Genomic DNA, 63534 nt, shown 5'->3' with positions numbered 1-63534 from the left:
CTTCAAATTGATTCCAGAGAACTGGAACAAAACCACGTCAGCCCTGAACCCTCAGGAGCCTTCAGACGCATCAATGCCCATTCAAAGCCAAAAGTGCAGGAAAACCAGCTCGCCCGCATTGTTTACCTCTCTGGCGGGGGGTAAGGGGTGTGTAAGTGCTCGTACTACAGGAGGGCCTGGGAAAAAATGCTGTCCACAGCGGCATGATGAATGTGAACATGTTATTTTGGAACTGGTGTTAATCCCTTTCTGTCCGGTTCTGGTGCTGCCGGGCTTCTGTGCGACCACCCTGCTGCTTCTCGTGGACTGAAATCCCTCCAATGAGTCCACATGTGGGACGTCAGAACCTCCTCTCTGGAAATGTGCGGTGGCTGGCACTCCGGCCTCGTCTCATCTCTGTTGTGTGTTGTGGTTTAGCTTTCAACACATCGTGCACTAAAGAAAATGAGCAGTTTTTTTCTTGGAATTCAATTGTTTGCTGTGTTAACTTAAATTCTAGGAAGTCTTTATTCCTTTTAATTATTTTTTTGTTTTAAACGGACAGTTCACCCCAGAATGAAATCCATATTTGTCCTCTTAGTGCTATTTATCCATCTAGATTGTTTTGATGCGAGTTGCAGACTTCTGGAGATTTCAGCTGTAGGGATGTTTGCTTTCTCTTGAATATATTGGAACTAGATGGCACGCTGGTGGCTTGTGGTGCTCAAAGGGCCAAAAAATAAATAAATAAATACATCTGAAAAACTCAACAGCAGTGTCCCTTTCCAGAAATCATGACCTGGTTATAGTTTCATAGTTTCATGTCACAACTGTCTTCTTTATGTACTCATGGACGAGAGACTAGCTAACTAAGCTAACTACGCTAGCTAAGATTACTGCTCGTTAGGCGTGGACGATACCGATACTGATCATTTCTTAAAGAGGCACTTTAGAAGAAATTAAAAATCTGAATTTTAAAATGTATATTATTTATGAGGTAATAATACAAAGTCCGAATTTCTGAATAGACAAGCTGTTCTCAGAGAAAAATAAGGTCCAGAACACTGTTTGAAGATTGAAAGGTGGCAGGGTCCGCCACATTTAAACAAAGTAAAACAGTATGAAATTGTGTTGTCCTTTAGGGTCAGTATGTTTATTCAGTCATGAACACGAAGAGTTTGTTTATCAGTGAAGATCTTTCTCTTAGGATTAAAAATGTCTTCCCCAAAACTACACAGTGCACCTTTAAGAATAAAAGATGGATTTTCAGAAAACTAACACCAAAAAATAATTGTTGTAGGTAATTAACTGGAGTGTTTTTTGTCAAAAACACAGTTCACCTCTGGCGTCAAGCCTTAAAGCTGGATATGACTTCCCTTTTGAAAACTCCCCTCTTATCGGACAGCAGGTGGCGCAGAAGACTTGGATGGTTGAGCTTCTTCCAGTTTTTATTTAGCCTCCTTACAGCTTTCAGGGTGTGTTGTCGTGTTGCTGCTCTGTGGCACTTATCACACATGGTCACACATTTTTTTTGTTTTATTGACAGATTAAAGTAGAAACACTGCCCTACATTTTCTTTCTGCCGTGCATCATTCTCTCGTCTGTGCATCACACGCTCCTTTCTCATGTCTCATAGGTTTCCTGTATCACGTAGCACAGTCCAGCTGATTATGTCAGGGCTGTTTGAAGTTCTGTAAACTGTTGAAAGTGATGCAGCAGCGCACGTTTTGCATTTATATTTGATTATCAATGTTTTTTAAAGGAACTGATGCCAAATGAGAAGCTTGTGAGAATGAAATAGTGCCGCAGCATCGATCCACCCGTCCCTAGACACCATCAATGTTTAAACCCCTCTGTGACGCGAGCATGAGTGGATGCACGCCTTCTGCTGCACGTTGCTGTAGTTCGGTAAGAGAGAAAATAGCTCCTGATTTCTGGAAAGAGACATCGCTGTTGAGTTTTTCAAATGTATTTTGAAGCAAGCCAACAAGCCAAGTGTCATCTCATTCCATCATATCGGAGGGAAGACGGATATCTGTACGGCTGATATTGCCAAAACTCTGCCACCCACACCAAAGCAATCTAGATGGACAAATAGCGCTGCAGTTAAATTGGAAAATATGTATTTTTGATTTTGAGGTGAACTATCCCTTTAAGGCACTAAATAGCAGTAGGTCCATTGATTGGTTGGTGCATCATTTTGGTCCAGACTGAAATATCTCAACAAGTTTCAGATGGATTGTTGTGAAGTTTGGTGCTGACCTCCAGACTTTGGTGATCCCACGACTTCTCCGTAAGAGTGTCGTATCTTTCCTTATCTGTGCCGCACATCATATATTACTGAGAAGACGAAGAAAAAATCAGTGCCTACTTGACTCTGTATGGCTTCGTGAACTTCATGTGCAAATGTCTGTTGTGTGGTTCAAAGAATAAAGTCAAAATGAAACTAAAAACATAAACTCGTCCCTCCTAAAAAACCTGCAACGCCGCAAAGATGTAGAAAATGTTCTCTTTTTGCTCGTAAACTGAAACAGTTTTCCACGATCCTGCCAACATCTATTTCTGTCACATCCTGAAGAAAAAAGAATCAAAATACTCCAACATGACTCGTGTTTGCAGCATCCTGCTTTACATGTGTTTCACATTACAAAACACGACAAATGAAGGATCGCTGCCTGTGTGTGTGTCAGCCGTGCAGGCAGTTTCTCTAAAAATAGTAGCAGATGGTCTTGTTTTACCTCTCCTCCTGCAGAGAAACACTGTGGCCACTTCAACAACATCAGTGAAGTTATGCAACAAACTGAATTCTTGGGCTGTTTCACCACTGACTATCACAGATCTGCATCGTACACGCTGTGCTGAGCTCAGGGAAAGAAGGGACTTTTGCAGGGTCCAGTGTTTTATGCATGCGTCAACGGAGATGTTGAGAGGGCTTCAAGAGTGATCAAACTGATTGCTCACATTAATCTCCTTGACCTGCAGCTTTAAAGACAAAAAAGGATGCAAAGTCCCGAATTAAGGAATGGTGATCTGAACATCAACAATGACACAACAACTGGGCAAAGTCCACCACAGTGATATCAGCGTGATTGTAAATCCTCTCCTCCGCTGACAGGAGGGAATGTCAGGATCGTGCTGTTTCAAGGCTTATACAATCCCTCTAAAGTTTTCCCAGTCAAATCAGTGCAGTCGGGTCCGAGCCAGAAAACTCTGCACGACCCTTTTCGAAACATCCTGGACACAATCACAGTCAGCTTTGCAATGGAGCTTGATAAGTTTCATATTGAGGTACACATCTGTGCATTTAGTGAGTCATAGTTTTATCTTTCCTTTAAACATTTTAACTCCAGAACTGTTCTTCTGTCCGGCTCGGTTAATGGTTGTTTTAGACTGGAATGATGACATACATGAACACAAGTTGCAGCCAGTGTGTGTGATAAAGAGGCTGTAAGCTAAGACGACTAAGTTTAGTGTATTTGACACCACAAAGCAGTGAATTAATACTGAGTCCCTGCACTTATATTATTTATCCCTGGGTATTTTGTGTTCTTCAGTCAGACAGATATCGTGATGCATCTATACACAGAATCACTGTGTAAAAGATCCTCGCACTTAGATTTTTGGATGTTAAGTCCATGTGGAGGTTTGCTCTCATTTGCTGTATTCTGTCTTTCAATCATCGACTCATGCACATCCGTGAAAAGACCAGTAGACACAGCAAAACTAACTAAATTGCGCCATCTAGTGAAAACACATGCACATAAAAGGTATCAACTGTAATGTGCTTCAGCCAAGAGGAAAACACAATGAATTTAAACACTGATTCAACACTGATGAACACACAATTTACATTTTACTCCATTTTACTGACTGAAATGTACTTAAATATTACTCAGTATGTACTATTCTGTATTAACAGACTGTGTACTATGGGTCAACTCATAATTCAGATCCGATATTCAGCATTTTTCTGATTATCAGAATCTGTGTTGTTGTTGTTTTTTCAGATTACTGATTAAAATACATTAATTTACTATTATTATCTACTTTGGCTCTGATGCAGCATCTGCAAAGTAACTAGTAACTGAAATGATCAAACAAATGTAGTAGAGTGGAGGTATAAAGAAGCAGAAAATGAAAATACTCAAGTAAAGTACAGGTACTTCAAACATGTACTTAAGTACAGAACTTGAGTAAATGTATTTAGGTACATTCCATCACTGCTTTTACTTAAAGGTGCTATTTGTAAGAAAAGTTAAATAATCAAGGTCAAATAATGAAGCTTTGGGATTGTAGGACGTCCAAAAGCCTCATTATTTGACTCAAAAATCAGATCTGATCTGATTAATGCATTTAAATATTAAGTGCACGCCTTAGAGGGTTTATAATCCCCCACCATAGTTCCCACAGGGCCCTCAAAAAGCTAGAAACGGCCCTGTGTGACAGAGTATTTCCACAGTGTGGTGTCTCTACTGTTACTTAAGCAGATCTGAGTGCTTGAATCACTTGAATTCGTAACTTTTAACAAGTCTATTCTTGTTGAAAAAATCAGACGACAGTTAATCTGAAACTACAACTACGTCACTAAACGTCTGCGACCACGATGAAACATGAACATGTCTCCTGAATCACAGCGATGTGCAGACTGGCCTCATGCGGATGTGATACTCAGACAAACGGTCTGATAGACTCATTTAACAAGGGTCATCCGGTTACATGTGTCATTACTACAAGTACAGAGTTACATAAATGACATATTCTTCTCAAACTTCCTCTTATGATGTTACTCACAAGGGGTTTGCAAGAAAATGTCTGAAATAGTCAAATTCAGAGAAATGAGGAAGTGAACCTTGTGAGATGGACATGCCAAAATAAAACATTTGGTCAGCCAAAGTGCAAAAGAACAGAAAGTATTATCCAGTTTGAAGCAGCAAATGTGGCAAGAAAAGATGGAAGTAGAAGTCCATCACTCTTCTTCTCACATTTTCATGTCATTAAAACAACTGTCACTGAGACAGTTCAGTCACTGATACTAAATAAGACTGTTTGTTTTCATTTCTGTGCTGCCTTTGTTCATGTTAAGTTGAGCACCTGAGGATAAAACACAAATATAAAGAGGATGTTTCCTAATGACAGGAGTTAAATATATAATATGTTACATTTATGCATTAAAATGTCTGAAAACAACTGAACATTTGTTGTATATTTTGTTGATTTGTGTTTTCCCAAATACTTGCTCGCAGCAGAAATAACATATTGCAACAAAAGAAAGTATTATCTTAAGACAGAGGGCTCAGGACAACAGTTATCTGTTTGTAATTTAATACCTACAATCAGTGGAACTGCAGCTTTTAAACTTTTAAACCTTTGAACTTACACTTCATGGGTTTGTTACAGTAACTACCTGTCATCTGAATTATACTGAGCTGTATAATGCAGTTTGTGACACTGGCTGAGGTGTTCAACATGGTGTAGGTCTTTAAATGTTCTGTGTTGGGGGAGGCTGCCCTCTTGTGGTAAACAGTCCAGTGAGAGGTTCAGCAGTGGTGCTCAGACCTTTTACTACAGTACAAAAGAGAAATACTCAATAATAAGTCTGCATTAATCTAATTAATCAAGCTTAGTTAACTAGTAAGCCAACACTCACATTGACTCAACATGACAGAAACACTTTGCTTTAAATGTGACACTTTATATCAAACCTGGAACATTTATATGTAGTTAAAATACTTAAAGTATTAAGGTTTTGTGCACGCTCACTCAGCGACGTGGCTCACGTTGACACTTTATGGAAAGGAGCCACTGTTATTGCTGTTGTTATAAACAACTGTGCTCGACAGGTCAAAATGTCTGCTGTGAAAACGGTCTGTTATTGATGTTTCTGGTGATTCTGGAGGCTTCTGGGGCCCAATTCAAAAGGCTCCCAGTGGGCCCCTCCAACCAGTGTTCATCACCATGATGTTATAAATAATCTGACACCAATGAAAAATAAATTAAATCCAAGCCCTTTTTTTAAATCTTCCAACGGAGGTTTAAGGGGTTTGGAGTTGTCATTGGGGCCCCAAACATTTGCCCTGGTGGCCCCTGACTGATACATTAATGTGTACATCACTTTAATATTGCAGCAGGCGAAGGTGGGGCGACTACTGCTACTTTATATCCTGCTGCATTGTGAATCCCCCCTCATCTTATACAAACATATAAAAATGCACAATATTTGTTAAACATAGTCTGTAAAGTAACTAGTAATTAATATTATGAGATAAATGTAGCGGAGTAAAAAGTACAATATTTGCCTCAGAATTGTCACAGAGAAACATGAAGTAGATGAAATATGTGAAGTGCAATTTTATTTTCCACTTTTCTTGAAATCCATTGTTTTCTTTGATATTCTTCAAATATGAACCTTTACTTTTAAAGTGAGGACAGACCGGCCACAAAGTTTCAAATAGTTCTTGATTTGTAATTCTCAGGTTAATTTTCATAAAACTAGACAGATAAACAACCTTTACCTCCTAATGTACTGTACACATCCAGGACAGTACTCACTAAAATATCCAATCATGGAATATGAACTATCTGATCTTGTTGTGTTTTCAACCGCAGCTAATCAAACTTTTAATGTGATTAGGTATGTAAAGGTTTTGCATGTTTATTGATATTTTATTTTGTATTTTTATCTTTAATTTATAAATATGTACGTTTATTTTCTTTCTCTCTCTTTCTCTTAGATGAGGGTTTTTTTTTATAAGCCTACACTGGGTTTCTACCTCACCTGCACGAGTATCATACTTTTTATTTCACTCTTTTTTGTCAAACTTTTCTTGTTTTTGTGAAAGAAAAATGCCACTAAACTAAACTAAACTAAACTTAATTTAACCAAACTAAACTGAAAACCTAATTTAGAGCAGTGCTTGAGTGAGCATGGTTTACTTGATTACTGTCCAGATGGATCATCAGTCAGCAGCTTAATTACAGCAGCTGTAGTTCTGAATAAACCCACAAGAGGGAAGCAGTGAGTCGGAATTATCCAGTTTGAAGCCACTGAGGGTTTATTGGCATTGAAGTAACCACTCTGTGGAAACTACAGGACAGAAAGGAGAAACCTCAGTGCAAACACAATAAGCTGTAGTGATGTGACTCAGTCTAAAGTGGATGAGGAATGACTGAATAAAGAAAACTCGTTCAGCTGCTGCTGGATTTAGTCTTAAAATCAGAATAAATAATGTAAAGTAGCCAAATTCTCCTCTAAGGCCTGGTGGTTTACATCACCCTGAGAAGAAACCATTTAAAATATGTAGACTCCTGTCAGAGGAAAGGCCTAAATTTAGACACAATTTGTACATTTATTTATGTAACTCTGACACTGTGCTACAGCTGAAAGTCTCTGCTGAAGCCAGGAGGCTGAATGAGAAGCGGACTGGCCTTGGACTGTCAGGGTCGATTAGACTAGTCTCATAAATATTTTGTGGCCAATGAACAGATGCTTCAGAGGCATCCATCAGCATTTATGAGTTTGAGCTGGACTTTTATACAAGCCAATTAGTCAGCTCTGCTAAATAGGCCGCGAGACACCTGACAAATTGATCAGAGAAATATCTAAAAAATGACAATAAGAAGTCGAGTGTGCTGGTTCATGTTATCCAGCTATGTTTCTCAGTACAGACGCACAAGAGCGCAGCTTAGATTGGGCCTGAAGTTGAGATCTTGGGAGGAAAAATGCATTTTAAAAATCATCCTTCAACGTGATATTATCAGATTTATGCTCAGTGAGTTTCATTAACTAAATGAACCCGTGGATATGTAGGTTTGCAGCAGAGCAAGACGCATTGTGCACATTTTTGAAGAGCGACTGTGTCCAAGTGTGATCGCAGACAAATCAATTCACAGTGATTTCATGGGACAGCAGTGACTGATGTGTGGAGGGCCGCTGTTTGTCACAGAGGGGGTTGTTGGAGTTTCCTTGTAACCGGAATTAGCTGTGAAGTGCGACCTTGAGGTGTGAACACGGAATACGAAAGGTCCGGCTTGCTTCAAGAGAAAGTCTCTCATACTTTGCACCTCGTTTGCAAGTGAATATCTTAACAAATAAAACGGGAATTACGCGTGAAGCGTGTTTGGAAACGTTCCCATGATGACAGCTTTTATTAAACGTGTTGGATGCTCTGGATTTAGTTTGGGAAGATGAAAACTCTGCGACTAACTCACACAAATAAGTAGCTATCTACAATCTGTTATTGTGATTTAGACTCTAACTCAGAAAATCGTCACCAGAAAGTGAATCCTTCTATAAGATAAAACACATCTGCGCGCAATTACGCACAGGCCTTTTTTCCTTGATGCGTTTGAGGACTTGGTTTATTGCAGCCTGTGCAGCTGATAGGCCGCGGTGTTAATTTATTCATGGAGGGGAGAGCTCGTGTTCAGGATAGGCCCGCTGTCAGGTGATGACGCGCTACGGGACAGGCGCGAGGGGACAGCTGGGGCCGCCAGCGTCGGTCACTCTCATTTGAATGCAAATCTTCAAGAGTTGAGGAGTTGGCTGACGTCAGGAAGGCCTTAGTATACCTTTACCATCTTGTCAACAGAGCCACATCATGTGAGACTGGAGACAGACAGGAACTACGTCGCATTTTACACTGGGAACCCATTTGGACTACACAAACAGCAGAAGGATTGTTTTTTTTTCTTTTAAACAGTTTCAGGGCCGCAATGTCGCCTTAAAACAGGCCACAACATCCTCCCCTTTTGCTGTTTTTATCATATTCAGTTGTTTTTGTACAAATCATGTATGTGGGATATCTTCTGGATAAAGAAAGCGGCATGTATCACCAAGGGCCAGTGAGAAGATCGAGCATCAATCTGCCCCCACAGAACTTTGTTTCTACACCACAGTACCCCGACTTTACCGGATACCATCATGTGCCAAACATGGATACGCACGCACAGTCTTCGGGGAGTTGGGGACCTTCATATGGAGCCCCACGGGAGGACTGGGGCGCATACAGTCTGGGACCACCCAATACTATTCCTACACCCATGAACAACTCGTCTCCAGGACAGGTTCCTTACTGCTCGTCTGAGTACAGTCACATGCATCCTCCAGGAGCTGCGGTGTTACAGCCGCCGCCGGAGAGCGTTAATGTTGGACAACTTTCTCCTGACAGAGAAAGACGCAATTCATTCCAGTGGATGAGTAAAACTGCGCAATCATCTTCCACAGGTGAGTTTATCAGCTTTGTGCCCAAAAATGATGTCATTCGATTCTGTTTTCGTTGCCTTTTCTTGCAACTAAAATGTTTAGGTTTTTGCGCACACAAGAATTTGTGGTTCCGTGAGGATTTTACGCAGACATCTAAAATATTTTTCCTCAAAGTTTCAGGTCGTTTAAAATAAAATTTCCAATCGAATTTGTTTGAATAAAAACAATTGGTAAGACGTTGTGTTGCCAAAAAATAGAAAGCGCACAAGAAGTCGATAGAAATTGAAACAACAGAAGGAAACTCCTTTATTTCCTCTTGACACTTGTCTTCTGCCCATTGCTCACATTTAGGTTAATAACAGTCTACATGTTAACAGAATGAGCATGTTTAAAGGCTATGCATTAAAAGCAGAACTCTATAAAATAATAATAATGAATTGCATCAGACTGGCTGCAGAAACGTGTCCAAAACTCATTTCCATATCTCATAATTTTGCTGTGAAACTGGTCTGAGGACAGACAGCTCGGTGTACTGTATTCTCTCCTGAGCTGCTGGAAATTAAAAAAAAAAAGAAAAAAGAAAGGTGTGAGGAATCGGCGCCAGGCCCAGTTGTGATGTTAATGTCATGAATCCTGGAGATGTGAGCTCGACTTCCCTGTCACATTGTTTGGTGTTTTGAGTGTTATCCGTCATATCCAGGCGGTGGCCTTTGCTTTCAACACCTCCTCACTTTGATATGCACCAAGCTTCCCTTCCTCTCACAGAGTTATATTACCGGAAAGAGTGACGTTTTTCACAGCCAATGACTCAAACCTGAGCTGGTACAAACTGTAAGGCCTTTACAGTAGCGTTAATTACACTTCCACATCGAATATTTATTATTATGGGGGCCTAGAATAAAACTGACTCACTGTTGTACGCGAAGTTACGTTGGTTTAATGGATGCAGCTTCTCGTTTATGGTAGAAATGCGGCTGTCCGTCACATTTTTTTAAAACTTAAGATCAGATTTGTCACCGTCAGCCATTTGTTTCCAAACTCACATCAAAAGTTAACATGCACTCCTTTAACAATCCTGTAAAATCGTAAAACAAATCCAACACTTTGACATGAACCCTCATGTTGTCTGGAGGTGTTTTACGCACAGTAACGCGACAGTTTGTGGGCCTGCACACGTTTCTCTTATCTCTTACTTCTGTTGTGCGTTTCTTTTTAACTTGTCACCGGCTGTTTGAAATTCACTGTGCTACAACTACCATCAAAGCGACACAAAACAAGCTCAGTTTGCGTATCTGTAGCCGGAGCAAAGAGATGTGGATTCGAGGAGCAGCTAATAAAGATGCTATGTGCAGATAGGCCGGTCCTGGCATGCAGCCTGCGCTGCGTAAATCTTCCAGTTCAACCACCTGGCTGCTAAAAGAAAAAGAGAAAAAAAGAAAAGCACGATCTTAACTGTGTGTTTTTGCTTTTTTTTTGTCGTCTTCTCAGGTAAAACAAGAACGAAGGAGAAATACAGGGTAGTTTACACAGACCACCAGAGGCTGGAGCTGGAGAAAGAGTTTCATTTCAACAGATACATCACCATCAGGAGGAAGTCTGAGCTGGCGGTCAACCTCGGCCTGTCGGAAAGACAGGTACGTTTATAACCAATGAAATACTTCAGTGTGGTTTGTTTTCATGGCAGGAAGACGAAATACATGATTTGATAATATGTCATGAGCACATAGTGAATGCTGTGTATGAGCAGCCACAGACACCACATAGAAATAGTCTTGTTTCTACACGTGTAGCTGACAAAGTGTCGATATTATCATCTGAGTGTTGTGTCAGCTGTCTGAATGTTTACAGTCAAGACAGAAATGCATTTACTCCGGAGACTTTTATATTTATATATTTATATCAAAACACAATCACCCTGATATATTTGAGTCTTTAGCTTGTTCTGCTAATTAATTATTTCATTTTTGAGAAATAAATCTTAAAATACAAACACGTTATGTGTTATATGATATTATAAATCATGTCCTGATATTTGGTGCAAACACATGTTTTTATATTTCATATTAATTAGAAATGACAGCAGAAAACAATAAGACATTTATTAAGGTTTTTTTATTATTTGAAACGTCTTATCTTTGTGTAAATTGGCATCTTGTGCTAATTATGTTAATTTATTTTATTATTATATTTATAATTAAATGACATGGAGATAAAACAAAGCAGCTCACACCCAAATAAATAGTGTTTATTGTTATTATTTATTGATAGTTTTGGCTTATTTTTTAAACTGCATTTTATCTTATTTTGAGATTTTAGCTTTAGGAGATTAAAGTAGTTTAAAAATATATATTTAACGTTCAATATTCCGAAGAACATCAATTTTTATTTGTTATCTAGGCGAATATTTTTCTTTTCTTTTCTTTTCTTTTACATTTTTGTTATCATAATCATAAAGGGCACGTGTGTGTGTGTGTGTGTTTGTGTGTGTTTGTGTGTGTGTGTTTCCTTTTCTTCCCTACCTAACTGTATCTTTTCTTATATTTAATTGTATTTATTACGTAGTATGGACCAACATGAAGGTTACACATAAACATGTACTAAATGTCCCTTTTCTCGGTGTTTCCAGGTGAAAATCTGGTTCCAGAACCGCAGAGCCAAAGAGAGGAAGCTGATCAAGAAGAAGCTGGGTCAGTCTGACGGCAGCGGCGGCTCTGTGCACAGTGACCCGGGATCAGTGAGCCCTCTGCCGGTGCCGGGCTCTCTCAGCCCCACAGACATCCACGGCTCTCTGTACCCTCCTCAGGGAATGAACACCTTGCCATCTATCAGGAATATACAGCAAGTGACAGTGACTCAGTGAAGCAGCTCACCCTCTGGACCACCGAACATAATAACTGAGCACTCCGACCTGCTGACAGGACACCTGACAGGCAGCAGAGGATCTGAACTGTCCGTCCTGGAGCACCGAGCTTGTGGATAAAGATGTCATTTATAGCAACGAAATGCTGGAGGCTCTTCAAATATTGCTTTTTATAGAATAGATCTAATAACGTGGGGATTTAAAGAGAGAAAAAAAAGAAAAAATCGACGTGTTTCAAAACTTAAAAGCTTTAAATTTGTTTGTGAGTTAATAAGATATAAATATCCTTTGTTGGTTTTTTTTGTATGTGATGACGTGCATGTGAATAAAAATGAGAATTCAGGGACGTTGTTAATGAAGTTGTGTGTAGCTCATGTCACACTGGACGAACTGCTTTGACTTGACAAATCATTTACACTCGTTTTTCAGCACAATTTGAATGATGATGGCAACGCTCAAAATGTAAATAAAATGTTTTTCTTTTGCAGTACACCTGTCATTTCTCTTATTTACCACATTTCTGGATAAAACATGACATGTCTTGTACTTGAAATGCTTTCAACAACCTATATTTTACACTATTATTGGCAGACAGGATACAAATACACATTATTACAAGTTACAAAGTCAGGCAGAAAGAAGGACTACCACTGAAAAATGACTTCCAGTGTGGAGCCAGTCATCACAGACAGGGCTCATCATCTCCAAACCCTCAGCTACTGGCCTCCTAATTAAAATCAACTGCTGCTTTAGCATCTTTATCTGACTTATTAAATAGAAATGTTGTAAAACAAGTGTCACACTTCAGTAAAAGTATCATAGAAATGGTGACAAACTACTCCTTGAAGAGCTACTTGAATAAAAGTCTTGAAGTATCTGATATTATGAATCAAAAGTGATTTTCTCACAATAAATGTACTTAAGTATCAAAAGTAAAGTTAAAAGTCAGAGACTACATATATTTACATGTGGGTGGATTGATTATCAGCATTTTCCTTGTTGTCCAATCACTGAAATAATTACTAAAAAACTTGCTACTTTGGCTCTGATGCAGGATAATCTGAACAACTGGTAACTAAAGTTATCAAATAGATACAGTGGAGTTAAAATAAGGCCACAATATTTTCCTCCAAAATGTAGAGGAGGTGAAGTGTTCAGTTGTGTTCAGGTGCACCTTCATTAACATTCAGTGTCAGTGAATTTACATCTAATAGATTTGACTCGCACAGTAACTTGTTCTTGGTTCAGTCTATCTGAGGTTCACAGCATTTTAACAAGGAGGGTTCAGGCTCGTGAAGGTTCATGTGAAATTAGTTCAAGTGACACGTTAATTGTCAGGTGGCCAGACAGGCTATTTTTGGGAGGAGGACTTTTCCTGTCTTTGACTGTATGGAAGACCATTTCTGCCAGAAAAGACAAAAAAAAAAAAGATGAAAACTGAGCTTGATGGAAAATATCAAGTCATTTATGACATCAAAAGTCATCAAAAAGTCGAAACTTAGGGGATTAAAAGTCGAAAATATGAGATAAGTCAAAATTGTGAAATACAAAACGTATAATGATAAAAAAAGTCAATATTTTACTTATAATTTCCACTTTTTATCACATAATTTTGACTTTTAATCTCATAATTATGACTTTTATCTCAGAATTGACATTTTTTCCTTCATTATCTTTACTTTCTGTCATGACTTTGACTTTTCATCTCATGATTATTAATTTTTCCTCATAATTTCAATTCAATTGTGACTTAACCATGTTTTTTCTTGTTTGTTTGTTGTTGTTGTTTTTTCAAATCAAGCCTAAGTTTTCATAATATCTTTTTTTGTTTTTGTTTTGATTGGCAGAAATTTGCCTCCACATTGACCTGTGTCCATGTCTGAAGAAGTTAATTGTCTCTGGTGTGAAGTGCAGAATTTATGGGATGAAACATGACAGAAACTCTTCATATGTTCTGGGTCTGAGATGAGACTTTATTGATCCCTCAGCTGTGAAATCCTTCTTGTTACAGCTGCTCAAGAGTCACAGCAGAGGGGAAACAACAGAAGAGGCTGCAATACTGATCTAATGGACTCTGCTGGTCTGTTTCCATCGTGTCTCAGTGATGTTGTTTTGATGTGATGGCCCTGACACGATGATGATGACGATGATGATGATGTTCATGTCTGCAGATGATCCCTCTTCATAAAAAAACTCCAGCTCCGCGCTCCCGCTCGTGCGTCCGTGCGCGCCCCCGCGGGAGACGTCATGAGCGTCTTACTACCCAACATGGCGGACTTTGATACCATTTATGAGTTGGAAGACGAAGAGGATGAGCACGTAGTGAGCGAGGAGCACCTGCCCAGATACTGCCCGGAGCCCGTGATCATGCGAGGGGCCGGACACATCACAGTGTAAGCAGAGCCGCTGTTTGTCGCTCCCGTCCGCCCGCCGGTCGCTTTGTTGTGCGGCTGTCTTCATCCTTAGCCTGGCTAGCTGATGCTAGCCTGCTAGCTAACGCCAAACACAACAACTCACAGTTAGCCGTGTGTTTTGTGAGGAGGGTTAGTTGGTCTGTCCGACATTATAACGACGTAAACACGCGTTGCGAGTTGTATTTCACAGCGGCAGCCATAATAGACTCAGCACCTGATAATGATTAGCAGGAGAGTTTACATGTGATGTGTCGTTAGCTAAAAGTGTGTGAGTGTGACGTTATTATCGAGCAGGCTAACACATCTTCACCAGTCTCGTGTTGTTAACACAGACATTAGGGAGTTATCCACCGTGTCAGCTCGTTGTCATCACCTTAATGAAGGTCTGACACGAGTTTCATCACTGTTTAAATGGGGGTGGCAGCTGCTTAGCAGCCATTTTTTTCAGGGTGATAACCAGAGTGGAGCATAAAGCTTAAAGGACGTCATCCCCCAACATGACGTCATGTCGTAGTTCAGTGATATTCAGGGTGAACTACAAAAGTTGAAATGGTTCATAGGTGTCATCATAATCAGATCTTCCCTCGCCTTCACAACAACATTAAAGGTGCAGTATGTAGTTTTATGGGAAGAGATTTCAGTCAGAAGAGAAAGATCTTCACTGGCTGTTTTTATTTGTGCATAAACAAACTAAATAAACTGAACAGTCAAACTGACCTTAAAGGACGACACGGTTTCATAATGTTTTGCTTTGTTTATATGTGGCGGACCCTGCCACCTTTCAATCTCCAAACAGTCTTCTGGGGACCTTATTTTCCTCTGAGAACAGCTTCTTTATTCGTTATGGGAAAAATGATATTTCTGAATTTGTATTATTGTAAATATTAAAATTCTGAGTTTGAATTTCTTCTCCAAGCTACATAGTGCCCCTTTAATCTGACTAATATATGCTGAGACTTCTTTAGCCTGATTCTGATAAGACAATACGGTGAGGCTATATTAGTTTTATATCACAATCCTGTCATCTGTTATTTATTGAATACAAGGGGCACTTATTATAAAGGTGCTGGAAATCTATGAAGGATAAATAAATGGTGGTAACCTCATCTCCGTGTCATACAGCGTGCAAACCGTGCCTTCAGCCGTGGTGACAGGCTTAGGTGATTCGAAATAAATCAGGAAACCAATACAGGAATCTACATCAGCGAGCTAGACAGCTTTTTCATGCCATTCATGTGAGGATATGCACAATTATCTTCATTCACAATTATCCTTTTTTTCTCCTGATCCACGATAAAAACTTTTATTGTTCCATCCCTGGAACGTGAGTTGCTGGAAAAGCTTGAAAATACACCTTGAAAATACTTGAAAAGTGCTTGAATTTGACTCTGGAAAACATGTAGGAACCCTGATTTTAAGCTGCTCCATCAACAGCTGACGGCAGACCAACATTGCTAATGTTATCTTACTCACTTCCGGGGAATGATCACACAGTTCCCATGTGAATTACACGGGAAATAAAATGAAATACTAATGGCTTATGGGAAGCTTGGAGGTATAAGCTTGTTTTCCTAGTTATGATTTGTTGGTAAATTCTGGAATTTATCTCTTTGGATGCTGATTTTACTGATGATAATTTAAGTATTATTGTATTGGTTTGTTACTAATATGATGCCACTTAATTACCTTCACTCCTCCATCTTTACTCTCTTTACATCAAGAACTACAATAGAAATGTCTTTATTGTGCAATTGTTTTGTGTTTTTTTTAAAATGTCCCCCCAGAGAGCAACAGCAATTAGTAGATTAGTTGTCATGTCCATAATAATGGCATATTTTGTACTCAGTGTAAGATACAGCTTTATTTCACTATTCTCACATTTTGTTTGATGTATTTTTCAGGTTTGGACTGAGCAACAGATTTGACACAGAATTCCCCTCTATCCTCACGGGAAAGGTACAGTTGCCTTTTAGTTTTCTTGCCCTTCAGTGTTGCCGGCTGCTTTCTGTTCACTTCCAAGTCGGGAGAATTAAGCAATTAAAAGCCAAAGTGATTCTATTGTTCTTTTGGGCCTTTAACAGCCCCAACTTCCCCAAACCGGCCCATTCAAACCTCTCCAAGTGGTTTTGATCTGACGGAGATGCATTTCAACTAACGCACCACAGCGCATAGAAAAGAGCCTGAATGTGCTGCTGTCCAGCTCTGTAAATGAGTAAGCCGTCTATGGGGCTCGGTTGGCGGGGACCCCAGTGTTTTTGAGGGTCCAGCTCCAGGTGATAAAATAATGAAATGAAGACTCTGCCGCAGACAAGAAAGGAAAGCTTCCTGGGTCGGACGCAGAAACACAAAAAGGCTGTAGGGGTAAGAGCAGGCCGAGGGAAGTGTGGGGCAATAAAAAGTATCTTCAGTATTGTGACCCAGGGTGACATGTGATGGATGAGGTCACAATTATGATGATTGAAGGGTGCAGATCAGGCCCTGCTGGGCTTTATTCTGAGGTCTTTGGCTGTTTGCAAAGAGACCTTTGCATCCTGTCATAAAAGATTACGACCCCAGTTTTATGGCGTACAGACTCAGCGAGGAATGAGCATCCATTCAAGTTGTTTGGCCGGCGCAGCCACAGGCACTGAGCTTATCTCTCCTTTGAGTCCCTCCTTGCCTTGAACAGTCTAGAGCTCGGTTAGCAAGTCAGAGGCAGAGTATTTAGAGATCTCATCTCATCTCTGGACAACATCTGCAAATATCTACCTGTTGGTTTTCTAAAGCTCTTTGATCTTTGTGCTCAGGTTTTCTTCTGAGCAATTAGGAATCTTTCATGTCAGCACCACCTCCAAGCACTTGAGTTGTCTCTCGCTCTTAGCAATTTGTTTAAATTTTCCCCCGAATCTCCCCCACTGCATCTGTAGGAACTGTTTATTTAGGTATACACACACACACACATCCATCATTTCTCCTTTTTTTCTAGGTAGCACCAGAGGAATTCAAAACCAGCATCAGCAGGGTGAACGCTTGTCTGAAGAAGAACTTGCCTGTGAATGTGAAGTGGCTTCTTTGCGGCTGCCTGTGTTGTTGCTGTACAGTAGGCTGCAGTCTATGGCCTGTAATCTGCCTCAACAAGAGAGTAAGTCCCAGACCTCCTGTGACACGAGTTGGACAGTTTAACTCTCCCTTACATCAACGCTGATTACTCAGGGGCTGTTATAGCAATTCAGCCGCATTGGTCTAAGTGTAGAGGGTAATAACGGCTCGTGTTCAATTAGTGGCTCTGTGTAGAAATGACGCATTGCACTGCTCAGCTCCTGTCCTGCCCAGCTCAAGGGTGTGTCATTTAAAGGTGGTGTTACCACTCAGAATTAATGACAGCGAAGTGGAGATTACTAGCTGGTAAATTAGTAGGAGTCCAGTCCATAAATCCTAAACTGTGGCCGTTTACTGTTACCTGTTAAAGTGTTAAGATGGAGTAATGATCGTTAATGTACGTGCATTTGTTTTCTATTCCAACAGACAAGACGGTCTATTCATAAGTTGTTAGAGTGGGAAAATAACCGGCTATACCACAAGGTAAGAAAGAAGACAAATTGCACATTAGCACCTGTGTGAAAGTGCTTAATTGTGTGTGTCAGTGTTCAGTGGAGTATCATCGTGATGGATAATGATCATTAATCTGTTTTGTAAACTCTAAGCCCTCAAAGCAGTTTGAGTCAGATCTGGTGCACTGGGTCTGAGAGGACCGTGAGGTCAGCAGTAAAATGCCGTGTTAATTTTGTTTTGTCTCGCAGCAACAAATTACAGCTAGTAGCTGCGCAAAGGCATAAAGGAAGCTCTTCAGGGTGTCTGGCCACAGTTTGACCCCAGCGAGACCAGACAGCCCTGCTCCCAAATTCCCTCGACACTGAAGAGGAGATTTCAGACAGATTTTTCTTTGTGCGTGTGTGTTTGTGTGCGTGTCTTTGTGTCTGTTTGAGCGTGAGAGAGAGATTCATTCATTGTGTCTGTGTCTTTTCTTCTCTCATCAGCTGGGGCTGCACTGGAAACTCAGCAAAAGAAAATGTGAAAGCAGTAATATGATGGAATACGTAAGTAGGCTGTCACAGCAGAAACTATAAATTATTGGATAATTACATAACATAATGATTATTCGCATTAGCCGTGAATAAGCAGATTATTTTCGCTATTCATTGTCATCAATAAAATATCAGGAAAATAGTAAATATTGCCTTTAGGGTGAAGTAACATCTTTTAAATTCTTGCTTCATCCAAAACACAAAGAAAAGAAACAAATCCTCACATTTGTGAAAGTAGCCATAAATTGTTTGAAAATGCCGAGTCACTACAGGATGATAACGTATGGCAAGATCCTTATTTTGGCAGTAGACAAATGAGAAATGTTACGCAACTTGTCAGATACAGTAATTAACAACAATTCTTCATTATGTTGATAGAAACTGTAATTCTTTTATTTATATATACACAAAAACACACGTTTATTCATCAAACGTGTGGCGAGGATTTGTATGTAGCAGAGGCAGGACATTCAGAGTTTTAACGATAGACTTTATTGCCTAAAATGACATCAGTGCAATGAAACAGTATACATTACTGGGAATTTATTAATTACACTTCACTTCAAGCATCTTTTTCTGCGTTATGTAAAATAATAAAGTTTTCATATCGGCACATATTGGACACATATACTGATGATACCAATATAAAATATCTATAAAAGGCCAATATGAGCCCATCATATCAGGGTTACTTTATTAGAACTTTGTCTGTGTGACTAATCCCAATTTTAGTTGGACTCTGGTATAAAAGTCCTTCTAACTGCTTTGCCATGGAAAAACTAAAGGTAGCCACAGGGGGGAAAATACAGAGGTTTTTTAAATAAATATGGGGACAATTGATTAATTATCTTGAAAACCACCTATCTGGAAAATGAGAATGTTGTGATCTATAAAGATAGTAATATTATCCAGCATAACAGTTTCATAAGAGCTGCCCGGTTTCTTTCTTTTTGTCCGTACTTTTTTGTATGAATAAGTATATTGTGTTAATTCCGGGGAAGAAAACACAATAAATCTCTTTGTCAGAGTCTAAAAAGAGAGTTTTACCAATTAATTTCTCTGTCAGATTGATTAATAATTTCATCTCTGGTTAGAACATTATGTTTAAACACCTTGCAGTTGTCATAAATGATAATGAGTTTTGTCTTTTTCTCCCTGCAGGTGATTCTTATAGAATTCTTACCCAAATATCCTATATTTCGACCGGACTGAGGAGGCTGTTGAAGGACTGGACGTGTGGCCCTTGAATCTTATCCTTAGTGCCTTGTATATACAGTATGTTGGAATAAGGGTCTGCACCGGTGTCTCTCGTGACGACCCCGAACATCTCCCAGTACCTTGTACATTAGAAATTTGCAACACTGTCACTTTGCTTTAGAGCAGATTTTGCACATTTTTCCCGACAGAACTAGACATGTCCCCTCTGTTGCACTCGGATGTGTTTTTTTTGTTACATGTGACGAACAAGTGAAACTCTCGAAAAGTGCATTTACCCCAAAGAACCGTCAACCTGTATCCCATCTATTATATCCGTAATCCCTTGCAAAGAATGTGATGCCTCCACCTTCCTTAACTATCCTTGCCTTATGTATGATTTTTTTAAAAAGAAAAAAATAACTCTACATGTAACAGGAAGAGGAAGGCATTGGATAATTCAACAAGTCTGAAGATTTAAATGCTGTTTGTTGGGTTTCCGCTCTTTGAATTCTTTGCAAGTAGATGGGATGGTTGAAATTGCCTAACGTACAGTGTACGTCACCACCCTGTGTTTTTTCTTTACATTAACCCTCTGTACATGGGAACTAGCTAGTAAAAGAACTTGACCTGTAAATACCATGTTAGGATAAGCTGTACAGTGGTATACCATTGTTTACATAAAGTTACTTAGCTCTTTAGTTTTTTTGCCAATATATTGCTGTACCATAGTTTTGATTAATGAAAGATGTCTATGTACCTTTCTAGTTTATATGGACCTGTTTACCTTGTAAGCCATATAGTTGCAATGTACATGATGCCAGAGTTAGGACTGAATATTGCACTCGAGCCCAGTAGAAAGTCAGATGATAAAGATTAATCCAGCGCATGTCACTGTGCGTTTTTTTTTGCCAATAATGATGACTCGTCAGCCGTTTAAAACGGAGATTATTTCATCTCTGATGTGCAGTTGGAAGATAGTGATTTGAACTCTGCTCTTCCACCCATCTATTAATCATTTTAACCCAACTTTGCATTAATTTTTATAGTTTTGTACTCCTCCCCGTGCTGTGTTTGGTCCTCCCGATGTGTTAGGAAGCACATATTTCATGGCGTATTGACCAGATGGTTCTTTTTGTCTCAGCCATCATGTCTTGTGTTTGTATTACTTTCCTGAATCTTAGTCATGAGATTGCTGCATCGCGTTGTATTATTAGAGTGCCTCTGGAATAGTCGGTGAACCACAGAGACGTACAGGTTGAAATCTGTTCTCTTGTACAAAGGAGACTTTAAATCCTCCTCCCAGTATTGTCCCCGTTACAACTCTTGTAAATGTTTGTCATGATGACCTAATCCCTACGGACAGAGAAATAAATTGTTGATTTTGATTTTACTTTGCAGCTGCTTAGTTTTTTTTCCATTAGAAACAGTCAGATAATGAATGATGTGTCATCTCGGTAAAAACAGATCGGTAACACTTTGTAATAAGGGTCCGAATCATCATATACTTAAATGATGCTCAACTAATGCATAACTCATGATGATTTAAAGGAAAAGTTCACCCAAAAATTTAAACTTTGTCATTATCTACTCACCCTCATGTCGATGGAAAGTTGGTTGAAGTTGCATAGTCCACAAAACATTTCTAGAGCTTCACAGCAAAACAGAGTTGCAGCGTTCTCCCAAACAAACGCTCGTCCAGCGTAATCATAGTCTCTAGAAGCCCTAAGACTTTATTCACCCTTTTTATGAATCTTCTCTAACTGCTAGCTTAAAGGCGAAATAACTATGAATTTAAGTTCAATAAACTATTAATTTACCATTTATTAATATTGGTTAATTTAAAGTGTTACCAAATTAATGAATTGCTTCATTTATTATAAAATGAGCTAATCAAGTCATACTATCTTGATCATGTGTTAATGTTTCCAACAGATCATTATTCAGCCAAAACACTTTACCTGACGCCTGCTGCAGAAATGTGTCTATTTGTCATGTTTAACAAGGTGTTGAATCGTTAACTTTAACAAGACGGACTGCAATTAGTCACACATTTGTAAAACTCAGGAATGATGTCACCATAACATGCTGCTACTTTCTAACGTCATGGACCAGCGGTCAGAGGAAAACTGCACCGAGTTTGTGCTGTATCTCACCACAACCCCCGAACACCGAGGTGGTGGGCTTCACTTCAGTGTGGCTGCTTTTATGGTCCTTTGTTTTTTTGTTTTCACATTCACAGTCTGTCCCTGTTTAGACAGAAGGGTTCAGGAACCTTTTACGGCTCCAAGTCGCTGCCACCACCACCACCCAATTTAGTTAATGTGGAAAATAACTATTATCGGCTCTAAAGTTTATACTGTAAGAAGCCTCAAGATTCAGCTCAGCAGTTTATTACTTAAATTATTTTACAATTTCATCTAAAAGAAGAAAAAAAACAGTACCTATATCTGAAAAAAAAAATCATTTTTTTCTTTTTCAAGAAACTTGTGAACACAAAGTCACTCTGAGAGCTGACGTGCAAAATTTGCTTAATGGAGATCCCAAAGAAAGTTATTTGATTTGTAAGATTAGTTGTGAAATAAAGATTTATTTAAACTAACATTTGTATACAGCAAATAAATTTGACTTGAATGGAAATAAATCATACATCGTGTTCCACCACTGGTCATCACGAAGCAGTCTACTGTACTGTACTGATAATGTAACAGAGTATTTGTGCTGTTATTGTGTTAACAATGTGGTATTGCTATACTTTTACATCTGAATGCAGGACTTTAACTTGTAATGGGGTATTTGCACCTTATGGTCTTGGCAGGGGTGGAAGTAACTATTTACATCTACTGAAATTACTGGAATTAAGTCAGTTTTTAGGGTACTTGTACTCTTATGAGCATTTTTTCCAAGTCTGTAATTTTACTTGTACTTAGTTACTTTTACAATCATAAATGAGAGTACTGAGTAGAATAATATCTAAACCTTTCATCTGCATTTTTGTAGTACCAGTAGTTTTACTTGTAATTGAGTAATATCTCAGTAACTGTACTCTTACCACCACTGTGTATTTGTATTTTACTTTGTTAAAGGATCTGACGACTCCTTCCACCACTGACACCTCACACTGTTCGTGACATTATGTTGAGTGTTTGTGTGCATCTGAAGCAAGTCGTACTGGTCCTGCTGCACAAACACAAATGTGTCTGTGTCTTTGTTTGCACATGCATATGTTCTCAAACTTGAAAGGTACACTCTGAACAAACAATGTCTTATTTAATCAAGAAGTGTACTTGTGTTCAAACTTTCTAAAAACATGTTTGGTTATCTTTAAATGTTGCACGTAAATATCATAGCTGCTGAGAACAAATTTCATTTATTACAAAAAAACATTTTATAAGTGTTCTAGAGAGGCTGAAATCAATCCATTTCAACCCAAACAAACAGGGAACCTGGGTTATTTTTTTAATTCAGTACAGTTTCTGTCCACTAGGGGTCAGACTGAGCCATGAACAGACTGTACAGTTTGTTGGACATTTCTGACTGGGGGTAAAGTATTTAAATCATCTGCACTCATGCTGTAGTTCATTGAGATGAATGTGGAACAACTACAAAAAACCCTCAGACCTCCCTGAACATTATGAGGTGAGAACCACCAGCAGCTTATGAGTAATATCCAGTAACATATACAGTATATTCATGTTAACAAACAAGTTGCAGTGATTTTTTTTTAAACCATTTTCCTGAAACTTACTTTAGTTCTGTATTTTTTTCACTAAAACAAGAAAAGTTAGGAAGTAAAATAAGGCAGTAAAATCCTCACCTCAGACAAACACGGGGAAAACACATATGTTTCTATGCATTAAAAATAACAATGCAAAATAAAATATCAATAAACATACATGACTTCTACATGCCTTATCATATTGTCAGTTATGATCAGTAGTGGAAAGAGTACTGAAAATGTGTACAAGTACAGTTACGTTAATGAAATATTACTCAATTACAAGTAAAACTACTGGTATTAAAATAATACTAAAGTAAAAGTACAAAAATTCTTCTTAAACTACTCAGAGTATTAGTTACTTTTTAACCGTTGATGTTTACTGCATTATAAGTAGCAGACAATCGATTAGTTCTCTCTTAGTACTCAATATTGATTTTAAAATAGATTACATGGTGTAATGCATACTTAAGGGCGAGTAAAATTACAGACTTGGAAAAAATACAAGTGCCCAAAAAATAATTACTTAATTACAGTAATTTGAGTAGTTGTAATTAGTTACTTCCACCCCTGGTTGTGATTAACTGCTGACTGAAGAAAGCAGCGCTGTGTTAAAAACACTTAAAAGACTGGTTAGTTCATAGTGTCATTTCATGTACTAATCTTATTTTTATATGGAATGCAGCAATAAATAACGCCAGAAAAATAGACGATAATAATGGTAATTATCTTATTGACAACAAAGCACTTTTGACTCTTATTCTGTTTGTAGAAAATGACAACAAATCAACTACTTGTTATAACTTCATACTCTATAAATGGTCTCCACGACATCCTGAGTACTGTCGTTCAGACACATTGTAAGGAAAAGGTTATTAATGTCTAGTTTTACGAAAATGAACTTGAGTGTGTGTATTAGATAAAATATGTGAATCCTCCTCTCCTGCTTTAAACTCCTTCACTTTTGTCTCTCGCCCTTTGCCAAACTGATTAACGTCCCTAAAAGTAGAGCAGTTAGAAGTCATTATAAAACACATGACTTGTTATGATTTTATTGAACATAATGAAACAGTGGACAGGCTTATATGCACACTACCTACTGTTTATATATACTGTCTGTGTGTTACTCAATAAGTCTCGTATCAGTAAAGACACAAGGAAGGCCACCTGGAATGTGCTGACACAACAAAATTAAACGAGGTAACACAAAAGTGTCTGAACAAGGCCATTAAACTTTTCCTATAAACTGTGTATAGTGAGAGGAGAAACATGTGGTACAGTGGCAATTTAAGGCAGGTTTACATTCTGGTTTGTCCTTCAATGTCCACACGCTCGTCAAAGTCATTCAGTATGAGCCACTATATCATTTAAAACAAATAAATACAGAGCACAAATCAATGCAAATGTGTCAATTATTAAATCAGACTGCTGAATGTGTTATCTATAGCATTAACAACACTTTTCATTAAAACATAAATGTGTCCAAGTTTATTTCCTGTTGAAAACCTCAACCCCGAGCTGTTTCCTCCCAACGTAGCTGATTAAATGGTCCACGCTTTCCTGTTAAGTTGAGGAGTGTGTCAGATTTTATTGATTACCTTATAGGACTGCACCTCAGATATTTCAGATTCTTTAGGCCACTTTAAATTGAACCAAAGGTGACTTTTTAAACAACCTTCCTGTCTTTTTATAAACACGATGTAGCCGTTGATTTTATTCTTTAAAGGGTAAGTTCACCTTAAAATGAAAATTGAGTCATTATCTACCTATCTTATGTGGATGGAAAGTTGGGTGAAGTTTCATAGTGTGATTAGTGTGATTTTTATGATTTTCTGTGTTTTAAAACGAGTCTCCATCTACTTCAGTTGTTTAGGAAAATGCTGCAACGCTCTTTTGCCGTGAAACTCCAGAAATGTTTTGTGGATGGCGTGTTTTTGTATTTGTTTTTTGGCATGAGGGTGAGAAGATAATAACTGAATTTTCATTTTTGGGTGAACTTCTACAATGTTACTTTGATGCATGTTTTGAAAGTGCAATGTAAATAAAGTTGATTCAATCACACCAGTGGGACAAAAGGTGCAGGACAGGATGATCTTTCTGTCTTTGGCGTCTATAATTCTTAAATCACAGCTGTGTAGATGTATTTAAAGCGCTACATTTCATCTTTGAATGCCGTTTATGTGAATCACTTGAATCAAGTCATGGCTACAAAATGATAACATTAGTCAACAGGAAAGCAAAAGTACTTTAAGTATTCACAAAAGGATTAAAATTATGTTACAAACACCGATTCTCCTTCCAGTTTGCCCTACAGATATAATTCACTGATTGTCATCATTTTTTGCACCCTGATTAAACCCATTTTGTGCAATCATCTGCCCTTTCAGTGTGAGAGGGAAACTAACAGCTACCTGCTGAGACTCTGCCTGGGAAAGTCATTTACATTGTGCACATGATGGCTCTTAAGTACACAAAAGTCCTGTGTTACATAACCAATCGAAGGGTGGAACAAGAATGTAACCAAACAATGAGTCACATATGGAGGGGACGGAGAGTCAAGAATGCAGCAGAACAGGGCACCGATCTGTGTGTGCATGTGATCAACTAAGAGGGTGATGGTGTAGTAAGTAAAAGTGTGTTGTGCTACACGAGACTCCCGGGCCAGGACACCACAGTCAGCGTGACTTTATTCTTCTGCAGTTTGAGCATGGGGATGAGTGAAGAGTTGTTCATCCCCACGGTTGTGGCTCCGTTCACCGCCACGATCTCATCACCACACCTGCAGAGAACCGCAGATCATTAACAGGGAGTCTGAGTGATGACAGGATACAGGAGCTGATTACATCACATGGGGGTGAAACTTACTTGAGGCGTCCGTCAAAGTGAGCAGGCGTACCAGGCACAATGGTTTTGATGAAGAAAGGCTGCTGGCCGTGGCTCTCCTCATAGCCCCCGACGATACTGAAGCCCCAGCTCTCGTTGTTGGTCTTCTGCAGGACGATGTCCCGGCACCAGTGCATGTGACTGAAACAACAAAAGGGCAGAGTCAGAGTGCGTCTTTCACATGAAAATAAACAGAATACACTTGAAGTAGAGGAACAGTTTTCAGGTGGGAATGAACTGGCTCTACCTCGGTAACCCCAGCCAACGAGTCCACAGCGGCGTCCAGTTGAGGGTGTCGTCTCGTAGCTCCTCTAAGGGGTCCAGGTCGTCCTTGTTGGCAGCCTCAATGTCCTCCTCGGAGTCCTCAGAGAGAGTCTGGATGACACGGAGCACCACCTGGGACTGAGCTGTCTGAGCCTTCAGCACAGAAACGGCCTCGCTGTAGGTCAGCTGGGTCAGATCGACACCGTTGATGCTCAGCAGGACGTCACCTGAAGAAACACAGATGATGTTGTGGACACTGACAGTTAAGATGAGCTCTGTGGTCAACAGGAGAAACAATTTTTCATTTTCTTACTCAGGGGTGAACTTTATTTTCTGTCAATTAAACCAGATGGATTCATTTTAATAGAGGATTTGCATCTACGTTAGTGTTTCAAGATGTCTGTCAATCTGTCAACAGTGTAACATCTGTACATTATGAAAAACATTTCAATCTTTTCTTCTTCACCCTTTTTAGGATCACAAAACAACAAAACTGCAGCCAAAAACTGATGAGACGTGAGAGAGACAGCCGGCTGACCACATAAGTATTTAACTGTCGAGATGTGTCTGACAAAATCAAAAGAATTATGATTAATGACGACAGCTGTGCTGTATAATCGGCCACATCACTGTGTAGAATTCATGATCACAGAAGAAGTTGGAGACGACAGAAGGTTTTTACTCTTTTTTTGGGATTGTGTACTGTTGGTGGGTAGTTGCAGCACTGGCCACAAAAATAACACCTCAAAGACAGTCACAGATGACTAGGTGCTGCCTTATACCTCTTTTGATGGTGCCATCTCGGTGCAGACAGCCGACAGGCTGCACACTCGTGATGTAAACAGGCAGGCGGCTGCGACAGTCCCTCCCCCCAGCGATGGTGATGCCCAGTGAGAGCCGAGGCTCCTTTTTGAGGCTCACAGTCTTCTCCTGGCTGGAAAACCCACCTGGAGGATCCTGTATGAACAAGGAGACAAATCAAACCAAGCATTACCTAAAATATTGATCAACATCACCGAAATAATTTTTAAAACAGTGCTGGCCTTGTTCACTATTTTCAATCACTGTTTTTTCTTATTCTTATTCTTACATGAAGTCTGTGCTTCCACTTAACTTCAGCCTCTCCAGGACGCTTTGACTCAATTGACTCCTCTTACGAAACCACTCGTAGAAACAAATGTGAAACATTTGAGAAGGAGCTGAGAGGTAAGAGTAGAGGGAACGTGTGAGGATCAACACTAAGCTCTCGTAGTGGAAAAGATGTGTGGAAAATGACAACTTCAACCATCCTCCTTGTTTCCCTCTGGAGTCTGTAAACCATGAGAAGGGAAGTTTAGGGGGAGGTGGGGGTTCTTCCTCCCCCCAGCAGGGAACCCATCCCCCCCAGCAAGACGAAAAGGCTCGACTCTGCAGGCGAAAGCTAACTGTTACCAGCTTTGATCCTCTGCCACGCAAAGAAACGGCCAAAAAACAACAAGACAGTGGCCCCGTAGCAGCAGAGTGAGCAGCACCCCGGGCCTTTTGATCAGGACAGAGGGAGGCCCCGGAGAAGGGCTTTCATCTCCGCTCACCGACGCAGGTGTCTGCTCTCAAAGCTTCTCACCCCCAACTGGGGGGTTGCTATTCTTTGCAGTGACAGTGTATGGCACAACTGAGTGTCACTGACAAAGGAGCGATCGTCACAATTACACTGAGTAAACAGAAACATGTAAAGTTTGTAAGATACTGCGACCAACACTGAGCTTAATGATGTAACAGGAAGCTAAGATTCCAGCAGCCAACAGCTGGCAAGAGCCCAAACAGATGTGGATATAAAATACTCTATTTAAAAGTAATTTCAGCGTTAGTCTGTGAGGAAATGATCAGTTTTACCTTCATGTAGGTGGACCGGCGCTTGAAGTACTGCGGCTCAGGCCTCCTGGCTCTCCCCTCTCTGCTGCTTCCTCCTTCCTCCTGAGTCTCTGCAGGTCTCATCACCACGAAGTTCACACGCACCTCGCTCCCCTGGTAGTTTTACATGTTTTGTGCCATAATTATTGAGTTTTCAGATTGATTTGCTACAGTAATAGTTCAGAGTAATCATGGTAATGTATTGTCAGGAACTTACAGAGACCTGTATCTGGCTTCAGATACATAATCTATCACATTTGACACACTTCATTGTTTCACCCTGGGGTCTATGGCGGTTTTGGCCCATCTATCATTTTTCTGCCATGACATTTTTGTATTGATATTCATGGTCCCTAGAGGATATATTTTGTGAAATTTAGAGATCCCTTGACCTTTGCCTTTGTGGCCACTATCAGGCCAAATAGATCTCATTTATGGGCATATCATCATTGCCAGATTGCTATCAGATTTGCCAGGTAAATTCATGCCCTTGAGGGAGAGCTTTTCGGTTGTGCATGAGCCAAATTGGTATCCAGACGATTTCTAAGACTATCGTCATGATCCTGTTTGCTCATATTAGTCTCATTGTGCAGTGTAATGAATGCTGCAACTGCTAAGCCACAAGGCACAATGCTTTCAGGCTTGTTTTGTTAATGTTGCATCACTGTAAAGTGATTGAAAGCAGTGGCTGTTGTGAAAATCTTCCTTGTGGAAGCTGATGGCTGAACACCAGCCTTTTTATGAATGAACAACATTACTCATATTATCCTGTTCATGTTTGCATTGATGTCTTTTTTTGAACATTGGTTCATTTGTGTATACTTTTTGGCAAACATCCTCCAAAATCTGCCTGTAATTCCATAAATGTGTCAACACAGATGAGTTTGAACTAGTTCATGCTAAAAATGACAGAACTTTAACTTAATTAAGTTCAACATACAGAAATGATCTCAAACCAAGAGCAGAAATCAATCTCGAGTGTATCTCATTTGTTGTTAATAGGTTAAAATGTACAAAATTCTATCTCTAGTCTTGAATATACCTGTATGATCTGGGCAGCGCTCTCAGGTGTACCATGCCTCAGGTCGTGTCCATTGATGGCCAGCACCTTGTCATTGTTCCTCAGTTTTCCGTCTTTGGCTGCCAAACCACCAGACAGCAAGTCCAGGATGAAAACGCCACTCTCATCTGACTTGCGGATGAGTTTGATGCCAAGCGGTTCGCTGCGCTGACTCTTCATTAACGTCACCTGCAGGACCGTGCCAGGGTTGTGATTGGAGGTAGTGTTGCCATGGGGACTGTGAGAGGGCTGCGGGGCGGTGGAAGAGGAAGGGTGATGATCAGGACGCGGATCCCTCGTTTTGAAACCTTTCTCCTGCATAACGGTGAGCTTGAGGAGGGAAGGCATCCGTAGCACTGCCATGGCCCGGGCGTGGGGGACTGACGCCAAACTGACATCATTCACCTGGAAACACAACACCAGGGAGAGGAGAAACAACAGGGTCAGTGGTGGAGACAGAAACATGGCAGTACACACTGTACATGTATACCGCAACTATAGAAAGTTATGAGGAAAGACAGATCAACTTATAACCTTACTTTTCCTGCACTATAATTGTACATATCTGACTTTCTTCATCTTTATCTTGTATTACAATGATCAGATCCATAAAATTTGCCTCTATGAGACCCTGTCAAAATGATAATTGCTTTAAAAAAAAAAAATCAATGCATCAATTCGAGGGGAAGAGAAAGATTGAGTTTCAAGATCTTAATGATGCAATCTTCTCTCATCTTCACCGTATCTCTTTACATCCACCAGCTTTCCCACAAGAGGCAAAAACAGCAGCTAATATTTCACATCCTGAAGGCGGCTTGTTGCCCGGCGGGGTTTTGTTTTCATTTCTAGGTTTGGGATTTGTTAGCTTTAGAAGATTTTGGAGGACACACTGAAGCAGAGGTGCCAGCGTCAAGGCTGAAATAGTCTCTGAGCTCGGTTTACAGCCGTACCACGTTCCAGGAGAACCGGAGGGTAGAAATCCAAGGAGGAGGACATTGTTGGAAGAGGGGAAACCACAACTTATTAAAATCTCAAAGTGATTCATATTCTGCAGGCCAACTTGTCCTCTGTGAGTAACACAACTGTTACCGCAAATAAAACATGAAACCAAACTCAAAATTATTTCATACATTCTTATAGCATTTATGAGTATTGACACTGGCCTCTAATATTTAGAAAATAAAATGTTAAAATGCTGTAGTGGCACTAAAGCTGCAACAATTAGTCAATTAATCGCTAAGTTGCTTACTGGAAAAACTGCAACTGTTTAGAAAATTAATTATTCTCAATAAAAGTCATTTTTTTCAAACATTTGATGACTCCAGGAGGATTTGGGGGTTTGGACTGCTGCTCAGACAAAACAAGACATGTAATAACATCATATTGGGCTGCATAATATTGTAATGTTATGCAGTTTCTGATGTTTTATAGACCATTAATTAACATTAATTAAGAAAATAAACAGCAGATTAACCAATAACGGAAATAGACATTAGATGCACATTATTGTTCCATAATAATTCAAAAACAACATTTTAGCACACCCTCTCAAACAGATGTCAGTCTGTGACAGCAGCAAGGTACGTTTGTTTCCACTGACTCGTCGTGTTTGGCTCGGCTGTCCAAACCACGCCTTGTTACCATGGAGCTAAAACTTGTTTCTCTTGAAAATCTACTTTCCCGCTTCAAAGCACTTTGTTTACGCTACCACAAAAACACAGTGACAAAGTGTTGATGCAAAAACATGTTGAACTGTGTCACGCTCTGCCACCATGATCCCCTCTGAATTCCCATACTGAAGAAGAGGTGAATACTTAATACTACGTCCCTCTCTCACCTCTAAAATGTGGTCCCCTGGGGCCAGTCTGCCATCACGAGCTGCCAGCGAGTCCCTGACAATCTCCTGGATGACTATGTTCCCCAGCGGTGTGTCTTTCCCCCCCACGATGCGGAGGCCCAGCTCCTCCTCCGGCTCCTCTCTGAACAGCTCCACCACGTTGGCCTCGGCCACCAGGCTGGACCGCAGGGGGGTGTTGTCTGGAGGGAGGAGGAAGAGAGTTCAAGGTGGGATAAATATGACTGCATCACCTGTTTATGAAACAAATACTCAAGACAACAGCCACAAGAATCGATCAACTCCCCCCAACTTACTGGTGTCAGGGTTCTTACAAGAACGAGGAAATTGGCGCACGCCTCCTATTCTCCTAGCCTCACTGCGCTGGTTACCCTGGTTTTTAAATCACTGATCAACCTTGCCCCTTCTGATATTAATGACCTTTTCATTTCTTACACTCAAATCTTTAAAAGGTATTTTCTTGTTTATGCCCTTATTCATATATTTATTCTTAGGATTTTCTTTTATCTATATTTTTATTCCCCCTGGCAGCATTTAATGTTGTAATTGCACTGTGTGTTTTCTGCTTTCATGTCCGTGCAGCACTTGGTAAACTTGTTTTTGAAAAGTGCTATGTCAATAAAGCATATTATTATTATCATTATTATTATTACTATTATTATCATTGTAAAATATAATAACTAACTAACTAATAACTATAATACAGTTTAAATATAAATGACCTAGCCATCATTCCCCTCAGAAGTTATGACAGTTTATCTGGGAATGCAACGTCGTCAAACCACACAGGTTTTAACAGATCCCAGGTTAGCTCAGTTTACAGACCAACTTCCTGGTTCAAATTTGGCCAAACATGGTATTACATGCACAGTGTTATCATGCAGTGAGGAATCATTGCATTTCACGTGTCACTTTCACTCTCACCAACCAAATAAAGTGGTTTTGGATCATCATGCCTGCACCATCTGGATTCTTTGTAGTGACATCACCAGACATGTCCCAGATCTGAACAATTACTGAAGGTCAACTATGCAGGACTTTCCTAAAAAACAATGTACAGACTTATAAAAATAATCCCTCTCGGTTATCACTTTGACCCAAGAGTATTTTTGAGTATTTTGCCTGTATTTTCGTATTATTTTGCAATGTTTGGGACATTTTCAAACGTCAGCGACTTGGAGAAAGATAGCTGATTGTCTTTCCATTGGTTTGTGTGGCTCACCAGCGCAAAAGCATCGGTTATTGATGACCTGTAAATGACACTTATCACCTATCTTACTCCAGAATCCCATACTGTACCTGGTGTGTTTACAGACAACAACAAACAAATCCTGCATAGGAAGCCGTTAAGTACGTAAACCAGAGCTAGAACGATGAAAATACGGCCCATGTTGGAACTACCTGTAATTATCCTTTATAACAGCACCATTTACAGCATACCATTGAGTGATTATTATGTAATAAGTGAAAAGGGTCTCGTAATTATATCTGTCACAGTACATACACAAAGTAAAAGGAACACGCTGACATTTTCTGATGCGTTGTTTGTGATAAGAGATAAACTGAGCATATCTTGTACCAGTCTGCTGACTGAAAGCACAGAGATAGATGCTGATCTTCTCTTCCAAGCTCAAAGAAAAAAAGCAAGAAAACAAAATCTGGAGACAACCTTTACAGAGGCAGACATTTGTTTTGACGTTTGTTTTAACAGCACACAGTTCACAGTAAAATAGATGAGAAACAGGGTGGAACTTGTGATGAACTGCACAAGAACAGTATCTCAGCCTTAAGATTGATCCGTACAAGTACTTACATGCTACAGATAACTCCAAAGCATTGCTATCCTTCTGTCTGACCTGGATGAGTCAACATGCTGACTTTTAAAAACATTATTACAACAATTAATAAATATAAAACTTAACTGTACATTTAAAAGTGTAAGTTAATTATCTTTCGCTTCGTTCTGTACGGATTGTAAGAGAATAAAACAGTCATTTGATTGAAATAGTGATTAAATGACAACAATGCAAACTTCTCTGTAGACACTGATTACCAGTTGCCTGGAAACTATGTCTAATGGACTTTGGTCTTTGGTGGTGGTTTGTAGGGTGCTTTTAGGGTTTTCCCCCGGGATGACACTGTCTGGTTAAAACATCTGTGAGCTGGTGCAAGTTCCTACAACTTGGCTGATGATTCACCTGCAACAGACTCAAAGCCTCGAGGCTAAAAACATCAGCAATTCCCGTCTGTGTGTTTTGACAACCACCCCCACTGAAGGGGACGGTAACGAGGATTTAGGTTTTCTGCAATCATACCCAGACTGTTTCCGTTCAGGCTAGAAGCTTCTATAAATATTATTCAGTGTCACCAGAGACGTGATAAGATAACCGGGAAACATATCGGCCAATCCTGTTGTTGCACTGATGTGAGCGGAGATTCAAGACAGTTTCAACTGGTTTGGTGCGTCTCCATAGGGTTACCAAGAAAAATGATTCAAACCTTGGAGATCAAACTTGTATTTGTTCAAGTGCTGTTGGCATGGGAGTTATGTCGCGATGTTGCATTACTTATGTGGGAGGTATGTCGGAGGGAGGCAGAGATCATCTGTGAGTGATAAAAGAAAAACTAAAAAAAAACTCACAGAGTGTATTATCTTTAAACGGACATCTCGGGACACATGGCAGATTTTATTAACATGCTGAGAAGCACGTTCTTCCTTCCGAAGTCAACAAACTTTTTCTTTTTCTTTTTGATTTGACGGGACTTTGTTGTCACCGACAACAAGCATTACCGAAACCGATTGTTGTGTTTGTGTCTATGTGGGTAGAAAGAAAAGAAAGCTGTTGTATATCATTTATTTTAAGTGTGATAAAAATGACTCCATACCATCCTCACTCTCTTCATAGGCAGGATTAATCAGTCCAGGCTCAGGCTGATCTCTGGTGGGATTTCGGGACAGAGTCGCTGAATGTTTAGCATCACCAGACAACTCCCCGTCACTCTTACGTCCCTTTAGCTCGTTCCACGAGGGCCTCTTCCTTTTCTCTGCTTCCTCCCTCAGTCTTCTAAAAACAGGACATCTGAGGAGAGACAGGAACATGGAGGAAATGTGGCCGATGACTGAGCAGAGGTTTAACTCTTTTAGAAACACTTTATGGTAAAATGGAAAGGGATGTTCTTAAATGTCAGGAATGGATGAACACATAAATGCAGACAGGAGGAGACAAAAAGAAAAAATGTGAATATATACACAGTATTCAGTAGAGAAGCACTATGCAGATGAATAGACAGTTTTACTGCATTGCAGGGTGTCTGGTGAGACAGGTTGAGTCTGATTAAGTCAGTCGGAGTGCTGGGACTGCTGCTTGTTCCTCATGCCTGAACTTTGTCTCCTCACTGTTTGCACAGAGAGGCTGCAGCAGGGCAATCTGCCACCCACAGCTGACTGCGTCACGGCTGGCCACCAGGATGATAAGCACCACACTGGCCATGTGAACAACACGACTGCTGACCTGCAGCTTGCCTCCAGCTCAATAATTACTAGTTTGTGTGTTCATAGAGGGACTGAGCAAAGAGGAATAAATAGCACAGTTTCAAAGAGGGAAAAAAACAGTCTGAAATAGGGCATGAAGAGGAGAAACAAACAATTTTGATTACAGTTATTTTACATTCTTGAGAGGAGACAGAATTCTTTAGTCATGACTTAAAACAGTGAACTTCAGGTGCCGTTAGGTGGATGTTGTTAGACTAAGCCCAACAATGGTGGCTGTTTCGCCATGCGTTCAGTCTTTGTGCTAAGCTAACCCACTTCTGGCTGTAGCTTCATATTTGACAGACAAATATGAGAATGATATCAACCTCCTTATCTAACTCTTAAAAAGAAAGCACATTGCCAGAAATATCGAACTATTCCTTTTGTGGGGTTTGTTTTTCAGTGGATAGAAGGAAGCCTAAGATCAAAACCTAAGAGCACCAGAGACAATCTCTGGTGGATCTCGGTGCGTTTAAACTGCAGGGAACAGTGTCCAAATCAAGGTCCAGGGACATTATTTTACCTCCCATACAGTCCCTGTTTGGGGGAAGGTAGTACTTTCCAAAAGTACAGGAACTTTAGGGGTGGGCCTAACAGTGCTGAACTTTTCTAATTGTTTAAGTACTTACGACTTTTGCCTGATTTGCATTAGGGCTATCAGATTTTCACTACACGATTATCGTGCCCAAACAAATTCATGATGACGATATTATTGTGATATCTAGGAGGTGGTGGTGGAGAGAGTCTGTAACTGTAACCATAACTGTGTAAAAAAATAAGTGTACGGAAAGAACAATTACACTCAATAAATAGTGAAAAAGCAAGCAGATAAACTCATAAACAAGAGACGGACAAGGCGTAACATCTTTGTGGGATAATTCACGTGACTTTATCATGTGTGTATTATCAACAGGATTGCAATATTCCATTTTACAATATCAGAATTATTGTGAATACCTCAATATTGAAACACCCCTGATTTGCATGGAGTAAAAAGTCATTCAACACTGGAAGGAATTTGTAAGTGTCATATTTTCTCTATACAAGGTTCTCTTGTTATGAACACATATCCTATGCTCTCTTCCTATTAATATGCCAACCGTCTTGTACTATAATATATTACTCACTGTGATGTACAACTCTTCAGATGTATTCTCCCTGATATTCCTTATATACCTTTGTCTCTATTTGAATCCATGCCTCGAATCCCTGCTAAAAGCCCCCCACTGTCTCATGACAAAACTTCAGTCTACTGATGTCATGTCTCCCCATTTCTTACATCATCCATGTGTTGCCTTTGTATTGTGTGTGAAACAGTCTGTTGTTGGTTGTTTGTTTCTCCAGCTGCAGCATGATAAACAAGAATGTTCTGCTTGAGGCAAGGTCAGCCTCAGCCTCTTTGATTTGACTTTTCTACAGCAAACTAGAGGTGACTGAAGGGTCAAAAAGATGTTTATGCAAAAACAAATGTGCAGGATTACATTACATATACAAAACAGCTGCTCATGATGTTGTGAATAGGGATACACAGATTATAATATCCTGGGCTGATACTTATTGCGATGTTTAAAATAACAATTCGCCAACAGCCGATACCGATAATGATTTTTTTGTTGTTTTTTTCCTTTTGTGTCATTCAAACAAAGAATTCTTCATTGTAAAAAAACACAAAACGCAACTGTTTTAAAGCCATTCAGCCCTTCATGACGATATCTTTGAAAGAGCATGGCAGGGATGTCATGAGGCAGTAGCTCAGGAACGTGCCAGGGCAAAATTGATGTGACGGACAGATAAACATCAGCCTCTGCCATCAGTTAATATTATCTTATTTACTGATTGGCTGATAGCAGTGAAACAAGGTGAATATTGGCTGATATATCGGTGCATCCCTTTAGGTAAACACTGAACAACCCTTAGTATTTGATAAAGACAGGGAACATATCTTTTAAACACACACTGTGGCCAATAATTTTAGCCAGGTAAAGGTCAAACAATATCCCCTGAACCTGCTGTCTGCATACAATCCTTATTCTTACCTGTTGTGCAGGTGAGGCTGCAGTTCACAGCGCTGCATCTGCAGCTGACACTCTGCATTGTGGGGGCACATCACTGTCAGCTTGTCCAGCAAGTTCCTGACCAGCAGGCTGGAGGGACGGCACTGGTGCAGCTGCAGCCGCTGGCGGTCCACAGGGCAGAAGTCCTGCTCTTTCAAGAAGTTACTCAGACAGTGAAAGCAATATGTGTGGCCACAAGGGGTGTCCATAGGTTTGATGAGGGGCTGCAGACAGATGTGGCAAACCAGTTCATCGTCCACATCGTCCTGGTACTCGTACAGGTGGCTTTCCAGGCCATCGTGCTGCTGGCCACACTCCTTACAGACCCGCGCCCACGACAGACCCGGAGTGCTGCCGGCAGCTTTGGTTTCTGTTGTAGCCATCAGCTGATTGAAATCAGTCCAAACTTGTTTGTCTCAGGGGAAAATTGACGTCCTCTTATCTCCTTAAAAACCTTGTTTGATAAACTTCATGTGTCTGTATCTGCGTGTCCAAAGCTAAAATCCATTCCGACAGCGAAACAATGATCCAGAGTCAAAAATGTTATCTCCATGTCTTCATCTTGATTTTCTGTTGAGAGAGAAACACAGTAAGCTCCACTGCAGAAGTTGGACTATTTCTACTCATACCGACCAGCTCCACAGGAAATGACAAATCCACAGAGCAGCAGCAATATGGCACCGAGCTGCAGCTGCTTCCTCTCAGCTAGTTTCCTGAGGGACAAAAGGAATTCTCATCTCAGCTAAAAAGTCGCCGTGCTCCACTCTCAAAGGGCTAAACTCTGTGAAATGAGGCAAGAGAAAACCAGACTAAAGTCAAATCCCTGCTAATGGGAAGGAACAAAGGCATGGCGCTACACGAGAGTAAGAATTTTGAATGAACTGGGCAGAAATACAACCCCCATCACTAATGACCCCTTGCACCCAATCGGCAGTGGTCTCCATCGATTTGTGCAGCTCCTAATCTCCTTTAATTCCTTCTCATAAGGGGACTGCTGATTAGGAATGCATTCCTCTGAGAAACTTTTGGCCACACCAAATATATTTAATAACCTCACATATAATTACACCAAATACATACAGTTAAACTTAATACAATTTTCACTGGCTATGAAACAGCTCAATTTAATTCTGAAGGCTCGATACGACCTACATAAGCAAAAGAGACCATCAGCGAGAAGATCGGCTATTTCTCACCATGGTGGATTCCAACTTATCCAGGATTCATAAATCATAAAATGAAAACTGATTTTTAATGGCAAAGCGCTGCGAACGAATTGAGTTTCACAGTCTGAAGAAAGAAGCTGCTCTGTAGTCTGGTGGTACAGAACGGCACTAAAACAAACTTTATTTAATTTCACCCTTGTCATCTTGTGTCTAGAGGGGAATCAACAAAAAAAGTACCTTGTAGTGGCTTTAGATAGCTTAGATAATTTGCATCCAATAAAACATTGGTAATGTTTTATTGGATGCTCACAATTAAATGTAAGGAGTGGACATTTACTGTCTGCTCATTATGTTAAGGTGCAAAAAGTGCCATTAGGTTGACGTAAATTTCTTTTGTACAATATAAGCAAGTAGTTTTGCACCGAACACATTCAAAAGACATCTATTTATAAGAATCTGTCTGAGGGACTGAAGTAGCCCAGAAGTGTACAAAACATCACCTAAAAACACGAAGGAACAAAGAAAAATTGTTCTCTTGCACATGGAAAAGACAAAAATAAGCCACCACAATGAACTCATTACCTCCGGTTCCCTTCCCTTTGTAAACCCCAGTCAAGATTTCGGCCACAAAAAGACTTCTTTATCTTCAGAGTTACTGCCTTGGAGCGACTCACCCGAGATGATATCTCTGTTGTCAAGCGCCCAGTAGCGACTGCACGCAAACGAGACTCTAGCCTAGCAGCTGCCTGAAGCCTGAATGAAACCAGAGCCCTGCCTCTCCAGCAGCACACCGTCAGAATAATGTCTGGTGTGTGTGTGTGTGTTTGTGTGGGCACATATTTGTGTGTATGGGAATGGATGTGTATGAGGTCTGACTGCACCGGTGTGAGGAATGCAGAGGGGAATTGGTGTAACTAGGCAGAGTGAGCGTAAAGCAGAAGTGTTCCTTCAGCATCTGTCATTGCTAGTGAATGTGTGTGTGTGTGTGTGTGTGTGTGTGTGTGTGTGTGTGTGTGTGTGTGTGTGTGTGTGTGTGTTTGGGGGGTTGGGGACTCAGACTGCTGATGTTGCACAACTGCAGGTAAAGTACTCTCAGTGGCTGAATGACTGCAAACACACAGGAGCGATTACAAATATGTGTGCGCACACACGCCTCTCCACATAAGTGCGCACCGGCTGAGGTCACACAGGCCTTCTTTCTCCCTTTGTCTTCACTTTGTACAAGTGATACCTCGTCCTGTAATGGATAGGGGTCATGGATCCTGTAGCACACAGAGGGAGGTGCAGTAGAAACCAGGCTGTGCTCCATTTATTTGGAAAATCACATAACCCTGAACAAGAATGTGAAACAACACATAAACATACAATATACTTACATTAAATACAATGTGCTGCCCTACTGCGAAAGGTACAGTCAGTTAACTTATCAAGAAAGCATTCATTCCTATCAAGGTGTATTATTTACTTTGTGATTAAGCGACAACGTTAACTAGCCAGGAGACACAGCTGGCTAAACAGAGCACCCAGTAGGTTTCACAGAGGATGCAGCTTGTCTTCAGTAGAGCTGTGGTTAACTTAACAGGAAGACATGCAGTGGCCACGTAAACCCTCCTGATTACCGTGACTGAAGGTGGCCGTCGGCTCTGTAACGATCCATCACTCTACACTAACACCACACTGACACAGCAGTACATCTCCATATTTCTCAAGGATGCAGGCAGCAATACATCAATAAAGGGACTCGTCTTTCTCGGGATCCTCCGTGTGAAATGGAGACTTGTCAAAATGCAAAAGCATAATGTTAAAAAAGTGAAGGGCAGAAACAATTAGCAGATTGACTGATTAGTCAATTAATCAATTAGTCAACAGCTTTTTAAAATGTGAGCTTTGCTGCTTGACTGAAGCTAACTTAAGGTTTCAGACTGTTGGTCAGACATTTTAAGGCTGATTTATGGTTTCACAAAGGCTCTACACAGAGCCTACACCATAATCTATGCAAGAGGCCTACACTGATGTGAGCATTTACATATGGGGTTGGGGTTACAGTGGCACCCCGGTAAACACACAGACCTATTTGGCTAGCGGCTGTGTCTCTGGGCTAGGCCAGGTGGACAGTACGAGTGTCTGCAGAGAGTTTGGATGCAGGACTTCGTTTAGTTAAGGCAGTATTTGCCCTTGGGCTGCTGGTGAAGGTGCAGCCTGTACTTCAGACATCCAGCCTGTCCACTCTCTCTAGCCCAGAGAAAAGTATTATAAGCGAAAAAGAGCCAGTGAGGAGAGATTGCAACAGCCGAAAAGGTTAGTTTGTTTACCGGGGAAACAACATGTCTCAATCTCCTGTATTAGCACCACTGCTTAGCACCAGAGGAGAAGCTGGTAACGATGCCAGCAAGTAGCGATGCTCCAAAGTGGAACAATCACAGTCGTTGCAGTCTGCGTCGCTGCGATGTGCAGTTACATTACTGAGGAGGAGCACGTCAGCCGTCACTGCACCGCTGTACAGTCAATAGGATATATCCAACAAATCAATTTAATTATCATGAAAGGCCTACTAATTAGTCAACCAAAATAAAGTAACAAGTGATAATAAAACACCAGCAAATGAGCACCACAAGACAGTTTTGAAATTGATGTGGTGAAATATGTTTCCACAGGTTCAGAGCCGACCAAGGCACCAGTACAACTAACCTTAGTGAGGGAACGCCTTATCCAAATCAAATGCCTTGTAATCATGTGACAGTCTAAGCTTTGGAGGGAAATGTCTGTGGCCCTTCGGTGTCCTCCGGTCTCCCAGAGGATTACCCGTGTTGGCGTTCCTTCAAAGCTGAGCCGAATCACTCGCTTTCATGGTTGATATGAATGAGTCACATGTGCCGACACACCCTCGTTGAACACAGGTGAGGCACGTTAGATTAATGATGTCTCCATGAGAGCTCATGAGACAGGATGTGTGTCATGTCTACCTCTATGAACAATAAAAATACGTAACACATACGTAAATACAGCATATAAAATGGAAAATTAATCGAATTACTACAGAAGTGAATGATTCTTAATCATCAGTGTCTCAGTATGACATAATCAGATGCTAAGCTCTTACATGTCTGAGATTACACTTTTATGGCTGCACCAAATGCACAACACTTATCATTAGAGTTACAAGAATATTTCCTATGATCAGTGCCTGTCTCAAATCTAGAGCGCTGTTTCCTTTGTAATTGAAATAAAACAGCATCTATTTTGGGCGCTGTTTGAATATTATGTAACTGCTATAGCAACAACATGCAAAGTCTTCTGCTTTGATTACAATGACCAATATTTGCATTTCATATCCACGCCAAACAAACCATCTGAGGGACATTTAACCTGTCATTCTCCACTCCAACCTCTCCCCACTTTGTACGTTCATACACGCGAACCAGCTGGATTCTCAGCCTCACTGCAGAGACGCACACGTGGTGTGGTACCAGTGTCTCGCCTACAAATCACACACTGAGGTTAAGCTAGTATTCACAGGGCCTCTGAGCCTCCCACTGTACAACAGCCTCACCACACATACCAAACAAACACCACCCATGGCCTTCACCTATCATCAGCCGAGGATGATGACAGCATGATTGGCAGAAGGTGACAGTTTTTCATAAACAAAAGATTTCTAATTTCCTACAGAGGAAGTCACTCACTGAATCAACCAGTTAAAGCACACATGAGCGGTAATACTCAGCTGATGAGTGATTTTACTCAAAATAGATATGTATAGTTGGGATCACAATTTTAATTTCACTGATTATTTGTCAACTATTTAATAAATCCCAACTATTTTGATAACTGATTAATCAGCTTGAGTAACTTTTCAAGAAAAAAAAAGTCAAACATCTCTGAGTCAAGCCTCTTAAATGTGGATGTTTTCTGGTTTCTTTACTCTCTGTAACAGCAAAATGGACATATATTTTTGGGTTTGTAGACAAAACAAGACATTTGAGGACTTCAGGAAATACCTTTCACCATTTTCTGATATCTTACAGATCAAACAACGCACCGATGAATTGAGAACATGATCCGACAGTAGGGACGGGACGATAAAAGATTTTCATCGCGGATCATGATACAAAAAACACTCACAATACGTTGATCACTGACGTACCGTCCTATATTAGATCCCTGATTTGTTTTGAATCGGCTGAGCCCGTCATCGGCGGAAGGCATGGCTTGTACAAGAACAGGTTAAATCAGGTGTGTAATTGCTACAGATTCCCAGCTAAGAACGACAGGGAGATGAGGTTACCACCATGCATTTATTTAGCTTATTAAAGCTAGGTGTCCTATCTGCGATGCAATAAAAACATTTAAAGGTTAGGTGAGGTTAAAGTGATTCCAGTATGTTTTAGTGCAATTTTAATAGTTTTAAAGGATATTTTTGATGATTATCGGGAGAATATCGTGAATCGCAATTATGTTAGACGGGGTCATCATGACATGAAATTTTCATATCCATCTCATGCATACCCGAAAATGAAAATCCTTGTTAGCTGCAGCCCTAAATGATGGCTTTTCTCATAAGTTATAACAATACTGATGAAGTGCTGATGCATGTTAAGTTGTGACCTGTCATGGAAAGGCAGCTCCTACAGATACTGTTGGGTAGTAATGCATTATATGTATAAACTAATCATATATTTTAACTGTATAACTGTAGTGGAGCAAACAAAAGTATAATATTTCTCCCTGAAGTACTCAAGTTAAATATAAACACACAACTGTACCCATGTGTACATGTACTTAGCTCCTTTCCAACACACACACAGGTAGAAATCACAGGTGAAAAAGCTGCTCAGTGACAGTCAGAGGGACATTTTGTAATCACTCTCCAGCCTGCCTGGATGTGTGTTGTTGTCACTGGGACCATAAATAACTCACTGCCCCTCTCTCCTGTCAGCTCATGGCTGTCGGTTTGTCCCTAATCACCACAACAACGTGACGGATCCAGATGACAGAAGAGGTAATAAAAAAGTTAGCCTTCATAGTTTCCAGCCACATCGACGGTGAATACAGCAGCTCAGCACCACGACATGGCTTCACCTTCACAAACCTGCTGAGAGCAGCGCTGACTGCCACACACCTTGAGCACGGAAACTCACTTTTTTTTCACCTTATACACCCACATTTTACTATTAAACACGGGTCGTGCGCTCACTTAAAAGTCTGGGACAGCTTTGTTTGAGGGTTATTCGCGCGAAAGAGGGAGATTTGGCTCAAGTCGAGACCGAAACTCGTCTTACCTGTGTGAAGGTTGTTTTCCGGAAGCAGCTAACGCGCGGCTAGCTAACACAAAGACATCAGTGTGAAGTCTGAAGGTAGCGACTTTTTTAAAAAAAGAAACGGCATAAAACACTGGACAGCATCCGCAACACACCACCGAGGGTTTCCTCCTGTTTCTTTTCTTTCTCTTTTTTTTTTTACCGCATTGCTGTCGGTGAATTAGCACCGTCCTCCGTCCCAGGTGTGGTTCAACCTGCAGGCGGAGGCTGGGCGACTTTCCCAGTTTCGAGCAAACACACTTGAGCCAAGAGACGTTCAGGCTGCACAGGCAGGAAGGAGAAGGAGAAGTCCAGGCAGGTGTGCACAGACACAGCACTGATCTGCTCCTGTGTGTCTGCAGTGTTACCTTTACCTCCCCTCTCTCCCTGTCTGACTGCAAGACTACAATTAAATAACCATTGTTATTAAAGGTGCACTATGCAGGTTTTGGAGAAGACAAGGGAGAGATGTCCAGACAGACTTTATTTGAGTTATGATGACTTATTTAAGATTATTTGATTGTTTTTTTTCCTGCCTGTGATGCGACAAAAAAATATTTGTTCCCACACAAATGTAGCGTTTTTAGTTTTTATTTTAAAGGTGCACCGTGTAGAAATTTTAATCTGCAGAGAAAGATTGACTGATTTTATGTCTAATGAGACTCTTTGTTTTCACAACTGAATAAACAAACTGACATTAAAGGGGCACTGTGTCGTTTTGGAGAAGAAAATTCAATATGTACAATATTAATGAGGTAATTATACAAACTCAGAAATATTTATTTTTTCCATAATTGAATAAACAAGTTGTTCTCAAAGGAAAATTAGGTCCCCAAAACACTGTTTGAAGCTAGAAAGGTGGCAGGGTCTGCCACATATAAACAAAGTATAACAGTATGAAATTGAGTTGTACTTTAAGGTCAGTTTTATTTATTCAGTCATGAAAAAAAAGAGTTTGAGAAATGTGTTTATATGTGGCGGACCCTGCCACCTTTCTAGCTTCAAACAGTGTTCTGCCGACCTTATTTTCCTCTGTGAACAGCTTGTTTATTCAATTATGGAAAACATTTCTGAGTTTGTATTATTACCTCATTAATTCAAATTCTGTTTGAATGTCTTCTACAAAACTACACAGTGCCCCTTTAAAACAGTAACTTAATGACATGTAAACATCTAACATTCAGATTAAATACTATAATATTAGAATTATTGATAGATGGCAGTAATGAAAACTGGAAAGCTGACATTTTTACTTCAGATTCAGATGTCTTACTTACTCTTGACCACTACATCGTGGTGTGAAGTACAAACATAAAACAAAACAATGATACAGTAAACAACCAGAATAGTTATTTAAAGAGAGGTGAAACATTACTCACAAATGCTCCTACTTTACATACAATCTTTGGCTTATCAGTCTGCAATAACAGTATAAGTTTAAACATAGACGGCTGATTAACATTTTGACAAATATTTCTTTCTATTATCAACGATATTTTTATTTTTACACTCAAACAAAACATGATATTCAGTCCCCAGACAATTATCATCACATAAAGTACAACATCTTTCATTTCTTTCCAGACCTTTGTATCTTCCTGTTATTTTAGGAAGTCTGCTTTTAGAAACTCTGAGATTATAAATAGCCTGGGTGTACCGCCTGCTCTCACAAAGATGATACCTTTCAAACTTAAGATCGTCTTTCAGTTCACAATATAGATCACACGGTGACATACTCTGGGGTTCATAACGCCACTTCTGCAAAAACTGATCTTTAAAAAACTGAAAAAATAAAATGTTAAACATCAAATGCAGCACATCCGGTGTAATCTAAGTCCAAAGTTGATTTGAGACCTTATTTACACCCATTTTAAGCCGAAACCCTCACTGTAGCTGCTGAGCTTAAAGCATTAGCACACACCCTGTCTGAAGCATGAGCTCGACCACGCACTGAGGGTAGAGGCATTTGGATTATGCCGGGCGAAGTTGTATGGACACATTTTATTTATTTGTTGTTTTTCATACCCCCATTTAATTCAGCTGTTCAAGAGCAACGCTGCAACGCTGTGTTGCTGTGAAGCTCCAGAAATGTTTTGTGGACTATGAAACTTCACTTTCCATCAGCATGAGGGTGAGAAGATAATGACTGAATTGTAATTTTTAGGTGAACTGTTCCTTTAAGTAACCCAGTAGTAGGCTTTATAAAGTAATCAGAATCAGCCCTATATTCACTGCAGCATTAAAGATATTGTCACTCTTCGCTTAATTCTACTTGCCTACATTTCCAAACTTCCTGTCTTATCAAAACATCTGTAAGTGAACACCTGGATGATGCTGATAGAAAAATACAACTAGTTCTGGGACCGTGCCAGTTAAAAGGACTGTGACACATGAGGGCACGGTGTTAAGCACCATACCCCCTGCAGAATGGAAGGGAAGTCTCTCTGCCATAAAACGTCCCTGTGAAAGCCTGTTTCCCCCAGGATTTATAGCCGTGGTAGGAAACCTCAATACAAAGTGACATTTGCTGATACAAGCTCACAGAATGAGACACTCCAATGTGGCAACACAGATGTCAATTGCTCTATATTTTATAAAACAGACAGGAAGCTAAGTTTAGGGATTAGTATTTACTGAATTACAGGATTAATGGAAAGTCTCATCATATCTATTAAAAAGTGACTTCATGACGTATTCAAATGTCTTGATTTGTCCACAACCCAAATAAATTCAGCTTTCCGTCACAGAAGAGTAAAAAAAAATCATGTTTTAGATGCTTGAATCAGTGAATTGTGCCTTTTTTTTCTTAAAAATTCACAGATTAATGGATCTTCAAAATAGTTGGTGATTTAATTAATAGCTGACAACTGTGTCTCTTAACCCACTGTCTTGTCTAAAAGAAAAAAGTAATGTATAAACTCTATTTTTTGGCCATAATACACCAAACAGTTACCTACAAATGAACCAAAAGTATGGCGTTTTTTTACAACAGGATAATCTGAAATGTTTTTGCCATGACGGCGTCTAAGACACAGTTTTATTTAAAAAGCTTAAAGTCATAAATTTGCCTCACTTGTCTTCAGATTCAGGAAAAACTCTACATCGTTCTACACAATGCACCTCTTTCTAATACTGTTTGTCGAACCATTTTAAACTGGGTCAATTCTAAAAACTCTAAATATAGACCAACAAAGAGATCTTCGACTTTTAAGCACAAACAAATCTCTTGAAGTGCTTACGTGGCATGGTGACAGCTTCGGCTGTCACAGTCAGACTCAGTGTACCAAAAACATTGCTTAAAACAACTCGACAGCTGATCAAGTGTTAAATTTGGACTGAGTAACAAACAGTTGGAGAGAGGTTTGAAGACTTCCTCCAGTGTTTATCAGCATAGATGAGAGTGACACCATGTGTTTGGACGAGGTATCATAACTGAGGTGCTTGAAATTTCTCAGAAATGTAGAGTTTCATGGCTGTTTGTTACCAAGGTGATCATGTTTCCACCCTTGTCCTTTAGTTTGTTTGTTGGTTTGTCAGCAGGATTACACAAAAACTATTGAACAGATTTCTACGAAACTTGGATGGAGGATGGGTCTTTGGCTGTGAATATACCCCCATTAATTTTTGGTTTTGATCCAGGAAATAATGCATTGATCTTGATGAAAAAAATCAGGCCTATTTAGGTAGGAGATATCTGTGAGTGAGTACAGTTGAATGTGAATCCAAATAAAAATCCGGATCTAGCGGATTTACTGTAAATATGTTCTCTTTGATATTGGATTAGGCATGATTGAATTAAAGGGGCCTTGGCGGAGGTATGCGCTCTACTAGCTGGCATAGTAATGAATTAAACTGAAGTGATCAGAAATTCTAACAACCGTGCCGATTTAAGATTTTGTGTAGACATCTGGCGGCCTTTTGGCAAATTGTTTTTCACGGCGCTGACTTTGGTCCACTCCTGATGGGAAACTTGGAGGTGGGGTGAAAACGCAGAGACGAAGATAAACACCGACCTAACAATACAATACACCCTGAAGCCCCGTCTCGCTCTCGCACATACACACACAGAACCGGCCCACAGCTCTGTGTTTGAGCTGTGGTACCTCCAAACAAGAAAGACGCTGTTTGTCTTTCCTGGGATCAGTAAACATCCTCAACACAAACAAGTTCCTCTGGAGTGAGAGAGGAGAAACTCACACCGTCAGGGCAGCTGCACTCTCACTCCGCCACCGCCTTTGAAGTCCTTCAGAGAGAGCTGATAATGAAGGCCCCTTACATCTTAATTCTTTTAATTGGAGCGTGGATGTAACAGGTTGCTGATACCTTGCTGTCTCTGTCTTGGCTTGATGTGAACTGAGGGGCAAATATAAAAGAAATCATGATCATTATTTTTCAAGTTTTTCAAGTGTAGCTTGTGTTAAAGCAAAGCAGAGCTCAGTGGCTTGGTCTGAATATAACCCGATTAAATATAATAACAACCAATATGATGGAAAACCTCAAGCCAGCAGCACATCACTCAGTACTGTCTGAATCAGCCTCAAGCCCACTCATTTCCAATGATCAAATAAAACTTTAAAACTGGTCATGAATATATACCAGGGCTTAGTGTACTAGTGTAACTTTTTCATTTAGGTGCACCCAATAATACATTTTGATTTAGTTTCTTGGAAATGATTGTCAACAGGAGTAAAGACGCAAATACATGTTTTTCTTCATTTAAATCATGTTTTTTCTTTAGGTTTTTGCACAATAATAAAGGTCCACTGCCCAGATGAAATTGCCATCATTTGCTGCACGGACAATATTTGTTAGTTTTGGTCTTTTTATGGAATTTGTTGGCAATTATAAATATATATAAGTTATCCTTTAACTGTCAAGTCCTACAAAGATAGACGCTCTAGTTACAAGGACATGTGTATCTTTTTGTTTCTAACTGTTGCTAAGGGGAAACCAAGGACACTTTAACTTTGCAGCAGCTTGCTAACCCCCCCCTCTGGCCCCCTCTGGCCAATACAGTCCCTCCTCCATCCTGCCCTGGGCGAGACAGCGAGGCATTTGGTTCGGGCCACAGCTTGCACTGCAGCCCCAGGTCCTGTCTGGCCTCCACATGACGGCTTTTAATCAGTGACTTATGGGACAAAACCTACCAGACCACACTGTCACATTCAAGCTTCTTTTCACTGGACTCATTGTGGATGTATTTGCCAGGTCATGGCTTTAGATGTGCTGCATCATTAAACAAATTTGTCTTTCTTATATATTATTGTCACAATAACAATGATTTGGCTGATCGCTGAAATCAGAAAAAGGCATTTTTTGTGTTTTCTGGTTAAAAAACATGTTAACAATGCTACTCTAGTGTGAAATCCTGAGGACAACAAGCTTGTGTGTTTGTGTGTGTGCATCGGCAGAGTCTTTCCAGTGTCCCCTGTGTAAATATGCTTAGCCCCAGATGATCTTCAAGGGCCCGCTTGTTTGTACCTGCCGTGTCGTTCTGCTCGTCCACCCAGCATGACACCCTGTTGCCCAGGATCAGCCCCTCTGAGATCAAAAGACCTCGGTGATTCTTATCAGATAATATTCTTGTCCGCCTTCCCTCCCCTTTGAGTCCAGCCTCCTCACACTGTTGACCTGAGCCATGCACACTGTTCCTTATGGCCCTTTGGCCTTTCCTCTTCTTATCACCGTGATGGCCAGGCCATGATAAGGCAGGTCCGGCCTCAGGACAGAAGGAGGGAGCTGTCCACTCTTCTAAACCTCCACGGTTGCATAACTCGGACACTTCAGGGCAGTAAAGAGGTTATCTCAGCTCTGTGCAAAAAAGACACAAGTGAAACATCTCTCACCATGCAAATTATACTGATCATAAATGCGTAGATCAATTAAAATGCCACAGACAGAAGATCCATATCGGTCTTCACCTCGTTATTTTATATATTTAATGTTGTAGGTTTTGAATCAGGATTACACCTGATCTTTTTGCCGTCATCCTTTGTCCAAAAAGGCTGAAACCTGCTCCGACACAGCCACATTTTTAACCCTGACACCTGACAACAGTGCATCTGTCTGCGCGTTGCATGCATTTATGAGTATGCATTCAGGCCGAGCAGACAGGCAGGGAAGACTGGTGTCCAAAGTCACGACCCTGCCCTGACCTGGATGAAGGAAATGGTCACGCTGCTCGAGACAAAGCAGGCCAAAGGAGAGTCTGAGGGGCTGGCTGGTCAGCCTCTAACAATGGGGTCCGTGGTCTAAGACCGCGGGCCACACAAAGGCCAGTGAAACCCCCTCCTCTCGCTCTCACATTGCAATAGAGCTGGCATTTCACACTGGCCTGTGAACAGCCATTCAATCAAACTACTGTTTAACCTGACCCCTGGCCTGCACAGAAATCAAGATGAGTCTGGCGGGATGTATTTAGGTAACTGACCTCACTGGCCTTAATCACACACAACTCTGACTGGCTGCTACTTCTACTTCAGTGAAAATTGTCATCTTTAAACGCACTATGTTTCCTATTTTCTAACTGCTGCTCCAAATTCCTGTGAATATTCCTTAAAAGCACGTAATCAATAGGCCACCCAATAAATAATGTGTCTAGTGATGGCTGCAAGAAGCAATAGCTCCCTGGGGAACAAGAGACAGCACCAGACCCTTCGTCTGGGTCAACTCCCCTCGAGCCAGGGCTGAGAGAGGCAGCCACATGACCCTCTCTCCTCTCAATGGGCTGCTCCTCCCCTCTACCTGTACATGGCTCGGATCAAGGTGTGGGGGCCGCATATCAAACAGACTCAGGCCTTTGATGTGGATGGAAACACAAACACTGATTTGAGCAGAGTCGTAACAGCTTATTTGTTCCCTTTAGTCATTCATTGAGCCGCTTGTTGAATGTGTATGTCTTCAAAGGGCTGCTGCATGCACCGGCAGTACAGTAGCCGAGGAGGCCCTGAGAGCGCCCTGGCCCTCGTGGGTTGTGGTGGGAAGGCCATCTGGCTTCCTGTTCCTTAGATTTGATATTGATTTATTGGCTGTACATGGGAAGATAAGGGGACACCAGCTGCCAGAAGTTCTCCTCTGCATCCTCACAGACAATGGGCCTCCTGGTCATCCACATCCTGACTAAATAGGTGATGCATCATTCCTTGTTAGGATTTAACACGGCAAATAGAAATCAGGCAAAACAATATGACATTTTTGCACAAATTCCAAATTAAATTATCTTTAAAAATCACTGATTTTCACTGACACAGTTAAATACGTTAAAAAAAAAACCTCACAATAAGTTGATCATGGGGAATTTTCATTATCGGAATAATTGTTTATCGAGATAAACTTGAATTTCCTGTCATGAATTATTTGAAAAAGCTGTGTAGCCCACTGATGTACAGCTCTATATTGGTTTCATGATTTATTTTAAAATGTATGGCATGGCTTGCACATTGTATCCGCAACAAAACAAGTTAAATCAGATGTGTTTAAATACTACGGATTCCAAACTGAAAAACGACGATGAGGTTACATTACAGTATTTATTTATTCGTCATAGGAGCAGGAAGACCTTATGATTTATGATGACTTATTTAAAATTCTTTGATTGTTTTTCACAAAAAAAGATGTTTTTTCCTGTCTGTGATGCGGTAAAAATATTTGTTTCCTCAAATGTAGCGTTAAAGTGATGTCTGATGTTTTTAAAGCATTTTAAATTAAATAAACTCTCTTTGTTTTCATGACTGAATAAACTGAATAAGCAAACTGACCTTAAAGGACAACACAATTTCATACTGTTTCACTTTGTTTATATTTGGCGGACCCTGCCACCTTTCCAGCTTCAAGCAGTGTTGTTTATTCAGTTATGGAAAAAATAAATATTTCTGAGTTTGTATTATTACCTCTAGTTTGAATTTCTTGTCCAAAATGACACAGTGCCCCTTTTAAGTTTTGGGAATATTACGATGACTGTTGGGATTATATCGTGAACTGCAAAGGATAATCATGACATGAAATGTTCATATCATCCCATGCCTACACACAGTCACAGAAGGTATTTTTGGTAACACCCACAGCTGTTCTTTTTAACTGAAAATGTCACTCCACATAGGGTAAAACAAATCCAAGAATTTATGGATGCATCATTACACAAATTCACCCTTAAGGCTGCACATTCACAGCAGATTTTACACTTAATACTCTGTGTTTGAGCACATTTACTGGTCTGCAGGGCTGAGATAACAGTACTTTTAGTGTTTGTTGTAATACAGACTGTTTTCAGTAATGAGGTGCAAAATTGCATTTACTATTCCTAACAAACCCTGACAACCTTTCACAGTTTAACCCATCACAGAAACCATTAATTCAAAATTAGCCTCCTATGCATAACAAGTCTCTTGTTCCTGTGAAGTGAGCCGGGGAGTGCGGCAGTTTGGCCTGAGCCTGGTCGGCAGAGGTGTGAACATGGTGCCACAGTGAAATGTACTTATGCCTGATTTTTCTCACCAGTGCACCCCCCACCTTTAAAAAAAAAAGACACACTCACATACAGACAGACTTTGGTGTCACCCACCCCCACTCCACCTCCACCCCTTTCTTCCCTTTCCCCTCCCCGGCCAACACAAGCCTGTGATGTGACTGTCTCAGATAATGAGGTGAGAATTTTATTGCACCAGTCTGTGAGGGGATGACAGCGGCCCAGGCCTCTGGTTGTCGGGCGCCCTCTGCTGACTCGCTCACGCTCTCTCGGGTCCTCCAGCAATGCACTTCAAAGTGGGAGATCAAGGGTTGACTTGCGCATGACATCCAGAGAATGACAATGCCTCAGCCAGCCTACACCTACTGCTACGTGCCAGTCCCAGAGACACAAAGGCACGCAGGGCTGCTCCCGCACTGCTCTGCTGCGTGAAGGAAGTGCTCATTCAGGAGGGGGACATACATAAAGAGGAAGAGGGCAGTGCTCTATGTGTATTCTATACAAACAGTGGTGGGTAGAGGCAGTGTGAGGGCAAGAGGAAGGACACAGAGGAGACAGGGTGGCAGTGACTGCTGAAGCATTAATTGATAAGATACAGCATCACACCACTTATCTTTAAAGAGAGACGTCACAGTATCTTGTGCATTTCAAACCACACACATGACAGTGAGATCAAAGAAAGTTGTACTGATTTGATTCAGATATCCCTGAACTTTAAAATAGCAGCCTGGTTGCCGAGTAGTTAATATGACCTCTTACTTCAGAGGCTGCACATTAATAAGTAACCTCCAATTACCTCCACTGCATCTAAATGTGCTTTCACCTCTGAGTACGCAGCAAGAGCCCCTCTTGTGATCAGGCTGTCATTTCCTCTGGTTGCCTCTGTTATTCCACAAAGCTTTTGTGAAGGAGCCAAGTGGTCCAGCCGCAGACAGATTCACGGGCTCCTCGCATGCATCTGAGGTTGTCAGCTCGGCAGGGGAGGGAGGCGCTCCTGGCAGGCCAAGACAAGGAGAAAACAAACATGGTGCCTAAACAAGACAGTGACAACAAATCCCTCCTGATGAATACAGTGATACAGTGAATTAGACCTGATGAATACTATACAAAGAATTTACCTGAAATCTAATTAAATGTCACTGAAAGAGTTGAAACAAAAACAAAGAAGGGAAAAGAGGATATTACATTATTGTTTGTTTTGAACCAAACCTCTAAAACCTCTCCCCTCTTTTCACTCACTGAACATGAGGTTCATCTAAGGTGTAAAGTCATGCCATGCAAATTTGTATCAAGACTCTCATTATAAAGGACAGATACTTTCTCTCAAAGGAGCATGAAAAATATTTTAATGCAAGAAAATATAGAATAAAAGATGGGCTTTTAACTGTTACTGTTATTTACAGTAACCTCAAACATACTTTTGTATCTTTAATTGAGCAGTTTAAGGCCAAAATCCTATCTCTGTTTGAGTAGGATTCTCTGATTGTTAGTTCACCCCCGGTTGCCATGAAGACAAATGAAAAGTTGGAGTATTGCGCCACCTGTTGGGTCAAAGTGATTCCACCGCTCCCTAAAAATCTTCTCAGAAAAGTGGTCCCTCTAGTGTTCAGCTGAAAATATGAAGACTGGTGTCATACAGCTGTTTTTCATCGACTTCACTGATTCTTATCTACAGGAAGTAAGGTCAGTGACAAAAAAGATAAACAAATGCAGCTTTGACTGCAAGTTTCACTTCCTCTTCTGTTATCTCTGAATCCAAATTGCAAATAAATTGATGCAGTTATGACTGACCTCCAATTTAAGAACTCTTTCTGGTGTGGTTTTTCTTTTTATCGTTTTTGCAGATGACACAATATGATAATATGATGCAACGTTCATGGATTAAGATCCCAACAATAAATAAAGTAAGCAACTTAAAATTAGCTCCACCACATCCAACTACCAGATTAAAAAGCTGCTCACATATTAATGAATCAATAATAATAATAATCCTATACTATAATAGGCTGTAGTATAGTTTAATATTCTGCATGATAAGTACTCATTAATACTTATGTCTGTCTATGCTGCTGTTAATACTTTCACCTTGAGACTTTGAATGCAGGTCTTTTACTTGTGAGGGAATATTTCTATATTGTAGTAATACGATAACATAAAACAAGGTAAAACTTTTGATCCCCAGAGGGAAACTGCAGGTGTTGTAACAGCACAAGGACAGAAATAATAAGACAAATAGAGAAATTTTAAAAAATTATAATCTAAATATACCAGGCAAGCAGTTTATGTACAGTGTATTAACAGTGTTGTACTTAAAGGGTAAAAAGTAGTATAAAGCCTTTTGTGGCTCCAGAGGAAGCTGCATGTAATCTGATGAATTGCTCCCAGTGATGTCACTCAGTGGCTACGTTGCATTGTGGGTAATGTAGGCGGCAGGTAGTTGTGCTGGTGGTGCGGTACAGTCTCGGATGAAGTGGTGATTCGTAGTAGCCGAAAAGTCAGCAAATACTACATCTAGGAAATTATTATATAGTTTGAGATACAAAATATAATGTATGGTCAGGTGAAATGTAGTAATACAGCTTATGGCTGCAACTTTAAGTCTATAAGATGTCAGGGGAAAAAAATATTCACGTTTAAGAAGCGTAACTAAGCGTTGTATCTCTAATCTTAACCCACTTTCTTGCCTAAAAGAAAAAGTAATGTATACACTGTATGTATTGGCCATAATACACCAAAGTGTCGGCTACAAATTAACCGAAAGTGTATTTTTTTCAATCTGAAGATATTCAGTTTATTATAAATATTCACATTTAAGAAGCTGGAATCAGAATTTTGACTTTGTTTCCTCTCAGTTAAACAGTGCTGCAACTTTTACCTGAATGTAGGGTGTGAATCTTTTCTCCAACGCTGTTTATCAGTGTGAAAACACACCCAACACACTGCACTGTACTGTATGTTATCATGTATTTAAAGGTGTGTCTGAGCTTTACACCAGGTCAAACAGCGCCCTCTAGTCCCCCTGGGGTGTCACTCCAGCTCACCTCCAGCTTTGTCACATAACACCGCTGGACAGGACAGGAGACTGACACCTCCTCGGCCTCTATATTTAGATGTCTAACCTGCGTAAACAAATCCAGTCCTCGTCGAAGAAAACAGGAGTGATCGCAGGAGGAAGCGGACGGTTCACAGCAGGGCCGCACAGTGATGGCCTCGGTGAAGAAAGACGACAGACTGACGAGGTCTCAGAGCTTTATGTGCGTCGGTTTCGCCGGATTTTTCAGTAAAACCGTCACGTCGCCCCTGGAGGTGGTTAAAATTAAGAGTCAGGTGGGCACTTTTCACTCCAAGAGAGGTTTCTGGCAAAGTTTTCTCCTCGTCTACCAGAATGAGGGACTTCGGGCGTTTTGGAAAGGAAACCTCGCTTCTTGTCTCCGGTTGTTCCCCTACACCGCAGTTCACCTCACAACATACAAAAAGTGAGTAAGGATTCATCTAAATGTGGACTTTGTTGTTGTTTTGTCACACACTGTGCTGACTTTAAAACATCTCAGTGTTTATGCTAGCTTGATTTAATTAGCCTGTTAGCCAACTCGGTCAGCTGACGTGTATTTAGCAAATTAGCGAGTTGAGAATCGTAAAAAAAGAGCAGATGAGATGACACATGTGGGCTTCGTCTGAAGAAAACGTGATTATCGTGTTTACTTTTTGTTGTTTGACGGCTTAAATCAACAGAAAGTATTAGTTTCAGTTGTCTGTTTACTTCAGCTAAACATGTACTTCCTGTTTGACCGTACGAGGCGCACCTTCCGTTTTCAGCCAATCAGGAGGCTGGATTTGGCTCGGTCGATGTGTGACGTATGTGGGGAGGTGGTGCCCTGAGTGCTGTCTCACAGGTCGCCTGTGTTCAGAGAGCCTACTCAACAATCTGAGCATCAGCTGATAGGATTAGTCAATCGAGATCTAATTAATCACTAATAATAATCTTAGATAGATTAGTTGTCATTGGCATTTAATTCTGTGATAAATCTAATCAAATAGTTTAGTCGTTAAAGGTGCAATATGTAGTTCTGAGGAATACATATTGATCAGAAGAGAGAAAAATCTTCATTGATTGAGTTTCATGACTGAATAAAGAAACTGTCCTCAAACAACAACACAATTTCATACTGTTTTACCTTGTTTATATGAGCAGGGCCCCTCTAGGTTGCCACTTTTGTAGCTTCAAACAGTGTCCTGGGGACCTGATGGAAATAAATCAAATGCTACCAATGAGTTTAGAGTTTGTATTATTAACTTAAATGTGCATGCTAACTTCACTAAATATCTATCTTAATATAATATTTTTCTGCGGATTGACCAGTCATTAAGTCAGGTAGTTATTCAGTTCTAGATGAAACAGTAAAAATGATAAATTAACTAACAATAAACATGTGTCTTAGTTGCATGCCCAACATATATAGATGTATGAATTAGATAATATACGGTTGAGCACTGGGGTTTGACAGTAGGACGACATTTGCACTCATGAGAGGAAGTGTTGCCTGTGAGGCTTAACTCAGGGCAAACACAGCCTGCTGGGTTACTGCAGGACAAAATGTACTGAAGAATGACCCATACATAAACACACAGGGCAGCAAGGAGCCTCACCTGACTGCAGTAATCCAGGGGCTGTTATCTACTGTCTGTAGTAAAGCGACTGCGGTCAGTAGGTTCACTCTCACTGTGATGCCTCAGGACACGTGTGTGTGTTGTAAACACTGCAGGATCCTGAGTATGCAGAGCATACATGTCCTGTAATGTACACCGCGTTCCAGGAAAAGAAAGCACTTCCTTTATTCACACACACGTGACCTGAGTTATTTATTGGCTCTTTTCATTGGAGACGACTGAAACCTGACCTTTAAAAATGTTTTGATAGAGTTAATGTTTATGAATTTGCGCATATAAAACAACAAAACACCAAAAAGAAAACATAGACACTATGAAGGCAAATGTACCAAAAAGTGCTTATTTTGAAGTAGGATTACAGCTAACAGTTATTTTTAACAATCGGCTTATGTGTTTGTTGGTGATGAATATATATTTTTGAATAACTGATTAATAATAGTCTACAAAATGCTTGAAAATGGTTAGAAATCTTCATCACAATCTTCCTGATCCCAAAGTGACATCTAAAAATGTCCTGTTTAGTCCAACAAACAATCCCAAAAAAAGATATTTATTTTAGGGTTGAAATGATTAGTCAGTTAATAGACAGGAAATCAGTTGTCAACAGTTTTGATGATTAATTAAGCATTTAAGTTGTTTATTACTTTTCTCTGTTTTATATCACTGTGAATTGGATAATTCTTGGTTTTGGACTGCTGTTGAGATAAAACAAGTTATTTGAAGATGTCATCGTGTCATTGTTTTGCTATTTTTGACATCTCTTTGACCAATCAACCAATCGTAAACATCATGAATAGATTAAGGGATGATGATTTTTTTTTTCTCCTTACCAAATTTTGTTGATATCAAATAGAATTAAGCCCAAATTTGTCGAGTTATTGACTCAACAAAGAGAGACGTTCTGCTTACAGGACAGTCAGATGCACAGTTGGTTTTTTAACAAGAAAAAAATATTATTAATTAATTGCTTATTAACTTTGCCTTCCTCTGTGTCCAGGATAGTCCACCTTCACATGGATGAACTGGGCTTCATCTCTCAGTGGAGAGCCATACTGGCCGGTGGACTGGCTGGCGTTGCCGCTGCATTGGTCACGTACCCTCTGGAGGTGGCAGAAACCAGGCTCATCGTCCAGAACTGCAGACAGCCCACGTACATCGGTGTAGTTCATACACTGTCAAAGATCTATGGGAGTGAAGGGCTGCTCGCTCTCTACAGGGGCTTCTCTCTCACTTTATTGGGTGCGTTTGCTTATGCATGCAAATTATTTCATTTCCTAAGGGCGGGCTTAAGATACAAGATATTAATTCCACTATAATGGCTCTGCTCTTCATTTATTACGCTGTGGAAGTTGGTATTTATACGAGCTGATTGAAGAAATAGTGGGTCTTACACACTTCATCAACGCTAGATTTGGCTTTAACTTTCCTTTCATTTGTCCACAGGTGCTTTCCCCTTTTCTGTCGGGTGCTATGTGGTCCACATGAACATGGACAAGATCTGGCAGGAGCCTCCTTTTCGCTTCACTCCCCTCCAGAACTTCATTAATGGCTGTTTGGCAGCGGGAGTGGCCCAAACCCTCTCCTACCCTTTTGAAACTGTAAAGCGGAAGATGCAGGTAATTTCCCACAAGAAGACTTCTGCATGTTGTTTCGAGGAGAAGTGACACTGAAAAAGGGACATGGAGACAAATACAGAAAATATATATTTTTTATCAAGGTTTCCTGTTTTAATCTGTCTAATAATAGGTCAGCTAAGCAATTTTTAAAATATAGTCAGTTTTATGGTATATTAGCTAAAAATCTTGATTAGAAAGCACTCGATTTCCAGTTAAACATGGTGAGCCTTAGTTTAATAGGGATTTGGCTTGGTATTTTCACAGTGCAATAACCATTTCAGAAAACAGTTTTACTGTATCATGTATTTACACAATTATTAGAATTATTATAATCAGCTTCAGTGACCCTTAACAGGGAGAACACAGAAGGTTTTCTGGTTGAACAAAAGCTTTAATATCCTTTAAAAAAAACTATGTTCTAACAGACACGAACCTGGATATAAAAATGAAATATTAGTATTTTTTAATAACACTAATAAATTCAATACCATATATAAGCAAATGTATACGGTATGATAACTATCAATTTTCATACTGTGAAAACGGTATATAGCTGCAACCCGAATAAGGATAAAACTGAAGAAATAATGATTAATTTACTTTGCAATTACTCATATCTATTATACATTATACAAAACAAGTTGACAGTGTAAATCCGTGTATCATTCGTTCATTCGTTTTTCAAAATAAAACCAAAAATAAGAAAACGAAAAAACAATTCCTTTTCTCAGTATTCGTTTCCTAAACTAAAATGAAAAAACGGATAACTCGTTTTTTTCAGTTTTCGATTTTATGCTCAAATGAATAATGGAAAAAACGGATAACGAGCGTTTCCCGTTTCATGTTGCAAGCATTTGGTACCTACACCGGAAATTACCGTCACCCGGAAGTGGCCTGGAGCAAAGCTAACGTTAGCAGAGCCAGTCAATTCTCTGACGTTACCAGAGCGTGGTAGAAATCTCGGCATGCGTTTTACCATCCCCAAAAAGCTGTCCAATTATATCTGCATGATCCTCAAGTCCTGCCATTATTTTTGTTTTGCGCGCCCTCGCAGTACAGAGACAGAGACGGTCACTTCCGCTTCCGGCTCATTGAACTTTTTTCAGATCAAAATGGGATAAAACATGAAACGGGAAACGCTCGTTATCCGTTTTTTCCATTATTCATTTGAGCATAAAATCGAAAACTGAAAAAAACGAGTCGTTATCCGTTTTTTCATTTTAGTTTAGGAAACGAATACTGAGAAAAGGAATTGTTTTTTCGTTTTCTTATTTTTGGTTTTATTTTGAAAAACGAATGAACGAATGATACACGGATTAGTGTAGTTGGTTCTGTCTGCTCACTGTTTTACCACCTTTAGTCCATAAGAGGGCAGTAGAAGTGTACTTAAATTACTTCTCTAATTATTAGTCTCTCAATGTTTGGGAACATGGACAGTTTAATTTCTGAAATCTAAATATTCTCAGTCCTATGTTTTTTTCATTGACCTCCATATCATCTCTATTTATAAAGTCAGAAATAGGAAAACACATTAGTCTGCACCACGTTCACCTTAGATGACACATGGGTAACAATGGTGCTGCAAAGGACAGAATACTACATCCGGTTTTATCATCCTATTATTAGCTACCACAAGATTCGACAGCAGCTGGGAATGTGAATGTGTCCCAGGTCTGCAGAAGCTATAGATAAGTTCTCTAAAGATAGTCGGTAACTATCAGACAGTAGGCGAGCTGAGAGTTGTGTGTATGTCCACAGCTATGTCACCTTACCACAGGGAACTATGTTACATAATAATTTAATTTAATTTAGGGATTCAGCTCGTTTCTGTGCCCCAGAGTTAAACATTAAAAGTCAGGCGGAGAATGGATGACCGTAAAACAGCAGAGGATGTTTGCAGAAGCTTAGGGTAATGATTTAAGCTAAGTATTGTTTAACTCACTGCTTAGTTTAATGTTTCCTTTACAAATTAAGCTGTTTGAATAGTCCAACACCCTTCTGGCTGTGTGTTCCTCTGGGAACCTTGAAACTTCTAAAGATACTTTTCCTCCGTCACATGACTGTCAGCCTGTAGAGTTGTCAGGACACAATGTTAATGTCTCATACAGGACGAGCCTCGTGAGTTTTAATATGCAGTTAACTAACATCATTATGTGACACTGTTAACTGGATAAGTTAAGTTCTCATCTATAGCACTTATTTTGTCACTTTACCCTCTAAAGGACAACATTGTTTTTATTGTGTATTTATGCTTAATTTTGTAATGTTGTGTTGCTTATTGTACTTTTTACCGAACTGTGCAGTTTCATTTCTATAACAGAAGTTGATTAAATCAGTAGGTCTGACACGTATCAGAGTTAATAACACCCTGCTGATCGCTGAATAGAGCAGCAGTGTCACCTTCTCTTCACTGTGTCTTATAAGCAAAACACTTCCTCAAAATTGCAGTTCTGTGTTTTTTTAACCTTTTTATGTTTATGAATTTAAAGACACAATCAGAAACTTTGCTGATTCACTGTCGTTCCTTTTCCCTTTCAATCCTTCTCAGGCGCAGAGTGCCCGTCTTCCCCATTTAGGTGGAGTAGACGTCCATTTCAGTGGAATGATAGACTGTTTCATACAAGTTGTGAGAAACAAGGGCGTCCTCTCACTGTGGAACGGCCTCGCAGCCAACACAATAAAGGTACGACTTCACTGATATATCTATTTGTAATAACTCATAAAACTGTACTCTCCATCAATCATACAGATAGAGGACTGGTCTACTGCTGTCACAAATAAGCTCACGTGCTTAGGAACATGAGTGACAGAAATGTAACCCATGGCCTACTCGAAAGGGAGAGTGAGGAGGGGGGGGTGGGGGGGGGGGGAATGGAAAGCAATGTTCAGTGCGTAATTCATAGCATGAATATCACGAGCAAGGTGAGCAAAGTCTGTCTCTGGAACAGCATGCTCCACTCTCCTATTTCAGCTGCAAACGTCATGATAGTTGTACATTAATTTACAAATGTAATGAGGAGCTGAATTAAAATAAAGCAATTTAGAAAGTTGTAGAAACATTAATTTACAAACATTAAAGTGCGTTTAGAGATCTTGGGGAGTCCTACTGCATATCTGAAAAGGACGTATAAAGTATTTTGTTGCTTCAGAGGAAGCTGCATGCAATCTGATTTTAGTTTAAAAAAACAAAAAAAAGATCTATATCGAAACAGCAGAACCAGAGATACCACCTTTTTCATTCCACTCATTCTTTTTCATTTTCAAACTCTGGTGCCTACATTACCCACAATGCAATTTAGCCACTGAGTGACATCACTGGAGGCAATTTCTCATCTTACATGCAGCTTCCTCTGGAGCCACAAAAGGCTTTATACTACTTTTTTCACTCATGCAGTAGGACTCTAAAGGACTTTAAAGATACTTTTAGTGATACTCGAACCAGACTACAACCCTCTCTGTGTGGATATTCTGGGCTTTTAATCCCTAAATTGAGGCATTACGCTGAAATACTCTCAAGGGATCCAGGGTGCTACTATCGCCCATGCACCCAAAAATCAATTGCAACTAAACATGTTGATTGGTCACACCGGTTGGCCTGAAATTTAGCAGTTTATGTTTTTTAATTCAACGATTGAGGCATCGCGCTGAAATACACTAGGGTGCAACTATTTTGGTCGCGTATGCACCCAAAAATCTGCCACGTGCAACTAAAAATATTGATCGTGGCACTGGTGCGCCTAAAATGTAGCAGTTTATGGTTGAAACAATTGAGGTTATCACCATTTCTTGTTGAGTGTGCTGTGATTTGTATCTGCACCTTTATTCCTGCAAAGAAATCGGATTAAAATGTATTATTGTGCTGGTGCCCCTAAATGAAAAAGTTAGGCGCACCAGTGCAACCAGTGTAATAAATTTGTCTGGAGCCCTGCACTCATCTCCATCTCCTGTCTTCCTTCACAGATTGTTCCCTATTTCGGCCTTCTTTACACCTGCTTCGAGATGTGTAAGCAGGTTTGCCTTTACCGCAACGGGTACATCGTCTCACCACTGAGCTACAAGCTTGCACCGGGGGTCGACCAGAGCCTCGGGCCGAACGAGCTGCAAGAGGTGAAGCGCTACTTGAAAAACAGGAACTTTGGGTCAGGGGCGTCGTCTTTTGGAAACCAATGGTGACAGTGCACATGATGTCTTGAGGACAAATATTGACTGCTGACCCTCACTTGAACAGCAAAACGAGATATTTGTTGGACTGAAATACTTCAGAGGCTTGTGTCTGTAATAATGACATAACATTGTGTTTCTGGTTTCATGTCTTCATATCAGGTATAAATTTACATTTACATTATGTTCTGTCAGTAAAGGTCTACCTCTTTCAGAATATTCTAACTTTACAGTATTAATTGTTTATGAATGGTTCACTCATCCATAACTTGTTTCCGTGACTGTTTTTAACCAAATGTCATGTGCCTTTGAGCGTTAACTATTTATTTTGAGGCTTACATCAGATCGTGCCAGAGTTTATTCACATTGACTGAAATGCTGTTTTACTCCACTTGTATGATAGATTGTATTTTTCATGTATAATGAATGTCAGATTTTAATGTTTCATAAGTTCGATTAGGTTAAGCGCAATCATGTACAGGTGCTAACATCGTGATGCAAGGAATGTGCTTATGACATTAAAATTTCACTGACACGTGTTCTGTTGTATTTTTAGTCTTGATTATTCTCACCATTGCTTTTCAAGTTTCCCTCTTGGGAAGCGAGTAGGAATGTAACAGCGAGCAGTTTTTTTTTAAGACAAGCTAAAAAATGTTAGTAAAATGGTGTGGGGACGGTGCCCATGGTGATTTTTGTCCACCAGTCATCAGATGCCTGAGCTGGCTAAGAATTTGTTTTCAATCACCGGTTGACTGAGGCCAGTTTTCACAAAATAATCCACATAATGTACATCTAGTATGGGCTGAGCTCTCTGGTGGGATCATCCATGTGGTACAGAGGGTTGGGCCATGTCTGGTGTGGGGCCACAGCGCGCGGGTGCTAAGTTGCTAAGTGAATATCCCACGTTTCCTGTTTTTGATGCTTCATAAAAAAGTTTTTAAATAACTTATACTGGGGAACTTTTATTGTGAATAACTGAAAGGAGATGAAACGTGTTTATCACCAAATTAGCTGAGCTTTGTCAGCAGTGTTTCTTCAATAATACTGAGTAGGAAGAGTATTTACAGCTGGTCCTTTGACCACTGGTCAAAAGAAGCACATCATCAGCTCAAGACCGACCTTCAAGTTGTTAGCCCTGTTTGAATCGAAATGCAAATCCCTGCCACCCTCACCTCAACCCTGGGCTGACGTGC

General features: G+C 40.2%; 4 protein-coding genes and 1 long non-coding RNA gene across 8 annotated transcripts; 3 read left to right on the top strand and 2 right to left on the bottom strand.

The window, feature by feature from the left end:
* The first annotated feature begins 8766 nt into the window (after window positions 1-8766).
* Window positions 8767-12041, top strand: cdx4 (caudal type homeobox 4). The gene is made up of 3 exons (XM_073487715.1): window positions 8767-9202; window positions 10670-10815; window positions 11808-12041. The coding sequence occupies exons 1-3, from the start codon at window positions 8767-8769 to the stop codon at window positions 12039-12041; spliced, it is 816 nt and encodes a 271-aa protein (XP_073343816.1).
* A 2227-nt stretch (window positions 12042-14268) lies between these two features.
* On the top strand, window positions 14269-21106 carry chic1 (cysteine-rich hydrophobic domain 1). The gene is made up of 6 exons (XM_073487718.1): window positions 14269-14434; window positions 16357-16411; window positions 17421-17576; window positions 17960-18016; window positions 18472-18531; window positions 19681-21106. Exons 1-6 carry the CDS (start codon window positions 14289-14291, stop codon window positions 19729-19731), a joined length of 525 nt encoding a protein of 174 aa, XP_073343819.1. The 5' UTR covers window positions 14269-14288; the 3' UTR covers window positions 19732-21106.
* Window positions 21107-24467: 3361 nt separating this feature from the next.
* lnx2b (ligand of numb-protein X 2b) lies at window positions 24468-43765 on the bottom strand. Of its 4 annotated transcripts, none has more exons than XM_073486684.1 (10): window positions 43415-43765; window positions 36952-37539; window positions 34270-34463; window positions 31366-31565; window positions 29511-29933; window positions 28451-28582; window positions 27361-27535; window positions 26562-26805; window positions 26297-26455; window positions 24468-26210 (listed from the first exon to the last, which is right to left on the bottom strand). In XM_073486684.1, exons 2-10 carry the CDS (start codon window positions 37350-37352, stop codon window positions 26075-26077), a joined length of 2064 nt encoding a protein of 687 aa, XP_073342785.1. In that variant the 5' UTR covers window positions 37353-37539; window positions 43415-43765; the 3' UTR covers window positions 24468-26074. The 4 variants fall into 4 exon arrangements, with proteins under 4 accessions (XP_073342785.1, XP_073342787.1, XP_073342788.1 ...); XM_073486686.1 differs by having other exon boundaries at window positions 43596-43765; XM_073486687.1 differs by lacking the exon at window positions 43415-43765 and adding an exon at window positions 40824-40895.
* Window positions 43766-51498: 7733 nt separating this feature from the next.
* LOC141013348 (uncharacterized) lies at window positions 51499-55654 on the bottom strand. Its single transcript, XR_012180431.1, has 2 exons — window positions 55016-55654; window positions 51499-52890 (listed from the first exon to the last, which is right to left on the bottom strand). It is a non-coding gene; the product is annotated as an uncharacterized lncRNA (long non-coding RNA).
* On the top strand, window positions 54949-62880 carry slc25a43 (solute carrier family 25 member 43). Its single transcript, XM_073487042.1, has 5 exons — window positions 54949-55372; window positions 57562-57803; window positions 58008-58180; window positions 60729-60863; window positions 62141-62880. The coding sequence occupies exons 1-5, from the start codon at window positions 55101-55103 to the stop codon at window positions 62351-62353; spliced, it is 1035 nt and encodes a 344-aa protein (XP_073343143.1). The 5' UTR covers window positions 54949-55100; the 3' UTR covers window positions 62354-62880.
* Window positions 62881-63534: the final 654 nt, after the last annotated feature.

The sequence above is a fragment of the Pagrus major genome, chromosome 18 (assembly GCF_040436345.1).
Source record: "Pagrus major chromosome 18, Pma_NU_1.0".
NCBI classification, from domain to species: domain Eukaryota; kingdom Metazoa; phylum Chordata; class Actinopteri; order Spariformes; family Sparidae; genus Pagrus; species Pagrus major.
Note: the sequence above shows the minus strand (reverse complement) of the source record. Positions and strands in the feature narration are given on the sequence as shown.

Bases quoted from the DNA above. Each gene is read 5' to 3' on its own strand.
- cdx4 (XM_073487715.1), top strand. From the start codon at position 8,767: ATGTATGTGGGATATCTTCTGGATAAAGAAAGCGGCATGTATCACCAA. The intron at 9,203-10,669 runs GTGAGTTTATCA...TCGTCTTCTCAG, and splicing joins TGCGCAATCATCTTCCACAG to GTAAAACAAGAACGAAGGAG. The intron at 10,816-11,807 runs GTACGTTTATAA...CGGTGTTTCCAG, and splicing joins TCGGCCTGTCGGAAAGACAG to GTGAAAATCTGGTTCCAGAA.
- chic1 (XM_073487718.1), top strand. From the start codon at position 14,289: ATGAGCGTCTTACTACCCAACATGGCGGACTTTGATACCATTTATGAG. The intron at 17,577-17,959 runs GTAAGTCCCAGA...CTATTCCAACAG, and splicing joins TAATCTGCCTCAACAAGAGA to ACAAGACGGTCTATTCATAA. The intron at 18,017-18,471 runs GTAAGAAAGAAG...TTCTCTCATCAG, and splicing joins ATAACCGGCTATACCACAAG to CTGGGGCTGCACTGGAAACT.
- lnx2b (XM_073486684.1), bottom strand. From the start codon at position 37,352: ATGGCTACAACAGAAACCAAAGCTGCCGGCAGCACTCCGGGTCTGTCG. The intron at 27,536-28,450 runs GTAAAACTGATC...TTGTTCATACAG, and splicing joins GCCGGTCCACCTACATGAAG to GATCCTCCAGGTGGGTTTTC. The intron at 26,211-26,296 runs GTAAGTTTCACC...GGTTCTCTGCAG, and splicing joins CACTTTGACGGACGCCTCAA to GTGTGGTGATGAGATCGTGG.
- slc25a43 (XM_073487042.1), top strand. From the start codon at position 55,101: ATGGCCTCGGTGAAGAAAGACGACAGACTGACGAGGTCTCAGAGCTTT. The intron at 58,181-60,728 runs GTAATTTCCCAC...AATCCTTCTCAG, and splicing joins CTGTAAAGCGGAAGATGCAG to GCGCAGAGTGCCCGTCTTCC. The intron at 60,864-62,140 runs GTACGACTTCAC...CTTCCTTCACAG, and splicing joins TCGCAGCCAACACAATAAAG to ATTGTTCCCTATTTCGGCCT.